The sequence below is a fragment of the Musa acuminata genome, chromosome BXJ2-11, assembly GCF_036884655.1.
Source record: "Musa acuminata AAA Group cultivar baxijiao chromosome BXJ2-11, Cavendish_Baxijiao_AAA, whole genome shotgun sequence".
NCBI lineage: Eukaryota > Viridiplantae > Streptophyta > Magnoliopsida > Zingiberales > Musaceae > Musa > Musa acuminata.
This window is the reverse complement of record NC_088348.1, coordinates 10707405-10779493: the sequence shown is the minus strand read 5'-3', so window position 1 is coordinate 10779493 and position 72089 is coordinate 10707405. Positions and strand designations below refer to the sequence as shown.

The window sequence follows — 72089 nt, the reverse complement described above, 5'->3', positions numbered from 1 at the left end:
AAATCTCATTTAAAAGCTCTTAAAAGGATATTTAGATACCTAAAAGGAACTCCTAAACTAGGATTATGGTATCCTAAATCTAAGAATTTTGAATTGCTTGGTTATGCTGATGCGAATTTTGCTGGATGTAGTTTAGATAGAAAAAGCATATCTGGAACGTATCAATTTTTAGGACACGCACTCGTTTCTTAGCCTTCCAAGAAACAAAACTCAGTTGCATTATCTACAACCGAAGCTGAGTATATAACTGTAGGTGCATACTGTGCTCAAGTTATATGGATGAAAAATACTTTAAAGGATTATGAAATTGACCTAAAAAACATATATATATATATATATATATATATATATATATATATATATATATATATATATATATATATATAACGTGATAACACTATTGCAATATGCTTAGCAAAAAATTCTATTCAACACTCTAGAACAAAACACATTGACATTAAGCATCACTTCATACGAGATCTTGTTAATAATCATGATATAATATTAGAGTTTATTGATACAAAATATCAATTAGTCGATATCTTTACAAGACCATTAAATGAAGAACAATTTGATTTCATTAGAAGGGAATTAGGGATGTTAAATTGTCCAAATCCATGAATATTATTGAATTTCATTTTTGGACTTTCTCGATTTTTATCATACAATGTTCGCTCACTTGATTCATGAACTTATAGTATGTATTTTACAAGTTTTGGATGAAAAACACTTTAAAGGATTATGGAATTGACCTGAAAAACATATATATAAAGTGTAATAACACTATTGTAATATGCTTAGCAAAAAATCCTATTCAACACTCTAGAACAAAACACATTGACATTAGGCATCACTTCATATGAGATCTTGTTAATAATTATGATATAATATTAGAGTTTATTGATAGAAACATCAATTAGTCGATATCTTTACAAAACCATTAAATGAAGAACAATTTGATTTCATTAGAAGGGAATTAGAGATGTTAAATTATCCAAATCCATGAATATTATTGAATTTTATTTTTGGACTTTCTCAATTTTTATCCTACAATGTTCGCTCACTTGATTCATGAACTTATAGTATATATTTTATAAGTTTTGTATGATGTTTTGATATGAATCATGAACTTGTGGTATACATTTTCCGAGTTTTACATAATGTTGATCTTCTCCTCTTATGATGCAAATTTTACATAATGATGTGTGTGAGTGTGTGTGTGTGTGTGCTTTGTGAGCAGTGCTCACTGCCTGTAGGCGGTGGCACTGCCCAGTTGGCGGTAGCACCTGTTGAATCTCGGATTTTGATGATATAATCAATTGATGGGTTAATTGATCTAATCCATATTATTAAGTTAAGTGTGCAGGATTAACTACGATAACCAGAAAACATAAAGCAAGGATACCGGAGTCAAGTTCGATGGACGTTTAAGAGTCCGAAGAATCGTCGGAGATGCTGTCGGAACCAACCGAGAAGAAATCGGGAACCTGTCGGAATTTTCGGAAGTTCGCCGAAGAGATTGTCGGAGGTTCATGGAGATCACCGAGAAGGCTTGGCTACTCGTTAAAGTCATCACAAGTTCGGGAGCTTGATGGGAGTCCGTCGGAAGAAAGTTCGTCGGAAAGCTCGTCGGAACAAGACTCGACGTTCGCGGTTGAAAACTTGCTTAGGATGTGTTTTGTTATGTAGTTCACTTGTAATTAGGATTAGGATTAAGAGATAATCCTATATCCTGGTTAGGGGCCAACTGGGCCCAAAGTCAGATTTGGTTTGGGCTAAAATTAAGCCAAACCAGTGAACCGGAGAGCCAAGCGGTGGCACCGCCTGGCTGGGCGGTGGCACTGCCCAGCACCCGAGAGCTGGGCGGTGACACCTCCTGGGCTGGGCGGTTGCACCGTCCAGCACCCGAGCGCTGGACGGTTGCACCGTCCAGCACCCGAGCGTTGGGCGGTGGCACCGCTTGGCTGGGCGCTGGCACCGCCAGCATCGGGAACCCAAAGAGAATTCAAATTTTGGAGCCCAAATTTGAATCCTCTTGAGGCCTATAAATACCCCTCAAATCTCAGTTGAGATTACAACTTTTGAGAAGCATTTGATTGAGAGAAAAGTCTTAGAAAGTCTTAGCAAGTCTTGTTTTCAATTTGCTAGAGAGTTCTCCTCCTTCTTTCTTATTGAAAATTTGTAAGAGGTTGAACTGCTTGTAAAAGGTTGTAAGAGGGGTATTTACCCTTCCATTTCAAGAAATTTGCTAGTGGAAGGTGGGAGCCTCATCGAAGAGGGGCCTCGCAAGTGAATGTAGGTCATTTGACCGAACCACTCTAAAATCGGCGTAATCTCTGGTTTGCATTTCATTATTGCTATTTACATTATTGCAAACCTTTTTACATGCTTTAGTTCCTTATTACCTTTGCTACGCAACTTTAAGAATACGCTTTCAAGTTAAGCTTTTCAAGTTCCGTTCTTATCGTACGAAAGATTTTTCTAAAACCGAAGTTTTAATCCGCTGCACTAATTCACCCCCCCCCCCTCTTAATGCCGCTCCGATCCTAACAAGTGGTATCAGAGCGAGGTTATCTCTCATATTTGGTTTAATACCTAAGAGAGATGGCTTACTCCGGCATGCAAGAGGGTCATTCTATTGCACGACCACCTTTGTTTAATGGGTCGGATTACACATATTGGAAGACTCGTATGAGGATCTTCCTCATTTCTATGGACTTTGAGCTTTGGTCTATTGTCGAGAATGGATTTCAAAAATCTTCTCTTCCGATGAGCGAATGGAATGAATCGGAGAAGAAGGTTTTTGCTTTAAATGCAAAGGCTATGAATGCCTTGTTTTGTGCACTAGACAAAAATGAATTTAATCGTGTTTCAATTTGTGATTCGGCTTTTGATATACGGAGAACTCTTGAGGTCACTCATGAAGGCACTAGCCAAGTGAAAGAGTCCAAAATCAACATCCTTGTGCACTCTTACGAACTTTTCCGAATGAAACCAAGTGAGTCCATCGGAGACATGTACACCCGGTTTACGGATGTCATCAATGGACTCAAAGCTCTTGGTAAAGATTTTACTAACTTTGAACTAGTAACTAAAATCTTAAGATCCCTCCCTAAAAGTTGGGATCCAAAAGTTACGGTCATTCAAGAGGCCAAAGACCTTAAAGCATTCCCTCTTGAAGAACTCATTGGGTCTCTAATGACCTACGAAATGACATGTCAAGCTCATGATGAGCTCGAGAACCCCCTTCCAAAGAACAGGAAGGATATGGCACTCAAATCACAAGAAGACCACTTGAAAGGAACATCAAGTGATGAGGACAGTAACAATGACATTGCACTTTTGACCCAAAAATTTAAAAAATATTTAAGAAAGAACAAATTTAAAAATAATATAAAAAATAAATTTGAACAAAAGAAGGACTAAGTGATTTGCTATGAATGCAAAAAATCGGGACACTACAAGAATGATTGTCCTCAAGCCAAAAAGAGAACATCAAAGAAGAAGGCGCTCAAGGCAACGTAGGATGATTCAATCGCGTCCGAAGAAGAGGAGTCCAACACCGAGCAAGTTGCTCATTACGCGCTAATGGCTTTAGGAGAAGAGGTATGTGATTTATTTAATGAAGATTTATCTTTTGAAGAACTCTCTATCGCTTTTCATGAATTATTTGATGAATGTAGAACTGTTAGCAAGAAATTAAGTATCTTAAAGAAAGAGCATGCTTTGCTACAAGATAAGTTTGATAATCTTCAAACTCCTCCATGCTCTAAGTGTGAGCATTTAGAAGCAATAAAAAATAAAAATTTGCTTCTTAAAGAAACCTTAAACAAGTTTAAGGTTTGTAGCAAAGGATTAGATATGATCCTTGCACACAAGGGTCACATCACAAATAGAAATGGAATTGGATTTGTAAAAGGATTACATCAAAATCCTACCACTTTCATAAAAGGACCTACATTACATGTTTCCTCTTATATGAAATGCAACTTCTATTGCAAATCCGGACATATTGCCTACAAATGTCCATTTAGGAAAATGAGTTCACAAAAATTAATATGGGTTCCTAAAGGAACTATAAAGGATTCAATAATAAATAACAAAGTTAGTGGGTCAATTTTTGAGGCACCTAAAATCAAATGGGTACCTAAAAATCATCCTCTTTTGTAGACAAACCCACAAGCTAGGAGCAAGAGATGGTATCTCGATAGTGGATGCTCAAGACATATAACTAGAGATCCATCTCATTTCTCTATGCTCACTAGCAAAGAAGAAGGGTACGTCACCTTTGGAGACAACAACAAAGGCAAAATCATTGGCAAGGGAACTATTGGTAACAAATTTAGTTTTTCCATTGATGATGTTTTACTAGTTGATGGATTGAAACACAATCTCTTGAGTATTAGTCAACTATGCGATAAAGGTTATATCGTTAGATTTGAATCAAATATGTGCATTATTGAAAAACCAAATCATAACATGACTATGATTGCTTTAAAACAAAATAATGTCTATACCATCAATCTTGATGAACTAAGTAATGAAATATGTTTCTCCGCCGTAAATGATGATGCTTGGCTTTGGCATAGGAGATTAGGTCATGCAAGCATGAAAACAATATCTAAAATCTCATCTCAAGAATTAGTACGAGGGATTCCGAATATAAAGTTTATTAAGGATAAGGTATGCGATGCATGTCAACTAGGCAAATAAATAAAAATAAGCTTCAAACCAAAAAATCAAATTAGCACCACTAGACCATTACAATTGATCCATTTGGACTTATTTGGACCAATTGATACAACAAGTCTAGGTGGAAGTAAATATGCTTTTGTGATTGTGGATGACTACTCTAGATACACTTGGACCTATTTCTTAGCTCACAAAAGTGATTGCTTCAAGTGTTTCTCTAAATTTTGTAAACTCACTCAAAACGAAAAAGGCTTCATGATTTCATCAATTCGGAGTGATCACGGTGGTGAATTCCAAAACCGTGACTTTCAAAATTTTTGCGAAGTTAATGGGTATAATCATAACTTCTCAACTCCAAGAAATCCTCAACAAAATGGAGTAGTTGAAAAGAAAAATAGAAACCTACAAGAAATGGCAAGAACTATGTTAAATGAACATAGTTTACCCAAATATTTTTGGGCCGAAGCCATAAATACGGCTTGTTACATCATGAATAGGGTCCTAATAAGACCATCTCTATCAAAAACTCCCTATGAATTATGGAATAACAAAAAACCAAATATTTCTTATTTTAAAGTTTTTGGTTGTAAATGCTTCATTTTAAATGAAAAGGATGCCCTAGGTAAATTTGATGCTAAATCCGATGAAGGCATTATTCTTGGTTACTCCTCCGTTTCTAAGGTCTTTCGTGTCTTTAACAAAAGGACCTTAGTAATAGAAGAGTCTATTCATGTAGTTTTTAATGAAATTTCTGATTTAAAGAAAAATGATTTTGATGATGATCTTGGTGTTGATAATTTGAATTTAAACGAACCCCCTCCTCAAAATAGCCATTTGAATGCATCTTCTTCCGAAATTTCTTTACCCAAAGAATGAAAGTATGTAGATGCTCATCCAAAGGAGCTAATTATAGGAGATACAACAAAAGGGGTTCAAACTCGTTCTTCTTTCAAGAATTTTTGTGCTAACGCCGCTTTCCTTTCTCAAATTGAATCTAAATGCATTGATGAAGCCTTAAAAGATGATTTTTGGGTCATTGCAATGCAAGAAGAATTGAACCAATTTGAGGGGAATGAGGTATGGAAGCTTGTTCCTAGACCAAGTGACCACTTAGTCATAGGTACTAAGTGGGTCTTTAGAAACAAGCAAGACGAAAATGGTATCGTGGTTAGAAACAAGGCTAGATTAGTGGCCAAAGGTTTCAACCAAGAAGAAGGTATCGATTACGAAGAAACCTTCGCTCCCGTGGCTCGATTAAAAGCCATAAAGATGCTCCTTGCCTATGTTAGTAGTAATAATTTTAAACTATTTCAAATGGATGTCAAAAGTGCTTTCTTGAATGGTTTTATTTCCGAAGAAGTATATGTCGAACAACCTCCCGGATTTGAAAACTCTCTTCTTCCTAATCATATATTCAAATTGACTAAAGCTCTCTATGGCTTGAAATAAGCTCCTAGAGCTTGGTATGAAAGGCTTAGTTCCTTTCTTATTTTAAATAATTTTACCAAAGGCAAGGTTGATACTACATTGTTTATCAAATATTTTAAAAATAATTTTCTTATTGTGCAAATTTATGTTGACGATATTATTTTTGGCTCTTCGGATGAATCACTATGTGAATTATTTGCCAAATGTATGAGTTATGAATTTGAAATGAGTTTAATGGGTGAATTAACTTTCTTTTTAGGATTACAAATCAAACAACTTAGTGATGGTATATTTCTTAACCAATCCAAATATACATTAGAATTGTTAAAACGATTTAACATGGATAATTCAAAAGCAATAAACACCCCTATGAGTACTGCGACTAAGTTAGATATGGATGAAAATAGTGAAAATTTCGATCAAAAAACATATAGGGGAATGATAGGTAGTCTACTCTACCTCACCGCGACTAGACCAGATATTATGTTTAGTGTAAGACTTTGCATTAGGTTTCAATCTAATCCTAAATTATCTCATCTGAAGAGTGTTAAAAGAATATTTAGGTATCTTAAAGGAACTCCAAATTTAGGATTGTGGTATCCAAAATCTGAAAAATTCGATCTAATAGCTTATGCAGATGCCGAATTTGACGGATGCAGGATAGATAGAAAAAGTACATCCGGAACATGCCAATTTTTAGGACATGCACTTGTTTCTTGGACTTCCAAGAAACAAAATTCAGTTGCACTATCTACGGCGGAAGCCGAATACATTGCTGCAAGTGCATGTTGTGCACAAGTCATTTGGATGAAAAATACATTAGAAGACTATGGAATTTACTTTAAAAACATTCCCATAAAATGTGATAATACCAGTGCCATATGTCTTACTAAAAATCCAATTCTGCACTCTAGAACTAAGCACATCGACGTTAGGCATCATTTCATATGCGATCATGTCCTTAACAATAATGGTGTTCTAGAATTCATTGACACAAAGCATCAATTAGCAGATATATTTACAAAAGCTTTGAACGAAGATCAATTTGAATTCATTAGAAGGGAATTAGGCATGTTAAATTGTCCCTAAAATGAGCTTCACGAAAAATGACTCGTCCTTTTCCTTTCTTTTGTGGATTTGATTTCTTCCTTCTTCTTCAATTCAAAATGATCCATTAAAGTATAACTTATTATCTTGAGGGAAGAAGCTAAACAAAAGGGAGGAAGAAAATTTTTTTTTCTTTCCTCCGCGGGATGCCAGCGGTGGCACCGCCAGATCTGGCGGTTGCACCGCCTGAGCGCTCGGGCGCCAGGCGGTGACACCGCTCGGTTTGGCGGTGGCACCGACCGAGCAACCCTTATTAACCCGAGGGGTTAGGGCCGGCGGTGACACCGCCCCCAACCCAAAGAAAAAGCTCTCAAAACCCTCTCTCATTCCCTCTAACCCTCATTCTAACTCTTAGAAGCATTGGAGAAGGATTCTTGGTGGTCCAAGCTTTCCATCTCTCAACATAATCTCCATAAGGTAACACTTGAAATCCCTCTTTTTGGTATCCCATTCCCTCTTTTCTTTTCTCTTTCCCTTGCTTATTTTTCATAATTTCATCATCATCTTGTCTAGATAATGGCTCCTAAGAGATCAAAAGGAAAAAGGATTGAAGGAGATTCATTTGACCATGATCTTTTTAGATCAAAAGAGGTAGCCCTTAGCTTTCCAAAATTTAAAACACGATGTATCCATAAGGGAAAATACGTTGATCTGGATGAACTAGAGGACTTAGAACCCATTAGGTGATTTGCACACCTAGAAGCTCTACCTCTACTATAAATAGATGAATCAATCTATCCGCGATTAGTTAGATTGTTCTATGCCAACCTATATGAGGACAACGATAGCCTAAGCACTTACCTTCTAGGAACACCCATTAGAATATTTGACAGCACCATTTGTGAGCTAATTGGCATAACTGAAAAAGATAGGGGATGCTATTTTAAAGGTAAATGGGACGTCAACACAATAGGAGCAACCTATACCGAAGCCGTAGAAACAATTTTTGCAAATCCAAACCTTGACTTCCTACCCAAGAGCTGTGAACACTTACTGCCTTTCAACTCTAAAATTCTTCATCACATTATCACAAGCATCATATTCCCCAAACAATTTCATCTTGACGAAATAAGTCAAATAGAGATAAGTACCATGTATTGGATTATGACCGGTCAGCATAATTGTTTTGGGTACTCAATTCGGCAACACATGCAGGATATTATGGCTAAAGATACTATGTTGCCATATGGGAGGTTAATCACTAGATTTCTTCATGCCTATGACATTTGCATCCCACCCGATGAAGAATCTATTCAAAATTATCGATACAACATAATAAATAAAAACCTACTGAAAAGACTTAAGTGCACTTTTAGCAATGGCATATGGGTTAGGCAGCTTAGAAGGACGGATCCAATTCCTCCACCAATAGAACACCCCGAAACACCAATTCTTATGGGGAATGAATCTCCTTCTCCTAGTCCCTTTGGCGCAGTACCTTCAGCTCCTGTTTCCTCCTCTGAAGATCTCATTATGGCGGAACTGTCTCAGATCAAATCACAGCAAGAACAAATTCAAAATCAACAAGTTGAAATTTTAAAGACACTACGACAAATGAATGAAAAAATAGATATCATGTATTAGCACTGTGGATTACCTCCTAAGGATTAAATTGATGTATCTTTTTATTCTGTTCTGTTTGCTTTTAACAACAAGTTCAAAGTTTGTCATCGATTGAACGATAACTGATCCTTCCTTTTAGATAACTACTGTTTTGATCTGCATAAATGATGATTTCTTTTGGATAAACTATTTCTGGCAAATTTGAATGATGAACTTTGTTTACTATTAAATACTAAACCTTTTTTTATGATCATCAATTAGCTGGCTTGTCTCTTTTTGTTGATGACAAAGGGGGAGAAGTGATGACTAAGTGATGACTTACACCATAATGATAGCATGACTTATATGGATTACAAAAACTTGTGTGATATGAATGTCTTATATGCCTTGCAAAATCCTTGAAAATATCACAAGATTGATTGATCATATTGAAAGCATGCCTTACATCTATATCATGAAATTTATATTGAAAATCTTTATCTTCTGTCGTAGTAAAATTCGTCCCTTTTCATTTAACTTATGATTTTCATCGAAGTTTCGTACTTACTATTGTTTAATGAGGATCACGATAAGCTCTACGGTTAGAACTTATCGGGTTATGCTTGAATCCAATGGGATGGAATTCAAGTGTTTTTTATCTTCTCATAATATGGCATATAGATAGGGGGAGTTATGTTTAACTCCGTCATCAATTGATTGTCATCATCAAAAATGGGGAGATTGTTGAATCTCGGATTTTGATGATATAATCAATTGGTGGGTTAATTGATCTAATCCATATTATTGAGTTAAGTGTGCAGGATTAACTACGATAACCAGAAAACATAAAGCAAGGATACCGGAGTCAAGTTCGATGGACGTTTAAGAGTCCGAAGAATTGTCGGAGATGTTGCCGGAACCAACCGAGAAGAAATTGGGAACCTGTCGGAATTTTTGGAAGTTCGCCGAAGAGATTGTCGAAGGTTCACGGAGATCACCGAGAAGGCTTGGCTACTCGTTAAAGTCATCACAAGTTCGGGAGCTTGATGGGAGTCCGTCGGAAGAAAGTTCGTCGGAAAGCTCGCCGGAACAAGACTCGACGTTCGCGGTTGAAAACTTGCTTAGGATGTGTTTTGTTATGTAGTTCACTTGTAATTAGGATTAGGATTAAGAGATAATCCTATATCCTGGTTAGGGGCCAACTGGGCCCAAAGTCAGATTTGGTTTGGGCTAAAATTAAGCCAAACCAGTGAACCGGAGAGCCAAGCGATGGCACCGCCTAGCTAGGCGGTGACACCTCCTGGGCTAGGCGGTTGCACCGTCCAGCACCTGAGCGCTGGGCGGTGGCACCACTTGGCTGGGCGGTGGCACCGCCAGCATCGGAAACCCAAAGAGAATTCAAATTTTGGAGCCCAAATTTGAATCCTCTTGAGGCCTATAAATACCCCTCAAATCTCAGCTGAGATTACAACTTTTGAGAAGCATTTGATTGAGAGAAAAGTCTTAGAAAGTCTTAGCAAGTCTTGTTTTCAATTTGCTAGAGAGTTCTCCTCCTTCTTTCTTATTGAAAATTTGTAAGAGATTGAACTGCTTGTAAAAGGTTATAAGAGAGGTATTTACCCTTCCATTTCAAGAGATTTGCTAGTAGAAGGTGGGAGCCTCATCGAAGAGGGGCCTCGCAAGTGGATGTAGGTCATTTGACCGAACCACTCTAAAATCGGCGTAATCTCTGGTTTGCATTTCATTATTGCTATTTACATTACTGCAAACCTTCTTACATGCTTTAGTTCCTTATTACCTTTGCTGCACAACTTTAAGAATACGCTTTCAAGTTAAGCTTTTCAAGTTCCGTTCTTATCGTACGAAAGATTTTTCTAAAACCGAAGTTTTAATCCGCTGCACTAATTCACCCCCCCCTTTTAGTGCCGCTCCGATCCTAACAGCACCACCAGTTGTCACGGGTGGCAAGCGGTAGCACCGCCCGCAACCTACCCCTTATAAACCCTAAGTTACGCCGGCAATAGAACCGACCCCAACACATTCTGCACTCCTCTAAACAGCACCAAATCTCTTGCTCTCCCTCTAGCTACTCCAAAATACCCATCTCCTACTAAATCAAGAATCAATCTCCGACATCCTTTTGAAGATCACTAGAAGGAAAAACTACAAGGTAATCTCTACACCAAATTGATTCTCCTTTGTATTACTTGTTCTTGCTTCTTATTTGCCATTATTATTGTAGTCTCAATGGGTTCTAAAAGATCCTGTAGGGACAAAGGGAAGAGGAGATTATATGAAAATTATGACTCCCTACTTTTCGATTCTAATCAACATGCCCTAAAATTTTCATCCATAGAGTCTAGACATGTTCATAAGGGTAAATATATTGATTTAGATGAATTAAGTGATTTAGAATCTATTTAATGGTTTGCTAATCTAGACATTCTCCCAATCCTTCAAATGAGTGAACTTATCTTATCTACCCTAGACTTGTTGCTATTTTATAATAATTTATATGTAGATGAAGACGAAAGGGTATCTACGTATCTATTAGGACATCATATACCCATTATGGATAGAACAATTTGCAACATCATAGGAATTCCGAAGGAATTCCGATAAAAGAAATAGGGTGTTATTTTAGAGGACAATTGTCACGCCCCTCAAAATATCCATGATTATTTAAAATTTTCGTCATAGACCAATCCAGGATCCAAACTAACGTTTGAGGACACTGAAAAACATTCAATCAAATTCACATCCATAAAACCTGTGCATTTTAAAATCATATATCACATCACTCGATAATTCACATTTATGGCAACCCAAGCCAACTTGACAAACATGAACAACATTTATAAATCCACAAGCTAAATAAATTATACAATCAGAACTCCAACTATTCACCACAAGTTCATATCGTCATAAATTAGACTTAACATTCTGAAATTCCAAATAAGAGAGATCTTCTAACACTTTTACACAGTATATCCATTTCGATCATCAGAACAATTCATTACATACAAAATATGCTTATACAACAATAGCATAACAACCGACAAGATTTGCCCATAATTCTGAATAGCTATCCACTGCCTCAGCCCAAATCAAACATCTCGAAGAGTGACAAGCTGACCTGAAAGATTTATATAACAACGGAGTGAGCCAAAAACGGCTCAGCAAGTGACAAAACATATTCAGAACAAAAGGAACAGTTTGAAACGAGTAAGGTATCATAATGCAAGGCAGAATACAAGAATTCTCAAGGATACCATCTCAATAGATACCAAATCATACGTATCATGTCATTCATAACATATTTGATCCATAACGAATGGAGCATAGAGTAATTGGAACATATCAATGGCAGATAGGACATTTCAGAACATATCAGTTCATAGCAAATGGAGCACAGAGTAATTGGAGCATATCAATGGCGTATGAAATGTTCCGGAGCATATCAACGACATATGGAACATTTCGAAACATATCGACAGTGGATGAAACATTTCAGAGCATATCAATAACAAATGCCGTACAGAAGCTCAAACGTCGTCTTTGACGTTGCAATCATATCATTCTTATCTAGAGCATGAACAGAAACAACTCACCAAAACTCTGGATGTCATATCAAACATATAGAAGGTGTAGTGGGATCTCAGTCAGAATGTGATTCATCCAGAATATCCCACATAGCGGGACCCCACATAGCGGCCAATAAGCACATACCCTTTACCATTTCTGGCAAATGTCTAGAATATCCCACATAGCGGGACCCCACATAGCGGGCAATAAGCGCATACCCTTTACCATTTCTGGCAAAGGTCCAGACAATCCCACACACCAGAGTACAAGAGGGCAGTTTCAACAATAAGTAGCATATATTGGAAGCACACGCGGAACAACAAACGTACATGTGCCTTTACGAGTCAAATACGATGCAAGCAACAATCTCTCACAAATGTATCTAGATTTGGAATGAAATAAAAGCAAGAGTATACACGGATTCCAAACAATCATATATAACTCAATTCAAATAAGAAGGTTAGATGAATTCGATATCCAAAGGAATGAAACTAGAATAGGCACACATCGAAAGCAAATGCGGAACAATGGGTTATACATGTGCCTATAGGAGTCAATACGATATAGCTTAAACGTTACACAATAGTTTTCAAGAATGCAAATAATTTTAAGGACAAGAGCATACAAGAATTCAAAGCAGTAATATAAAGCTCAATTGAATAAGAAGGCTAAAGGATATCAATTTCCAAAGGAATGAAACCAGAATATGAGAAATCGACCAAAGCTCGATTTCTGGCAGAATACAAGAGGCACATTGAACAAATGATTCGAACTATCAATCGTGCTCCAATTTACTCAAAAATAATCATTGGATTATACTTTCAGATAAGACAGGCTTCATATGAATTGAACTGTCCAACAGAGAGAGTTACAAATAATTTGGTAAGCAAGTGTCGTAGAACAAAATCTCTGTTGGCAGAATTCATAATGTCAGATTCAATAGATAACTGGACAGGTGTTTGGATTCCAAATCTTTCAATCCATATATCAAAGAAAGGTCTACGAGTCTAGTTTCCAATGAAATCAGTTTTGAACAAATCAGAGTTTCCAACAAAGACTTATAGGCAGCTCGGTATCAAAAGGTCAGAATATCAGAAGTTGCACAGATTCGAATCGTTACGTCTAAACAGGAGATATATCAAATGCAAGGCTAGAACAATTCAAAGATCCTCATATTCAAAGCAAATGTAGAGATAAAAATGGCAGTGAGGAACGATCGGGATACTTGCAATAGGAAAGATTAGAGCAATTATAGGAGGAACGATCAGGGAACTTGCCTTTCAAGGATTTCGATCCGAAGATCCAAAGAAGGTGCTAGCCCAAATCCTTCTACTTTTCCTCCGTGTCCTCTCTCTGTTTCGTTTTGTGCTCCCGTTTTCTTCCTTTCTTCGCAACTACACCACGTGTCGAACATCGAGGCACAGTCACCTGCTCTCTCTTACTCTCATTCCTTCTTTTTCTTTCCCAAACGCAGCTGCCACAGTCGCCGCCGCTGCCGCTGCCACAATCGCAGCCCTTTCCACCGCACTACCTTCCTTCCTCCCTTCTCTCGCAGACATAACTGCTGCATACGTAGTCGCTACCGCTGTGACCGCAATCCCGTCCGCAGCCCCTTTTTCCCCCTTTCCTTTCCTTTCTTTCCCAGCTGCAACTGCCGCAGTCACAGTCGCAGCCATGGCCGCAGCCACCACAACCGCAGCCTCTTCTTCCTCCACTACTCTATTTCCTCTCCTACTTCTCTTCCAACTGCAGCTGCCACTGCCGTAGCTGCCACCCCTTCTCCTCTTCCTCTCTTCTTCCTCTCCTTCCCTTTCTCTTCTTCTTCCTTTCCTTTTTCTCTTTCCCTGCCACAGCTGCAGTTGCCATCGCCGCAGCCGCAACCCCTTCTCCTCTTCCTCTCTTCTTCCTCTCCTTCCCTTTCTCTTCTTCTTCCTTTCCTTTTTCTCTTCCTCTTTCCCTGCCATAGCTGCAGCTGCCACAACCGCAGCCGCAGCTACTTCGTTCCCTTCTCCTCTTCCTTCTCGTTCCTTTCTTCTTCTTCTCTCCCCGCTGCAACTGTTGCAGTCGCGGCCGCAGCCACGGCCGCAACCTTTCCCTCATCCCCTGCTCATCTTCCTCTTTTTCTTCTCTTCCAACTGTAGCTGCCATCGCCGCAGCTGCAGCCCCTTCTTCCCCGGCGTCACACACACCCTCTCCTCTGTTTCCTCTGCAGGAAACAGAGGTATCACAACCTCTTCTCCTGCTTCCTCTTCTTCTTCTCTTCCTCTTCTTCTTCTTCTCCTCTTCGAACGCCCCACACCTCTCCTCTGTTTCCACCTGCAGGAAATAGAGGTGCTGCAGCCCTAGCTGCTGCCACCTCTCGCTCCTCTCCCCCGTCCCTCTCTTTTCCCTCTTCTTCTCCTTCTCTTCTTCTCCTCTTCCCTTTTCCTCCCCAATGCCACACACCTCCTCGCTGCAGCCTTGCCGCAGCTATCTTCTTCTTCTTCTTCTTCTTCTTCTTCTTCTTCTTCTTCTTCTTCTTCTTCTTCTTCTTCCCTTTTCATCCTCAACGCCCCACACATCCTCTCCTCTGTTTCCACTTGCGGGAAACAGAGGTGCTGCAGCCCTAGCTGCTGCAGCTGCCTCTCTTTCTCCTCTCCATCTTCCCTCTCTTCTACTTCTTCTTTTCTTCTCTTCTCCCTCTTCTTCCTCTCTTCTTTTCCCTCTTCTTCTCTTCTCCCTCTACTTCTCTTCTTCTTCTCCCCACGCCCCACCGCTTCTCTCTGTTTCTCGAAGAAACAGAGAGAGCGTGGGAGGCGGTGGGATAAAACCGAAATTTTCGGTTTTCTTTATTTTCTTCTTTTTACAACTTAACAGTTTAGTCATTGAAATTTCCATATTTACATATAGGTCCCCCGATTTATAAATAAATCTTTATTAATAATTTTCAAAAGCGAGGGATATTATACTCTCCCCTCCTTAAAAGAAAATTTAGTCCTCTAAATTGATCATAGCTCAATCGATGAAAAGACGAGGATTATGATATCTTTATTTCCTCCTCCTGCTCTTAAATAGTTTCATCAATACAATACAATTACATAATTATCCACGAGTGACCGAAATATTCTCCTCCTTGATCCTCAATAGACGGTAACCCGACCTTCAATCAATTTCTAAAAATACTTGCGCACCCTACAGTTAATCAAGCAAGTCGTTACTTCAGAAAATACTCATTTTTTATGGTCACCTGATTCAATTGTCTATAATCATTACAAAGTTTCAATGTTTCATACATCTTTTTAACTAACACCGGAGCACCCCATAATGAAATATTAAGCCAAATAAAATCCTCATTTAATAATCCTTGTAGTTGCTTTTCCAATTCCACTTACTCAAATGATATCTTTCTGTAGAGAGGCTTAGATATTGGGATTGTCCCAAGGACCAAATCAAAAGCAAAATCACATTTGGAGGTAATCCAAACAAGTCATCTTGGGATACATTAGGCAAGGAGATAAATAATGTCCAATACTCTCAAAATAAAAGATCGGCTGATCAAATATGCAAAAAGTGATCATTTGTTATATACCAATCCATACTGGTATGATAAGAAGATAGCCAATCCATACCAAGTATAATATCATAACTCCAAATCTCTAGGAGAACTAAATCAATAAAAAGTTCAAGTTCTCCAATAAAAATCAGACAAGAGGACCAGATTCAAGTTCGTTATCAAAGAATCTCCAATGATCGTATTTACATATAGCACATAATGTAGTGGTCTAGGTTGAATACCCATGTGATAAGCAAAATATTACGAATCAAATCGTAGATGGGACTCATGGTCAAACAAATATTTGCATTCTTTCATAAACATGCATAATACCTTCGATCACTAATTCAGAAGTTTTAGAATCCATATTCAGTGATAGCATACACTCTGACATGGGCTGATGATTCATGAGGCAGTGACTCTTTTCTTCTTGTTCAAAGGGCAGTCTTTTATTTTATGATCCAACTTTCTACAAGCAAAATAGACTCCAATCACCCGAAAATATAAATTTGTTTCATAATTTAACTTATAATTCACACATGATTGAGTCTTTTGTGGTGACTTCCCATTTCAAATCCAAATGTCTTGACCCTCTTGTTATTACTTTCTGATTCATTTCCAATCATATTTTTATTGCTAAACTTATCCTTATCATTCTTGCCACATATCTCCAAAAATTATTTTCATTGTTGTCATTAATGATCAGCCTCTACTTCCAATATAAGGTGGCAAAAGAAATCTTTCGATCATCAGAACAATTTTGTACATCAAATATCTTCTCTGTTTGCATCATCCATTTTTCTACCACCATTGAAATTAGGTTCACTATGCTTCTGCTGCGCCACTCTGATTCAATATCCCCGATCAATCCTTTCATTCCCCTTAATTAATCAAAACCAGATGAAGTAGGAGGACTAAATGTCCTCGTCATCCCAGATTCCTAAAATGCATCAAAGAAAATTTCCACCAATCACTATAGTTCATTAGACCTCAATATATTTTGTACGTCAACATATCAAATATTTCAGTAATCCTCAAACAATGCTCTGATACCACCTCTATCACGCCCCTCAAAATATCCATGATTTTTTAAAATTTTCATCACAGACCAATCCAGGATCCAAACTAACGTTTGAGGACACTGAAAAACATTCAATCAAATTCACATCCATAAAACCTGTGCATTTTAAAATCATATATCACATCACTCGATAATTCACATTTATGGCAACCCAAGCCAACTTGACAAACATGAACAACATTTATAAATCCACAAGCTAAATAAATTATACAATCAGAACTCCAACTATTCACCACAAGTTCATATCGTCATAAATTAGACTTAACATTCTGAAATTCCAAATAAGAGAGATCTTCTAACACTTTTACACAGTATATCCATTTCGATCATCAGAACAATTCATTATATACAAAATATGCTTATACAACAATAGCATAACAACCGACAAGATTTGCCCATAATTCTGAATAGCTATCCACTGCCTCAGCCCAAATCAAACATCTCGAAGAGTGACAAGCTGACCTGAAAGATTTATATAACAACGGAGTGAGCCAAAAACGGCTCAGCAAGTGACAAAACATATTCAGAACAAAAGGAACAGTTTGAAACGAGTAAGGTATCATAATGCAAGGCAGAATACAAGAATTCTCAATGATACCATCTCAATAGATACCAAATCATACGTATCATGTCATTCATAACATATTTGATCCATAACGAATGGAGCATAAAGTAATTGGAACATATCAATGGCAGATAGGACATTTCAGAACATATCAGTTCATAGCAAATGGAGCACAGAGTAATTGGAGCATATCAATGGCGTATGAAATGTTCCGGAGCATATCAACGACATATGGAACATTTCGAAACATATCGACAGTGGATGAAACATTTCAGAGCATATCAATAACAAATACCGTACAGAAGCTCAAACGTCGTCTTTGACGTTGCAATCATATCATTCTTATCCAGAGCATGAACAGAAACAACTCACCAAAACTCTGGATGTCATATCAAACATATAGAAGGTGTAGTGGGATCTCAGTCAGAATGTGATTCATCCAGAATATCCCACATAGCGGGACCCCACATAGCGGGCAATAAACGCATACCCTTTACCATTTCTGGCAAAGGTCTAAAATATCCCACATAGCGGGCAATAAGCGCATACCCTTTACCATTTCTGGCAAAGGTTCAGACAATCCCACACACCAGAGTACAAGAGGGCAGTTTCAACAATAAGTAGCATATATTGGAAGCACACGCGGAACAACAAACGTACATGTGCCTTTACGAGTCAAATACGATGCAAGCAATAATCTCTCACAAATGTATCCAGATTTGGAATGAAATAAAAGCAAGAGTATACACGGATTCCAAACAATCATATATAACTCAATTCAAATAAGAAGGTTAGATGAATTCGATATCCAAAGGAATGAAACTAGAATAGGCACACATCGAAAGCAAATGCGGAACAATGGGTTATACATGTGCCTATAGGAGTCAATACGATATAGCTTAAACGTTACACAATAGTTTTCAAGAATGCAAATAATTTTAAGGACAAGAGCATACAAGAATTCAAAACAGTAATATAAAGCTCAATTGAATAAGAAGGCTAAAGGATATCAATTTCCAAAGGAATGAAACCAGAATATGAGAAATCGACCAAAGCTCGATTTCTGGCAGAATACAAGAGGCACATTGAACAAATGATTCGAACTATCAATCGTGCTCCAATTTACTCAAAAATAATCATTGGATTATACTTTCAGATAAGACAGGCTTCATATGAATTGAATTGTCCAACAGAGAGAGTTACAAATAATTTGGTAAGCAAGTGTCGTAGAACAAAATCTCTGTTGGCAGAATTCATAATGTCAGATTCAACAGATAACTGGACAGGTGTTTGGATTCCAAATCTTTCAATCCATATATTAAAAAATGGTCTACGAGTCTAGTTTCCAATGAAATCAGTTTTGAACAAATCAGAGTTTCCAACAAAGACTTATAGGCAGCTCGGTATCAAAAGGTCATAATATCAGAAGTTGCACAGATTCGAATCGTTACGTCTAAATAGGAGATATATCAAATGCAAGGCTAGAACAATTCAAAGTTCCTCATATTCAAAGCAAATGTAGAGATAAAAATGGCAGTGAGGAACGATCAAGATACTTGCAATAGGAAAGATTAGAGCAATTATAGGAGGAACGATCAGGGAACTTGCCTTTCAAGGATTTCGATCCGAAGATCCAAAGAAGGTGCTAGCCCAAATCCTTCTACTTTTCCTCTGTGTCCTCTCTCTGTTTCGTTTTGTGCTCCCGTTTTCTTCCTTTCTTCGCAACTACACCACGTGTCGAACATCGAGGCACAGTCACCTGCTCTCTCTTACTCTCATTCCTTCTTTTTCTTTCCCAAACGCAGCTGCCACAGTCGCCGCCGCTGCCGCTGCCACAATCGCAGCCCCTTCCACCGCACTACCTTCCTTCCTCCCTTCTCTCGCAGACATAACTGTTGCATACGCAGTCGCTGCCGCTGCGGCCGCAATCCCGTCCGCAGCCCCTTTTTCCCCCTTTCCTTTCCTTTCTTTCCCAGCTGCAACTGCCGCAGTCACAGTCGCAGCCATGGCCGCAGCCACCACAACCGCAGCCTCTTCTTCCTCCGCTACTCTATTTCCTCTCCTACTTCTCTTCCAACTGCAGCTGCCACCCCTTCTCCTCTTCCTCTCTTCTTCCTCTCCTTCCCTTTCTCTTCTTCTTCCTTTCATTTTTCTCTTTCCCTGCCACATCTGCAGCTGCCATCACCGCAGCCGCAGCCCCTTCTCCTCTTCCTCTCTTCTTCCTCTCCTTCCCTTTCGCTTCTTCTTCCTTTCCTTTTTCTCTTCCTCTTTCCCTGCCATAGCTGCAGCTGCCACAACCGCAGCCGCAGCTACTTCTTTCCCTTCTCCTCTTCCTTCTCCTTCCTTTCTTCTTCTTCTCTCCCCGCTGCAACTGCTGCAGTCGCGGCCGCAGCCACAGCCGCAACCTCTCCCTCGTCCCCTGCTCATCTTCCTCTTCTTCTTCTCATCCAGCTGCAGCTGCCATCGCCGCAGCTGCAGCCCCTTCTTCCCCGGCGTCACACACACCCTCTCCTCTGTTTCCTCTGCAGGAAATAGAGGTATCACAACCTCTTCTCCTGCTTCCTCTTCTTCTTCTCTTCCTCTTCTTCTTCTTCTCCTCTTCGAACGCCCCACACCTCTCCTCTGTTTCCACCTGCAGGAAATATAGGTGCTGCAGCCCTAGCTGCTGCCACCTCTCGCTCCTCTCCCCCGTCCCTCTCTTTTCCCTCTTCTTCTCCTTCTCTTCTTCTCCTCTTCCCTTTTCCTCCCCAACGCCACACACCTCCTCGCTGCAGCCTTGCCGCAGCTATCTTCTTCTTCTTCTTCTTCTTCTTCTTCCCTTTTCATCCTCAACGCCCCACACATCCTCTCCTCTGTTTCCACCTGCGGGAAACAGAGGTGCTGCAGCCCTAGCTGCTGCAGCTGCCTCTCTTTCTCCTCTCCATCTTCCCTCTCTTCTACTTCTTCTTTTCTTCTCTTCTCCCTCTTCTTCCTCTTCTTCCTCTCTTCTTTTCCCTCTTCTTCTCTTCTCCCTCTACTTCTCTTCTTCTTCTCCCCATGCCCCACCGCTTCTCTCTGTTTCTTCGAGAAACAGAGAGAGCGTGGGAGGCGGAGGGATAAAACCGAAATTTTCGGTTTTTTTTATTTTCTTCTTTTTACAACTTAACAGTTTAGTCCTTAAAATTTCCATATTTACATATAGGTCCCCCGATTTATAAATAAATCTTTATTAATAATTTTCAAAAGCGAGGGATATTACAACAATGGGATGAAGAAACAGTTGGGACTACTTACATTGATGCCTTATGAATAATTTTTTGTAATCCTAACTTAACTATTCTTCCAAAAAGCTGCGAACATTTACTACCCTTAAGCACCAAAATAATTCATCACATCTTGATAAGTATCATTCTCCCAAAATAATATCATCATGATGAAGTAAGCCAAATGGAATTAGGTACTATGTATTGAATTATGAAGGAACATAATAATTATTTTGGTTACCTAATCTAACAAAACATGATTGAACTATCAAAAAGGGACATGATGCTTCCATATTGACACGGACTTAGCTGGTTTTGCCTAAGTCGTGCGGCACCCTTGCGCGTCCGTCCGCAAAGGTCAGCCTCCCCGAAGCCTCCCATTGTCCCTTAGGACCAACAAAAGAGAGAACGGGTTAAAGAGAACGCCTCAAACGGGATCCACAAGCAAACATGTCCGAAAAACACTTCATAGACAAAGCAAATTACAAACAAACTTTACAAGCTCTGAACAGTGGCACAACAAAGGGTAAAATGGTCCATTACAGACCGAAAAGCTCTCGAGCGTGTTCACATGACACAACCTTTATTTACAAGCCTAAAGAGGCCACCAACCCAACTAAAATGGGACTATTAAGCCTTCGGCCGCCCCTTTACATTCTGTACAAGGCATGAACATGCCAAAAGACACGGACATACATAAGCATTACATCAAACACCTTGTTTAGAAGTTTGTCCGTGACATTCTCCCCCACTTATCCCTTCGACGTCCTCGTCGAAGCCTTTGTGAACACTGCAACTCTTCGCCTTTGCTGAGTCTTCAATCTTCTGCTTTAGCTGCAATGCGCCTCCTAGCTCCCAGCTGCTCTCCGCTGCTGTTTCTGAGTAGTCGAACCTTTGATCCGCCATGCTGCTTCAACTCACCAATGACTCTTGACTCTGGTGTGGGGTTGGCTGAGTTGTGTTGATCATTGTTGATTCTTACGGATCCCCCAAATGAAGGAAAAAGACCATCCTTACTGCGCCAGTCTCTCAAAATTTCCACATGCTGCTTGAACTGGGTGGATGCTTGTTGGAGCTTTAACGAGCATCACCTCGCAAACTTCTGAAGTTTTGGGTCCTTCCTCCACAAAATCTGCTCATTGACTCTTCTTTCAGTTAGTTGTCACATCCAAGTAGGTTCGCATCACTTCCGCTTTCGATTGGCATTTCGTTGGGAAATGAAGCGGACAATCTACTCTCAGTAGCACTGATCACCGTTGGTGAGGATTTGACAACTATTGTCTTCCATTATCTTCGAAGGGTCTTTGAACTTGTGCAGAGCTCCTCTGCTGGATAGATAAGAGAACTGGGGTACTCGGTTTCGCCCATTCTCTTAAGAGTTGAGAAGGCAAAGGTTACTTGACTTCGCCCGCCTCCTCGAGGTTGTACTTCATGCATCGAGCTGGTTACTGGCCTTCGCCTGCTCTTTGCTCACACTTCTGAAGCACTTGAAGTGTTTGCACTCCTTGCGTTGAGTTAGCTACTGTGATTCACCTTCTCAATGCCATTGAACTTCTGGAATGCAGGAAGTTTTCACCCCAACTTGGAGTAATTCTCTGATAGATGAGGTCGCCTCTAAGATTGTACCGTCTTCTCCATCAACCCTGCCGCCTACTCCACTGAGTAGCAAAGGTACAGCACCACGTACTGCCTGCTTCGTTCCTTGGTCGTGCACTCTTGCATGACCCGAAGTCCTTCACTTACGGCTATCTTGATGAGAAACTTGTTGACACCGGTCTTACGAAGTTTCTTGGCCTCTGCCCTTCAGCCTTGTCTCGGTACTTGGAGATTGCCTCTGCATGCTCCACCTCCTCGGCCCCTTTCACGACCAAGCGCTCTCCCTCCGTGAGAGCAAGGGATCAATGACTTTGACGGAAGTCCCGCCTCTGCGGTACCATGGCGCTGCCATGCCCATGGCCCTACTATCCGTCGCCTCGCATCTACATCCCTTTTCTTCACAATCAGTAGATATGCCTTCGTGACACTCCTCTGAGTCCACCTCCATTCTCACTGATTGCTTGATTTTGGGTAGCTAAGTCCCTCAGGACTTGTCGTCGCTTCCTCGCCCCTTTCGACCTCCTGCTTCAACACCTCTGTGTTCTCCAAGCAGTCTGTTTGGTCGATGGAAAGACAGACTGCAACTCCCATGCATGGCCTCTGCCATCACATTGTAGGGTTTGCACCGATTCTGTTCTCCTTAGCTTCCTTGGTAGCAACGTTCGCTTACTCGACCTTGTCCTCTGACTTGTCGGGCTCCCTTAAGCGAATATGAGCTCTGGAGCAGTCCAACTCTCCAGCTGCTTCGATCATACCTCTGCATGATCAAGTCCCTCTCATGGGACTCACTGGTACTTGCATTCGAACTTTTCCCTTGGTGGAACCCAGCCCCCATATGCTGATGACCAAGGTTTTCATCCGATGCAAAATTCGGTGCACGCCCGGAAGACCCGCCTGTGCGGTACCATGGCCTTCACTCCTTGAATCCATAGCCCTTCTTGCCGTCGTGTTGTTCACCAAAGCGGAGCTCCCAGTAGCTCCCGATCATACCTCCATATGATCTAGTCCCTCCCGGGACTGTGTCGTGTGTGTCGCATTGCCACGAACTATTCCACCACGATCCGCTGCACCATGTCGCCTCCTGGTGACATCTCCATTGCATTCTGATCCTTGTGGAATAAACTCGAATTGTGAACCCTCCATGTGTGGCCTCTGCCAATACATCGCAGGGTCTCCTCCACCTTCGATTTTGTTCGCTCCTTTGGCAATCGACCTTCATCCACCCACTCTTGGGTCACACCTAGATGAAGCACCGCTCTAGGACAGTCCGTCGCCTAGAAGCTCCCGAAGTCCACCGACTTCGCTGTAAATTGTGCACCATTGCCTGGATCCTGGGCCTCTGCCCCTACCAGCACAATCTCCGCTGCGCACTGCTTCCTTCATGGCAACTTGAATGGCAACACTGTGGCATATTCTTCAAGAGTACCCGCCTCTGCGTCCTCTTGCCCCGTGCTAAGGCCTTCTGAACCCAACTTCGCCTCCGCAAATTGAGTCGCCTTAGTTCCTCCATCAAATGCTCCTCCGAGATAAGGTGCATGTGCCTAGAAGCTCCCTTCGTCTTTGGCACCATGCAAGATGAGTCCGCTCCGTCAGAATGAAGGACCCATGGAACAACATGATCCTACTCTTGCCTCTGCAAGAGTTCATGTCTTTGACCTCTGTCTAAGGAAAGCACTGTGCGTCTGCTCCATGTTCCAACTTCTCTGCTGGCTCCCTTCATGCGGCTTGGGTACTTCACCAAGTTACACCCAAGTTGCTCCGCTCCTCGTTTTTGCATTGAGTCGATGGTGGCCCTCGTGCCCACCATTCCACGGGTCAGCCCTCCCTTGAGTCCGATCTCCACATCGACTCCAAGTGTGCCTTCATTTAAGTTGCTTTGGGTCGCTCCCCCACTTGATCTCGCAATGCATCCACCAATGCATTCTCTCAAGCGAGATCATGCGACGACTCCTCGCCGCTTGCTCAGTCCATCGAGCTTCGTGGAGTTGTTGTTTTGTTGAGGTACTCCTCCTCAACATGTGCAGTCCGTCGCACATGATTCTCCCTCTGGAGAGCCGGGACTTATCCCTCCTGGATAACTATCCCATTTGAGCAACATCTCTCTTCGTTTCGGAGACCACCATCCCCTTGGACTACTCCGATCTGCTGAACAAACTGTGCATTGTTCTGCCTCTTGCAAACGCACTTGCTAGATTGCGCCTCCACGTCAATACAACCACCGCTGCACCCCTCCAGGCCTAGCAACATGCTGAACTCGTTGCACACTTCAACCTCCTCCGGACGTATCCTTCGCAAGCCGAAGAGAAAGTTTCAATGCTCCATGGCGCCGAGTCTCGGTCGCCTTGGGATGGCCACGAACAATCCATCGTCCGCATACAAGCCCATGCATGAGTACCGAATTCTTCGAGTTAGCAATTCCCCTCACCTCTGTGAGCTTTGCACAACTCTTTCGGTCGCTGAGCAACTCATTCCACTTTGCATGGTCTCGTCCTTTTGCCAAGCGCCTCGCTTGCCTTGAGCACCATCAAGTAAAGTTGTCAACGTTGAGCCGTAGCTCAAACTCAGCCATCCCAACCTTTGTGCGCTCCAGATTCTTCCAAGCTTGCCTGTTCTCGTGGTGCCTCTTGCGCGAAGGGTTGGCCATTCCTCTGAATGCCAATCTCAGATGCCCGCTCCTCTGAGCGACTCTTTTCCCTACATCTCCATGCCCGTTTTCCCTCAAACGGTCGCGCATGTGCTGACTGCCCTCAACGCAGCCCCGCTAGGTCCCCCACGTTTGCATGTCAAGTGTTTCTATGAGTGCTTGTCCCGCTCTGATACCATATGACACGGACTTAGCTGGTTTTGCCTAAGTCGTGCGGCACCCTTGCGCGTCCGTCCGCAAAGGTCAGCCTCCCCGAAGCCTCCCATTGTCCCTTAGGACCAACAAAAGAGAGAACGGGTTAAAGAGAACGCCTCAAACGGGATCCACAAGCAAACATGTCCGAAAAACACTTCATAGACAAAGCAAATTACAAACAAACTTTACAAGCTCTGAACAGTGGCACAACAAAGGGTAAAATGGTCCATTACAGACCGAAAAGCTCTCGAGCGTGTTCACATGACACAACCTTTATTTACAAGCCTAAAGAGGCCACCAACCCAACTAAAATGGGACTATTAAGCCTTCGGCCGCCCCTTTACATTCTGTACAAGGCATGAACATGCCAAAAGACACGGACATACATAAGCATTACATCAAACACCTTGTTTAGAAGTTTGTCCGTGACAATATGGTGGCTTAATCACAAGACTACTTCATGCCTATTATATTGCTATTCCACCCGAAGAAGAAGTTATACAACTAGATAAATTTAGTATCATAAATAGAAATCTACTTCGACAAATGAGATGTACATTCAGAAATGATATATGGACTAGACTGCCTAGAAGGACCAATCCCCTCTAACTTGAACCAGAACCTGAATCACCAATTTTTATGGGTAATCAATATCCTCCAACTAGTCCCTTTGAGGAATCACCTCCAGTAGAGCAAGCACCTCCCTCATCTATCGACGACATAGGGACTCGGATGGATTGATTTGAACAACGTCAAGATCGACTTGAACAATACCAAGATCAAATTTTCATTGAGTTACAACATATTCATCAACAACTCAATACTCTGTTTAGACATTTTGACTAGCCACCACTTGAATAACTAATTATGACTTTTTGCTGATCACAAAGGGGGAGAAATGGATGAAATCCCTTTCTTTTATTCTGCTTACTTTGATGTTGTAATCCTATGTTGTTTACCTTGATGTTGTAAACTTAAAATGCTACTTACTTTGATGATTGCAATTCTGTGTTTTGATTTCCATGTTATCTCTTCAAATGATGAGTATGATGATGCAATATCGTGCTTACTTTGATGCTAAAAATTTATGTGATTTTAACTCGAAAATGGATATCATGCCTTGGCATCATTTCTATCGACGAATACATGGTATCATCTTTAGATTGGTAAATCATGATGTGCATGATGATAATAAGTCTAAATTATCAATTTGATGCTTGAATTCAAAAGCTTTGAATTCAAGAGTGTCTTTTCTCAATTATGATATATAGATAGGGGGAGTTAAGATTAACTCCATCACCAATTGGTTGTCATCATCAAAAAGAGAGAGATTGTTGAATCTTGGATTTTGATGATGAAATCAATTGGTAAATTATTTGATCTAATCCATGTATTAAGATAAGTATGCAGGAGTAACTACGATAGTAGTAAGGCGTAAAGCAGATGATGGACCGGAGTCGAAGACTCAAATGATATACCGAGAGCGTACCGAGAGTTCATCATGAGATCACCAAAAGCATACTAGAAGACTCGTCGAAAGCTCGTCGGGAGATCGCCGGAAGCACACCGGAAGACTAGCCGAGAGTTGATCGGGAGTTCGCCGGAAGACTCGCCAAGAAGTTCGCCGGAGGATCGCAGTGAAAAATCGACGTACCGGACCATGCTTGCCTTAATCGTAGTTAGAACGATAATTAGAGTTGATTTGGGAGGTAATCTAATCAACTCTGTTATGGGCCAACTAGGCTCGGAGCTAGGATGATTTGGGCCGAATACAAGGCCCAACTAGGTTATTGGACTCTGACCAACGGTGGCACCGCTAGGGTTGGCAGTGGCACCAATTGGAAGACCCAGTCTCCTAGGTGGTCTGGGCGGTGGTACCGCTAGCAATTATTGCTGTCAACGATGGTACCACTCCTGTGAAGTGGTGGTACCGCCAGAGCTCAGTCTACAAGCACTATCAGGTGGTAGTACTGCCTAGTGTCAAACTGTATATGGTAGTACCACCCAGTAATGGCGGTGGTACCGCCAATACCCCGAAAAATTAGGATAAGACACTTTTTGGCTCTATTTTTGAAGCCATTGGGGGCTATAACTTTTCTGCATGAAAGGGCACCAAAGTGTTATTATAATTTTGAATCTTTGGGCTATAAAAGTGCTAGAGTTTTCTTCCTCCCTCTCTTAGTTTTGTAATCATTCAAGAAAGAGGAGTAAGGCTTGTAAGGGTTCTCTCCTAAACCCGATAAAAGGAAAAAGAGCTATAAAAGGTGGTTGGTCTTCACCTATTGAAGTAAGGCCTTTAGTGGACGCTGGTGACCTCGATGGAGGAGGAATCCAAAAGTGGATGTAGGTCACATTGACCGAACCACTCTAAATTATGGTTTGCATTTCGTTTTGAGCAATTTACTTTAACTGCAAATCATTTCATAGCAAACTGCTTCTCTTCCTCATCTTGCTTTCACTACGCTTACACTCTCATACGTTTCAAGTTGCTATCTTTCCAAATTAGTTTTAATTGAACGTACGAAATATTTTATGAAATCGAAGAATTTTTTATTGCACTAATTCCCCCCCCTCTTAGTGCCGCTCTTGATCCTAACAATGTCAAGCGGTGGTACCGTTTGATAGGGGAGTCACCATAAAGTCAGCAGGGATGCAGACTATGACGCCAGCCACCCCGTGGTGTGACACCCGAAGGTACTCCCCTAAGGGAGTAATGACGACGTGACACGCCACGTCGCCAGTCGAGTGAACGAGCATTAACATCGACCTGACATCGCCAACGTCACCCCTTCACAGCCAGCGACTCCCTCGCCCATGCCTTGCACGTTCACCCAAACGCAGGGGGCGACGATCGAGGCCACCCACATCCTGCGACAAGATGGTCCGCCACGCAACCTTAATAGCAATGTCAAATCCCGCCAAAGACACGACCTTGCTCTGACAGGAACATCAGGTAATATCAGACCCAAGCTATAAAGAGTCCAAGGCCCTGAGAAAAAAGGGGGGATCCTCCTCTCGTCCACTAATTAGACCGTCGGAGGGGTCGGGCCGGAGGGACGGTCCGACCTTTGTGCAGGTACACGGCGACCGCGCAACCGGGGCGCTGCATCTATCCGCCTCCGAAGACCACGACCCGAGCGGGTTGCCGCGAACCCTTTCTCGAAAGACGTCAAGAAGCTCCTCCTGAGATCCTCGGCATCCGGACCCCAGAACCGAGCCGTACCATCCTGAGGTCACGGCTTAAACTGGTGTAGGCCGCACAGGATTAGGCCGCATCACCGTTAGTGCCTAGGTTATCAAGTGGTAGTACTGTTCAACATAGGCGATAGTACTGCTAGTACCCTGAAAACCTAAGGATTTAAATTTTTGGCTCCATTTTTTATGTCATTTGGGGTCTATAAATACCCTAATCATACTTGCTTGAAAAAGCATGAAAAGCTTATGATTTTAAAGTATTGTAAACTCTTGAAAAGTGTTGAGTCGGAGAAAGAGTTGTAACAAGGGTTGTTGATCTTGGCCGATTGAAAGAAGATCGGTAGTGAAAGCCGATGATCTTAAAGGAAGAGAAATCAGGAATGGATGTAGGTCAAGACGACCAAACCACTATAAATCTGATTTGTATTTCTCTTTATGTTTTTTCTTGCTATTAATAACTGATTTAGTTGCTCACTACTCTTACTCACATTCTAAGTTAAATGCATTTTCGATACGGGTTTCATCAATAGAAATGTTTAAATTGGAATATTATTTTGAAAGCACTAATTCACACTCCCCCCCCTCCCTCCCCCCCTCCTCTTAATGTCTTTATGATCCTAACATTGCCTCTTCTTCTTCCTTCGGCATCGATACCTCACCACTCTGCCTCTTCTTTCTCTCGTCGTTAATGTTCAGATCAATATTGGCAAGGGTGACCATCGTATTGTTCTTGCTGACCATCACTATAACAATCACCCACGATATCATCATTCTCGTCATTGAAATTATCTTTTTGCTATTATTTTTGTGTCATTTATGTATGTGTTATTACGTGTTGTATTTTACATTAGTAAGATTGACAGTGCTAGGATAAACAAGATTAAATATTTTACTTTTATAACCTATGAGATCTTAATATAAATTTTTTTAATTTAAAGATTAATATGCTAAAAATATCTAGTAATATATAATTGGTCCCGTACCTTATGAACATGTCAAACCCTAATGATTATATGTAAATCTGAACAACTATAAATTCTATCCATATTATAATCTTGTGAAAGACGTCGATTTTGATGAAGAGCATTTTGTGGAACTGGAAAATCTTCACAAAATGAGTGCATGCATTTGCATTTTGACCGCAGAATTGATTTATTTTCTTTTAATCCTCAAATAAGCCCTCAAGAACAACTCAGTGAAGGGGCCGGGCTTGGGATGCGTGTCTCCCGCCCGGCCCATATATATGTACCTCTTTAATTTTCTCCGGCCGAAGTTGATACATCGCCTACAACTTGCGCTACGAAACGCCTCCTTTGTCCTGTCTCTCTTTTTTCTCCATGACGCCCTCTCTCTCTCTCTTTCTCCGTCCCTCGAACACAATCGAAGCCTTCACCACCACAGCCTCCTCCGCTCCCACGCGTCTGTCCTCCCTCTTCTCTTCGTCATCATGCCGCCACCGCCCTCCGCCCTCCAAGTCCCGCCTCTACGCCTCCTTCTTCTGCGCCCTCATCCGCGCCCATCTCGCCTGCGGCCAGCTTTCGGCCGCCCTCCGCGCCCTCCGCCACATGCGCTCCCTCGGCCTTCGCCCCACCCTCCTCTCCTGGAACCGCCTCCTCTCCCGATTCAACTCCGCCGGCTTCGTCGCGGAGGTTCCCGCCCTCTACTCCGAGCTCAGCCGCTCCTCCGCCAAGCCCGACTCCTTCACTCACAACGTCCTCATCCACGCTTTCTGCAAGATGGGCTCCCTCGACGCTGCCCTCCGCGTCCTCCGCTCGGACGCAGAGATCGACGCTGTGTCCTACAACACCGTCATTTGGGGCTTTTGTGATCTAGAATTGGCCGAGTCCGCCGTCGGGTTGCTGTCGGAGATGCTGAAGAAGGGGTTTCCTTTTGATTGCTTCACCTGCAACATTTTGGTCAAAGGATTGTGCCGAAAGGGGCAGCTGGGGGTTGCGGAGTCGCTGTCGGATATGCTGGTTCAAGGCGGGACCACAAGGGATGTCATCGGGTTTAATACGCTGATTGACTCGTACTGCAAGATGGGGAAGATGGATGGGGCTCAAGGGCTGGTGGAGAGTATGATGGCGGAGAATGTTTCGCCAGATATCGTCACTTGTAACACTTTGATCCATGGGTTTTGTCGGAACAGAGATTTCGGTATGGCGAGGAGAGTGATGGAAGATATAGGTGCCCATTTGGAGCCAAATGTTATCACTCACACGACGTTCATCGGTGAATATTGCAAGAGGGGACAGCTCGAAGAAGCCTTTGTTCTATACGAAGATATGGTCAAGAGTGGGATCTTGCCTAATGTTGTCACATACACTTCGCTGATCAATGGACTCTGCAACAAGGGGAGATTGTCGGAGGCATATGCTCTCTTTAGAGAGATGGAGAAGATGGGTGTTGCTCCGAATCATGTTACGTACTGTACTCTCATAGATTCATTATTTAAAGCTGGCAGAGAAAGGGATTCTTTTGCTCTTCTTGGTGAGATTGTTGCTCGAGGTGTTGTGATGGATTTGGTTTTACACACTACCTTCATGGATGGACTATTCAAGTTGAGTAAGGTTGATGATGCAGAGCAGATGTTTCGGCTGATTTGCTCACCTTGTCTCATCCCCAGTCATGTTGCATATTCAGCTTTGATTGATGGGCGTTGCAAGTTAGGAGATATGGAGGGAGCAGAATCTGCATTGTTGGAGATGCAGAGGAAGTTGCTGAATGTGAATGTTGTTACTTACTCTTCTATCATCAATGGTTATATTAGAAAACAACTACTTGCTAAGGCTCTTGATGCTATGAAAAAGATGACGGAAAGAAATACCTGTCCGAATGTTGTAACCTATGGAACAGTTATAGATGGCATGTTCAAGATTGGGAATCAAGAAGTAGCTCTTCAGATGTATAAGGAAATGAGAGAGGAAGGTTTGGATGTAAACAACTATGTCATTGATTCTTTGGTTAATGGATTGAGGAAGAATGGAAGGATGGAAGAAGCAGAGAGTCTGTTCAGAAATATGGAACAAAATGGTGTATTGATGGACCGTGTTAATTTCACCTCCTTGATGGATGGGCTTTTTAAGATTGGTAACACATCTGCAGCTTTCAATGTTGGCCAAGAAATGATAGAGAAAAATCATGTTCCTGATGTTGTTGTGTATAATGTATTTATAAATTCTCTCTGCAACCTTGGAAAGTCTAGTCAGGCAAAATCCTTTCTCTCTGAAATGAAAAATATGGGTTTAAATCCTGATCATGCAACATACAACACTTTGATTAATGCACACTGTAAGGAGGGAAGGATAGATAAGGCTCTTGAACTTAGTAAAGAAATGATGAGTGTTGGCCTGATGCCTAATCGCATCACATACAATACCCTGATTGGAGGTCTCTGTGAGGTTGGGGAAGCGGAGAAAGCTGTGGATTTGTTGATTGAAATGGCTGCTGGTGGTTTCTTCCCAAGTTCTTCCGCTTGCAGAAATGTGTTACATGCATGTTCTAAATGTAAGAGAGCAGATTTGATAGTACAAACACACAAGAAGGTAGTAAATATGGGACTTGGTCATGATATCACTCTTTATAATACAATGATTCATGCTTTATGTACTCTTGGGATGACAAGGAAAGCCAATGTTCTTTTGAAGGATATGTTGGCAAGAGGGATCAAAGCTGATACTATTACTTTCAATGTTCTTATGCTAGGACATTGCAAGAGTGGCCATCTTGATAAAGCATTTGATATGTACTCTCAAATGCTTCTTGAAGGCATATCCCCAAGTATTGCAACTTACAATACCCTGTTAGGTGGCCTATCAGCTGCTGGAAGGATTGGTGAAGCAGATAAGCTGATAAACGAGATGAAGAAAAGGGAGGTACTTCCAAATAATTTTACTTATGATATACTAATTACAGCCTATGGAAAGCAAAGCAATAGAAAAGAATCTATAAGGCTATATTGTGAAATGGTAATGAAAGGATTTGTTCCTAAACTTAGCACCTATAATGTGCTTATTAGTGACTTTGCCAAAGTTGGAATGATGAAGCAAGCCATTGAGTTGTTTAATGAAATGAATAAAAGAGGTGTATTGCCCAATTCTTCAACATATGACATACTAATTAGTGGGTGGTCGAAGCTACTGAATGGGTCTGAGGTTAAAAGGCTGCTGAAAGAGATGACTGGAAAGGGTTTTGCTCCTGGCGAAGAGACACTTGGTTTCATTAGTAAAGCCTTTGCAAGACCAGGGAGGACGTTGGGAGCTCAGAAGTTACTTAGAAAGTTGTACAAGATATGAGATGATAAAGTTAGTAACCAGAAAATTTGAAAGCCAACCTGTCATGATGGATCTGGAGTCAAATATGAGTAATTTTTGAATCAATGACTTGATAAGAATGATGGTCACAAGATAAGAGAATCATCCTCATGGGATTTATTGTGTTAAGAAATATCTCCCGAGGTGCGGGGAAGAACCAGCTTAAGAGCCAAAGACCTCCTGGGGGGGCTTGAGGGAACATCCAATTCAAGCAGTCAAGCAGCGGATGCAGGCAATTCATTTGTAGTTGGCACAGTAGAGGTGAACAGTTTGAAGTAGCATTTGTTTTCTATTTATCATCTGTCTGGCACCAAAATGTTCCAGACAATTGATGTTGAAAAGTTCCGAACATCTGAGGAAACTAATGCAAGACTGTAAAGTTCTTTCCATCATTGGCTCAATAAAGAAGATACGAACTATTCTTGAGCAAATAATAAGACAAACTTTTACTCATGTTTAATGATATAGTACCCTTGGACTGCCTTATTCTAGAGTGTGCTATGTTTAAAAATAGAAATAAAGTTCCTTTCCTAGCTACTAGGGATATGCTACATTCACAACACTGTAAGTGTACTTTTTCTCCTTCATTGATGCAAATTCTCTTCATGAATCATAGAAGGCGCTGTGGTTTACATAGATTAACAACATACAGAACATTCATATTATATTTTGCTTCCACCAGATGGATTTTGAGTCAATGTATATGTTTAATCATTGATGTATTGCATATTGCACTTTTTTGCTCCATAATGCATCACCTTTCCTCCAGATGACCATCTCGGCCACCTGCAAACCTATATGAAGTGGATTGCCGACTCAGTGTTACAACAGTTCCATTAAACAAAATTTTAAGCCCAAGAAGATATTGGAAAAATACACAGGTTGCATGGGATTATGTTGTCACACAAGCAGGGCTGGGGAGGAAGAGAGTCAATAGTGGCAAGCATTTTGGCTTGTTCAAGGATAGCTATGGTCTCTTACTACACTTATGTGAGCAAGTTAGAAGGACTAATGCAGGAAGTAACACATTGCTTTACTGAAATAGTGGTGAGAATTGCTTCAAATGTCTTTCAAATTCTTATAATGTTTTGACGGTGAGTCTAAAATGGTACAAAACAGGTGGTATGTATTGGTCCAATGATTGACTGAGACACAGGCCGGCCCGTTTTGGTCAGTACACAGGGAATGTGAGGTGTACCAATCGGTACACCTCACGTATTGCCTGATACGTTCAAAATTTGACTATTACTGACTGGTATGTAATAGTCAAGTTTTTACCATGCCAAGCTGAGTTTGATGACACTGGCTGCATTTTTATCATACCAGGCTGAATTTGATTCATGCCAGCTCCCTACAGTCAAATTTACCGATGGGACTGTTTTGGGCTTACAAAAGTCTCTCTCCCACCGCTTTCACTCACTCTCACTCTCATTTTTAGTATCCTTCTCACTCTCATTAAACTTGTTTAATGTCTCTAATTGGTAATTAGTAGAAATTGCTGGAACCTAAAGAGGAAAACCCAGTTTCCTTTTGGTCCCATATCAGTACAGGAGAATTTTTTCCCTTTACCTTCCCTATTACTTACCAAACCACATAGGGGTATAGCAGAAGGTTGAAGAGACTTTGACTTTCTTTCCTTTCATTTAATATTAAAATTTTAGTAACCAGTGGTGCTTGGAGCATCTTCAATGTCCCCGCATTCATGCACGCAGGTGGATGACTCCCAGTGGTATCTTGGGGCGGATTTCATGGTTACAACCCACACAAGGGTGAGAAATAGCCTTAGGACAGCGTAAGGTGCTCTTTTGGGTTTATTTCTTAAACTTTTATTTCAGTCATTTTATTTTTAATTCTGTTAATTGTTTTAAACCAAGTTAGATCTTTTTATTACTGCCCTAACAATCTAAGGCTGTTTCTAGATATAGTTGAAGTATTATTTATTTATTGTTGGTCGATATGAAATTTTTTGTATTATGTTTAATTCTCTAGATTTGATATACTGTGATACTAGTTTTTTTGAAGTAATATGATAGGATTTGATCTTAATACTGCTCTCTCGCACTGTGAATGCTGTTCTAACATTGAGAATATTAGTGTCAAACATCAATATCAATGGTTTATCGAATCTGCAAATTAAACATGATCTATTGGACCATAAACATCAAGTAAATTATTCTTGAATAATAATCGCATGCTTATAAATTAGTAGCACTGTTGGAATCAAGAATTTTATTTGCAGCCATGTTAAAGCCAAATTTGTTGAATTGATCTTTGGCACAACCCTCAGAATTAAAAACATAGTTACACAGTGGATCCAAATAAGGAAGCATGCATACTTGATATTAATACGAACTAGTCTAATGTTGTTACCTTGCTTTGACCCATCGTCAATTGAACTCGAGTCTGCAAAAGTTTTCTTCTAATTTTGTTGTGATCCATCGGGTTCCGCCCATAGCTCCTAGCAATTCTGTTAGGGTTTTTTTTGTTGCAGTCCTTTCCTCGTATCAAAGGAGAAAGGGGAAGACACCCCACCGTTATGATCGACGGCTAATTCGGTGAAGTTATGCCCTCATTCAAGCTTGGGTAGACAATGCAGATGATGACATTGTGGTGCGCAAGGAGAAACTCAAGAATGAGCTAACACCTATAAGGTGTCATTCACTTCTCTCCTTTTTCTTACTTTATTGTTGTTAGTGGTAATGGTCAAAGCTTTATATCTGTTGCTTTTCTTGTGAAAACTCTATGGAATAAATATGGAAATTCCACTTCGGCTGAGCTATTCCTAGGCATTTTTCAAAATAATTGAGATAGTAATATAAAATTTATTTTTTCTGTTAAAAATTGATTGCATGAGATACTTTATTATTGTTTTGCAGATGGGATTTTTTTCTCTTGTTGTTCTGTACTAGCAAATATTAGCAATACATTTTTTTACTTTCTTTCCAATACAAAATGTCCTCAGTCTATTTTATACTGTAATACTGTCATGTTGATGATAATTATTATGGTCATTATAGGATTGACATGTTTATTTCATATCTTGAACTCTTTTTCATTATATTTGACGAGAATATGTGAAAGAACATTGAGTTTTTTGGGTCTGTATTTTTAGCTGGAATCATCTGATTTGTTTTTGGCTTTGTGTAATTAGCATAAAGAATATTGATAAATCTTAATTAATGAATAATTGTAATTAGAGGAATTTAAGAAAAATTACTATAGATGGACAAAAAGCAACTTTCTTTGACAGAGGGTCATACGACAAAGTTCTTCCTTGACGGATCTGTTAAGCATTTCAAGTTTGGATCCTTGTGGCCTAGAATTTCTATTCATTTATGATCTAGATAGACTTTATTCTTATTTAAATTTAGTTTATATATCAAGAAATTAGGATTTTAAAAAATCCTATTTCAGGGTTTTCTTAATTTTGACTGATTTTTCAGTCATTTTTTTGGTTTTACTGGCACATACATATTGTTTTGGCTAGTGACCGATACGGGTGGTTGATACAAGATAGCGGTTCATGGTTTCAATATATAGTTTTGTCAATGCTTGTCAGATGGTGATGATGCTATGCTTCCTTTACCATTTGGAATTATCGATAGAGATAATGATAAGAAACTGGATTTGGTTCTTATCTCATTTGCATGGCTTGGTCAAAGCCAACTTTGACAACCTGCCAAAGCTCATGTGCTTGTCTTATAAACATAACGGTATAATAAATGCGGAAGACTTCTAACTTACTGACAGTCTTTCATGGAATCTGCATGTGCCATATTATTGACAATTTTCACAATGAATTCTGCAATGCTTTGCTCATAAATCTGTTCTGAGAAAGCATTCTCAGTCATAAATGATAATGAATACGAAGCTAAAATATCAGCAGCTGAAGGAATATCACCTGATGCTACCTTTTGGATTAGAAAATTTTCTCTTTGGGCAATTACTTATTTTCAGGGAATTATTTTTGGTAATGACTGCAAGTATATTCAAAACTCTGAGGAGTTGGATACTTGATACTCTTGGGCTCCCAATTTTTGACATGATAAGAGTGCATCCAGCAGCAGCTAGTGACTTGGTTTTATGAATGATATGAGTTGAGGATGAAGTAGACAACAGCCCTTGTGCCTTCTGCTGAGCATCACCTATTAGAAGCTGCAGAAAGTGCATGGGTCTTCTGAGTAGTGTAATTGGATGAGTCAGAGGGGGAGGGTATTTCTTGTGTTGATATAAGCAATCAATTGTGGTTTTGTAGTGGATGGAAATTAAATGGTTTGCTTTGTGTATATGGTGTAGCTGCACTCTGCTGTCTTAGCATAATGTTCATTGAATATTTAGAGAACATTTTCATGGTTGCCACTTGTAGGAAGGCCTATTCACAGACTTCACATCTGATTCACAAAAAATAAGAGCCTTTGGGAAGCGCAAGATGAAAAATAGGGTTTGATTGGGTATAAAATCCTACAAAGTCCCGAAGGCCTCCAGGAAGGCCTAGAAAGTGAATAGTCTGCCCCGAGGGCTATGGGAAATTGAAATATGTTGTCCACTGTACATTTGGTTGTCTCAACTTCTTGTTAGCGACTGCCTTTGCTACTGTCTGCTTTGCTTGAATAATGCTTGTAAACTGTCTTGCCCTTTAATCTGTATGTAAACTGCTTTGCTACTCATCTCTGTTCATCATCATAAACTGTCTTGTCTTTTTTTTTTTTTTTTTTTTCGGATAACAACTCGACTATTCTCCTAATATTTGAAGTTTGCATTGGCAGGATGGTCTTTTTCATGATGTATTTTTCTTTACTTGATCTGATGTTCTTGCAAAGGAGCTTATTTTCTTGGTAAATGTGTATTGTACATCTCTCATGTTTGTCCAACGTGCTTGTATTTTAGACTCATGACTTGACATCTCTACCGTATTATATTTGGTAACCGAAGGATGTAGTTAATCGGCTTGCAATGTTAGTACGATTTCTATGGTAGTTAATCGAAGTTATGGAAGAATGTTCCTCTGCCCCTGCGAAGCAACGTTAGGTGCGACTCCTCTTCCCCATACGGCGAGCAGCCATATCTGTTGGTGGATCTCACCAGCAGCAACGGAGGAGATGGCTGAGCCTAATGTCGCTACTAGCGGTTCCGATTGTCTTCGCCAAGATTGTTTCTTGGGTTACCATGGTCGAGAAGACTCGCTTTCACGGTCAAGCGAGTCTTCTCCACTCTTCTTTTTCTTCGGCTTCTATATCATCACCATGCTAAAACTAACTATAAGGTGAAGGTGAAGGTGAAGGTGAAGGGAAAGGTTCGCAAGGGAGAAGTCTTCAACGTTGAGCTCGATGTTATGAGGATTAATTATATATATTATCATATGTAGTTATATATTATCATAAGAAGTCTTCAACGTTCAACTTCTTTGGTATCTTGATACAAAAAATTTATATTAAAATTTTTATAATTATAAAAATAAAATATTTAACTTCATTTATTCTAATGTTGTTGGTCTCATTAATGGAAGATACAGTATGTGATAATACATGTAGGAATGATACAAAAATGATGGGCAAAAAGATAATTTCAATGCTCCAGTTATGTTTTCTTTCTTCTCATTCAACTGTTGTGGTGGTGGTAGACGACAGTACCATTAGAGGGTTGTGGGTGATTGTTGTGGTTGCGATCAATGAGAATGATGTAGTGGTCGACGAGAACGAGGCGAGGATGTCCTTAGAGATGGCTTGGGTGGAGTCCTAGAGATGGAATCAAGGGACCTTCTTGTAAGAGGAGGAAGAGGAGGGAGAGCGATGTCAAGGGGTGAGACAAGAGCAGAGGAGGAAGAGGACGACGCAGATGTCAACACTTTACATCTTTGTCGACGTCGATATTAACGTAGATGTAGAGCGACACCGATGTTGAGTGTTACTCGTCATCTATATCAACATCGACGCAAATGCAAAGCAGTAAAAAGCGGGAAGAAGGATGAGGGATCGGGGAAGGGGGGAAGGAGGGAGGAGGAGGGAGAGCGATATCGAGAGGTGAGACAGGAGCAGAGGAGGAAGAGGACGACGCAAATGTCAACACTCTACATCTGTATCGATGTTGATGTTGACGTAGATGTAGAGCGACATCGATGCAGAGTGTCACTCGTCATCTATATCAACGTCGATGCAAATGCAAAGCGGTAAAAAGAGGGAAGAAGGATGAGGAATCGGGGAAGGGGGGAAGGAGGGAGGAGGGAGAGCTACGGACGAGAGGTGAGGCAAAAGGATAGGAGGAAGAGGATGATATAGATATCGATACTATGCATTTGCATCGACATTGCTCAATATTTGTGTTAGGATCAAGAGCACTAAGAGGGGGGGGGGGGGGATGAATTAGTGCAGCGGAAAACTTTCGACGATTAAAATTGCGTTCGTACGATAAGAGCGATTTCAGTAGAAAAGTCAATTCGTAAATTACTTTAACTTGTGATCAAGCAGGATGCAGTTAAAGCAAGTCTATGGAGGCAGTTTGCAGTTATGATGGAAATTAGAATGTAAGCGTAAACTGAAATATGATGTTCGTACGATAAAACTGATTTACGTCTAAACGCCGATTCAGAAAATACTGAACTTTGAAACACGATCGTAAATACGCAGAAGGCAGTATGCTATTAAGGAGGTTTGTAGTAAAGATAATATGTTTAAAGTAAATGCAAACCAGAGAGCACCGCAATTTTAGAGTGGTTCGGTCAATCTTGACCTACATCCACTTCTGGCTTCCTCTACCGACGAGGTCACCGACGTCCACTAGAGGCCTTCCTTCAATAGGCGAAGGCCAACCACCCTTTTACAGTTTCACTCCTTTTGACAGGCTTAGGAGACAACCCTTACAGAATTTTCTCTCATCTCTTGAAAGATTAGAATTTGGAAGAAAAGAGGGAGAAGAACTTTTAACTTATACAACACTTTTGAGCTCTAAAAATCACAGAGTAAGATCAGGATTTCGGTGGTTTTTGGTTGCCCTTTCATTGCTGAAAGGGTGGGGTATTTATAGGCCCTAACCCAATTTGAATTTCGAGCTCAAAACTGTCATCTCCCGGAATTCTGGGGTTTGGTGGTTGCACCGCCTGACTGGGGCTGTTGCACCACCTGGCAGAGCTCGAAGACTGAGCCTCTGGGCGGTGCCATCGCTTGTCAAGGGCGGTTGCACCTCTTGCCAGAGCTCGGAGACCGAGCTCAGGCGGTTGCACCTCTGTCAGAGGCAGTTGCACCGCCCAGCCAGAGCTCGGAGACTGAGCCCTGGGCGGTGCCACCTTTGGCCAAGTAATCTGGGTCCGAATGGGTTGATCCATTCGGCCCAATTTGGGTCTGTCAAAGGCCCAATTGCTCCAAGATTAAGTTAATGGGATCACCTCCTATTTCTAACTTAATCATCGTGCTAACTACGAATTTCTTAAGACATTTACTACAACTTGCTTCGGTGCGTCAATCGCTTCTTCCGGCAAGCTTCCGGCGAACTTCCGTCGATCATCCGATAAACCCTCAGTGATGCTCCTGCAGACTTCCGGCAAACTCCTGGATTTGCGACGATCCACTTGGCGAGTTCCGATGAGCTTCTTTTGGCAAGCTCCTGGACTTCTCGGATTTGTTCCCGCAGAACCTCCGACGACCGTTCGGACTTTCGTCGAGCTCTCGAACTCCTAACGTGATCATAGTCTTGACTCCGGCGCAACTCCTGCTGCATGTCTTACTTCCATCGTAGTTAATCCTGCACATGTAAAACAAAACTTCGATCAAGACAATTAATCTTAAGTAATTAACCAAGTTGTCCGGCATGTCATTGGTCCTTCGACGCTTCGTCTGATTCTTCGACGCATCGTCCTCTCCTACGCCTATTGCCCAATCGGCCAGTTGACTCCGCAACTCCGATATCCTTGGCACAATACCCGCTCTTCTTGGCTCGATGCCCGAGTCCACGGCCCGAAGCCTTTTGTCGATACGTCGACCGATCCATCGGCCCAACGTCTAATCTTCTGACATGTTCCTCCAGCACAACATGATTTTTCCTGCTTTAATTGTCTCATCCTGATCGAAGCATCCTACGTCACTCAAAACGTAGATTAAATCATAAACATATATCAAGTGGTTTCATCATCAAAATACGAGATTCAACAATCTCCCCCTTTTTGATGATGACAACCACTTGATGACGGAGTTAACCTTAACTCCCGGAGTTTAAACAAACTCCCCCTATCAATATGTCATATTGATAGAAACTCTTGGATTCAAAAATCCAAGCAACATGTCATAATAAACTTATGCATAACATATCAAGTCATCAACATACTTCTCCCCCTTTGTCATCAACAAAAAGGAGAAGTATAACTATTCTTGTGTTTGTGATATAAGTTCAACTCATTGCATGAAAAACATAATATCAAGTTTTATCATTATGTAGTTTTGAAGCTAGAAAATTTAGCATGTGTTACATCATGTGTTTGTGATACAAGTTCAACTCATTGCACCGCCCAGCCAGAGCTCGGAGACCGAGCTCAAGCGGTTGCACCTCTGTCAGAGGCGGTTGCACCGCCCAGCCAGAGCTCGGAGACTGAGCCCTGGGCGGTGCCACTACCGACCCAGGCGGTGCCACCTCTGGCCAAGTAATCTGGGTCCGAATGGGTTGATCCATTTGGCCCAATTTGGGTATGTCAAGGGCCCAATTGCCCCAAGATTAAGTTAATGGGATCGCCTCCCATTTCTAACTTAATTATCGTGCTAACTACGAATTTCTTAAAGATATTTACTACAACTTGCTCCGGTGCATCAATCGTTTCTTCCGGTGAGCTTCCGGCGAACTTCCGTCGATCATCCGATGAACCCTCGGTGATGCTCCTACAGACTTCCGGCAAACTCTTGGACTTGCGACGATCCACTTGGCGAGTTCTAATGAGCTTCTTTTGGCAAGCTCCTGGACTTCTCGGATTTGTTCCCGCAGAACCTCCGACGACCGTCCGGACTTCCGTCAAGCTCTCGAACTCCCAACGTGATCATAGTCTTGACTTCGGCACAACTCCTGCTGCATGTCTTACTTCCATCGTAGTTAATCCTGCACATATAAAATAAAACTTTGATCGAGATAATTAATCCTAAGCAATTAACCAAGTTGTCCGGCATGTCATTGGTCCCTCGACGCTTCGTCCGATTCTTTGGCGCATCGTCCTCTCCTGCGGCCTATTGCCCAATCGGCCAGTTGACTCCGCAACTCCGATATCCTTGGCACAATACCCATTCTTCTTGGCCCGATGCCCGAGTCCATGGCCCAAAGCCTTCTATCGATACGTCGACCGATCCATCGGCCCGACGTCTAATCTTCTGACATGTTCCTCCGGCACAATATGATTTGTCCTGCTTTAATTATCTCATCCTGATTGAAGTATCCTGCGTCACTCAAAACACAGATTAAATCATAAACATATATCAAGTGGTTTCATCATCAAAATATGAGATTCAACAATTTGTGTCAACATCGACATAGATGCAGAGCAGCGAAAGGAGGGGAAGAAGAATGAGAGATCAGGGAAGGGAAAAAAAAAGGATGAGCATCACCCTGTATCTGCATTAGCATCGACGTAGATACTGAAAGACGTTAATGCAAATACAGAGCGTTGGCATCTATGTCGTCCTCTTCTTCCTCTCTCTTTGTCTCACTTCTCACCGTCACTCTCCCTCCTTTTCCTTCTCCTCCCCTTCCTAAGAAACCGTAAAAGTTCCCCCTCAACTCTACCTTCAGAACTTTACTTGACTCATCTCTAAGGACATCTCTGTATCGTTCTCGCTGATCACTATATCGTTCTCGTTGATCATAACCACAATAGCCACTCACGGCTTTCAGCAATGCCATCATCCGTCACCACTACAACAATCGACTAAGAAGAAAGAAAACATAGCTGAGATATTAAAATTATTTTTTTAGCATTATTTTCATATTATTTCTATACGTGTTATCACATATTATATTTTTTATCGGTAAAACCATGTTAGGATAAATAGAATTAAATAATTTAATTTCATAATTTTAAAAAAAATTATATAATTTTTTTAAGTATAAAAATTAAAAAGTTAAAAAGGTTTAACTATAAGAGTTAATATGTCGCCGAGGATGCTGCCGAGGGTCTCCTCAATGGGAGGCGGCTGGATGCGGATTTTGGCCTTCTTATCATATCACATGAGTTTTAATTGTAGCAAAACTCAACGAAGAGCTCTTTTTGTATCGATCGTTTTACTTTTTAACTTTGACATTAATTTTACACATGATGTTATGTATAAATGTTGTCGTCAAAGAAATAAATGGCTTGACTAAAAATAAAATAAAGTGGAAATCCGAATGTGTCTTAAAAGTTATAGAAAATTCGATGCGGGCCCCCGGGGTTGGTTTTTGTGTGTAGAATCTTCCGGACAGAGCGCATTAACGCTGGTTAGTCCCTTTATCATCATTGGTACACCTTACCATCGAGTGGCGCCTGGCCCACCAAAACTCTACCCGTTCGCCTTTCTCCATTGTTTGGTCTTCCCCTTCGTTTCTTGCCGCGTTTCTTCTCCATCTCCCCATCGAAGAATCGGAGAGGAGATCCATCATCCATGGTTGGAGGAGTTCCCAAGATGCAGAAGACCTCGCCGCCCACTTACGCCCCCAACCCCGCCTCCTCACAGTCGGCCTGGCCCCAGGCGATGGAATCCCCCGCGCTGCCGATCAGATCGGCAGCGGCGGCGCCATCTTCCAGTCCCTCCCCGGCCGCCCGCACTGCCGATCTGGTTTCTCGGTTCAAAGAGCAGGGAAAGGCCCTGATCGCTGCTCAGCGCCCCTGGCCGCAGCTCGTCAATACCACCGCCCTCTCCCGCCCCGCCAACGCCGGCGAGGCCGTCGCCCGCCTCCGCCGCAACCTCGCCTACTTCCACTCTAACTACGCCCTCTTCGCGATCGCCGCCCTCTCCGCCTCCCTCCTCTGGCACCCCGCCGCCCTGGTCGCCTTCGTCGCCCTCGTCGCCGCCTGGTTCCTCCTCTACTTTTCCCGCGACCAGCCGCTCGTCCTCTTTGGGCGCCTGATTGACGACGGGACTGTCCTTGGAGCCCTCTCCGTAGCCACGGTCGTCGCCCTACTGTTTTCCGACGTGGGATCGACTGTCTTCGGAGCCCTCATGGTGGGGGCGGCGCTCGTCTGCTTGCACGCGGTGTTCAGGGCAACGGATGATCTGTTTCTCGATGAAGCAGAGGTTGCAAGCGGCGGATTGGCTGTCCCTGCGTTTGGGATTCCGGTGCAGCCGCAGGCCTATGTTCGGATTGTGTGATCGTGCTTGCTTGGAATTGGGGCATTCTCGGATACCATTGTGCTGTTTCAAGATGATATTGGTGATTGTTCGTGTTGATTGCTTGGTTTGTTGTGACTGATACTGTGGCCCTGCACTGCTTCATCTCTGGAGCTGTCTCTGCCAGAGCGCATAGGTATATGATTGCTTCCTTCTGTTATATCTTTCTACCTTTTATGGTCCTGTGGATGCATTGTTGTGGATCATTTTGTGTGGCATTTATATGGTGATGACATTGTTATTAGTCAGATAGATATCAAACATTAAAGCTTACTGTTTGCCTTTTTTCATCTTGCATAAACTGTGCTTGCTTGGTGGAAGATTGCAAAATATTAATTACTGGCTTTTCCCAATGGGTTGGTGGTGGAACTGTCTTGTCGTCGTATGAAAACATTACTTTAGTTTTTCTCAAATATTAATAAATGGCTTGTTTACATATTAATCATAGTTATGCTTATGTTATAGCATCTCAATGTCTCAAGTAATAATGTTTTTCTTTTAAATTTGATTCTTTTGGTTTTGATTGTGAAATATTTATATATTCTTCAGTTTGGCTCATAACTCTTTATGTAAATTTTAATGTATGTTAGTTGTTTCTTACTGCAAATTCCCATCAGTGCCTATAGGGACTTGATTACTGTTCTATACTATGGCTTAAGGTTATGCCTTAGCTGATAAATAGCTGTATTTCTGCTGGAAGCTATCACACTCTTTTATTCTTATTCTCTAAATATTAATTATATTTTTTGTTTCTTTCCTGTTAATGCTTTGTCATCCTTGTTATTTTCTCTAGGTGATGAAGATGTAATATCTTTCCTATTTAAAATTCGTGTCATCGGACCTTCAGACATAGTACACACACTTGATTTATGTATCTTTTTCTCTTGTTTTTTTTTGTAACCTGGTCATACATATGTTTGCAAAAGTGTGATCATGAGCATATCCTTTGATTGCAGTTGGCCATCCTACCAGTAGATCATTGATGGTAGAAGTTTCTGCACAGCACTCCTGTCACTCATAATTTGCTTATTACTGTCTGTCATGCATTTTTAACATTTCTTACACTGAATTCTTTTGAAACAATATCCCCTTCTATAGGTAATGCATATATTGATAGAAAAGGCAAATGTTGGTTTTCTCTGTGCATTCATGTGGTCATGTACATATTTTGTCTCGTTACACAGTTTGTGAAGAGTTGGATATTTTGGCTGTATGTGTGTTGTATAATCTGTTCTACCAAATTTTGTTTCAACTGTGCCAACAAAATGGAAAAAAAAATTACATTATGTTGTTTCATTTCTCTGTAGAGCTTGTGATTATGGAAAAGTCCCTACCTATGATTACAAGAGAGGGAAGTCTATCTCATGTCATGGAAACATTTCTTTTTCTTTTTTCTATCACATATGAGCTTTCCTAAGCATTCTTTGTTGCAGAAGTATTTGTGATTTATCCACTTGAGTCTTTCTTCATGATGGAGATAACGTGCTCAGATATTAGCTCTTTTTAGGCATAAACTTTGAACTAAATATACAATAAGACGATAGATACAAGTGAATGTCTCTTTTAATTTATCATTGTAAAGACTTCTCTTTGAGGCCAAATTTGTGATTAGTGCAGCAAACTTTTAGACAGTATAAATGGTTTGTTGATGTTTTTTTCTCCTATTTGGTGTAAACATATCAAGCATATGGCACTTCCAAACACATCTTTTCCTTCTGTTTCACATGGACATTCTCGAGTCTTTGCCTTCCATGTTGCTTAAATTTTCCTCGGTATTGTGTTTCTTTCCTCTTTTGAGTTTTTAGATAATGCCTGATCGTTGATCATTATTGCTTCATCCTTGGTTGCTTTATATGCTAAATCATTAGAACTACAACTTGTCAATGTATATGCTAATTTCTCCTGGCATTGTTGGTATTATTGATGTCTTCATCTTACTCATTATATGTCACTACATTTGCAATTGAGTGCAAGCAGTTATGCCTGTGTAAATGAATGGCAAAACCTAACCCCTTCAAATGACTTGTTCCAGTGCCTATCCCCTTGGCAGCCAAGTCCAGCAAAAAGGACTGTGGATTGGTACAAGTAAACTGATGAGCACCTGACTTATTCATATTTTTGCTTAGACTGTAGATTTGCTAGGAGCAGGCTGGAAATGTATTTGCAGTTTGCAATATGAATATAGAAAGCAGGCAACAAGTAAATGCCTCTAAAAGAGTGGTTGTTTATACTTGAAAATGCTTGCAAGTAATTATTGTAGGTAGAAGTTGCAGATGCAGCTATTTTAATGCCTGCATGCATTTCAATGTGGAACGGAAAGATGAAGAGAAGAGTATCCATATCTAAATTTTTTACTTGATTGCCGGCAAAATGTGTCTCGCACGCAACTGAATCACTTGTCATGGCCTAAATGAATTCACATGAGAAGTTGGGTCTTGATTTTTCTAATAGCAATTGATGGTTATTTGAAGCTTAAAACTACGAGTTGCATGCTAGATTCTTATGGCTACTTAATTTAGATTAAGAAAAGAAGAGCTTCCAGGAATCCATAACAAGCTAACTTGTCTGGAGGTCAATCCTTGGCATCAGCTGAAATCTTTCAGCCTTCGCTTCAGCATATCCATCGACTTCTTCCGAGCATCCTGCTTCGTGTTTCGGCTCGACAGGCTCCCAAACAACCGATCTGGTGCGTCCTTGAACTTTTCGCAGATGCTCGCAACCTTTTTGTAGTCCAAAGCACCATAGTTCTTCTCTCTTATCACCGGATTCATGAAGTTCTCAGGCTGATTGCTCACCAGCAGATTCACCAGCTGCCTCGCTTCCACCAAACAATCTCTGAAGCTTCGGTCTTTCTTCAACTCGCTCAACCCCGTGCTCTGGAACCTTTCAGCCGCAAACGCTTCCAATGTCTTCAGATCATTGCCGATGCCGATGACAGCATTGAGGGTGAACCTCTTCAGACTCTCACTAAGAAAGGCAGCCACGATCGAATCCGATATATGATTCAGAGCACCGACACCGATCTTGTAGAGAGCTTCTGCAGGCAGAATTTGCTGAGCGGTGGAGATGAGGAAGTCGAGGTAGACGACGACTTCGTGGATGTAGTCGTTCGCGTTCTCTGGAGCTTCATCTGCCGTCCAATTGATGCCGTTCATGAGCGCCAAGTACTCATCCAACTTGGAATCGATCACGTTCACCAACGCATTGTAAGCTGCATTCTGCGACGCCTTGAGGACAGCCTTGGCAGTCAATCCGGCATGAGGCCTTTCCACCAAGCGCAGAGGCACCGAGCAGAGTTGGGCAGCCTGCCACAAGAAGAGATCGCAACTGCCCTCGAGGACTGCTATGTTCGCCGCAATCTGCATCGCCTGCGACACGCCGAGATTACCAGTATGGATCATGTTGAGCAAAGCTTCGTTCAGCACACCGATCACGAGCTTGTCGAGGTACTTCTTGACCACTTCGTAAAAGTTGATGTGACCTCCGTACGACAAGTAGTTGACGGAGTCCTCGATGAAGGAGCGCACGATGCGGCACACATCTGGAACAGAGGAGGAGAAGGGTGCGATGTATGGGAATGCAGGCATTATGTCGGAGGATTGAAGTTGGAACGACAACACGTTCATGTTGTACTCGTACTCCTTCTTGATCACCATCTGTTCGAAGGAATCACTGGCCAGGATGTCGCTGATCTGCTTCCAGCACTCGCTGAGGAGGAGCTCGTGGTACTTGTCTCTGCTGCTGTCGAGCACCTCGAGCAAGGGCGCTACCCGGTAGCCATGGCCGGTGAGAGTGGCCCCGAGAAGAGTCACGAGGTCTTTGATAAGAAGGAGGTGGCTCGCTGTATCGGTGCGGGAGAATTGATCCTCCAGAACGGATGTCATCTTCGCGATGGCCGTCTCCCAGATCGCCTCCACCTGACTGTCCGATAGCAGTCCCCCTGCAGTCCGCCGAACTCGATCCTCCACGATGAAGAAGCCGGCGATCTGCGCGAAGAAGGGCTGGTGGGATTCAAGAAACGGCTGCGCCGACGAGATCTGCAGGTCCAGATTGAGCTGCATCAGCCTGTTCTTGTAGTAGTAGTCGCGGAACTTCTCTTCGATCCCAAGGCAGGTGTGAATGTGATGAGCTCGGTAGACCGGCGTGAGGTCGAATTCCAGCATCGAATCCTCGTCGATGTGCTCGATGTCCAACGCGCACGCGACGTCGCCGACGCCGGTCCGGCTCTGCTCTTCTGCTTCCCTGCGGCGCGCCCGCTTCTCCTCTTCTCTTTGCCGGGCGGAGGAAGCCTGGCCGATGGCCAGCTGCCCGATCTCCTTGGCCGCGCTCCTGATGTGGACGAGCCAGTCGTTGAACTCGCTGCAGACCTTCTTCTCGATGTGCAGCTTGAGCGCAGGTATCTGCTTCTCGATCACCTTCCTCAGGGGCTTGAGAGGGGTGTTCTGGATGTAGTTGCGCTCGATCATGTCCAAGGTCTTGAGTGCAGGGTAGAAGCGGCTGTTGGAGACGTGCATGTTGCAGGTGAGGCAGAGCTTGGAGACCTGGACGCAGACCTTCAATGTCTGTAAGGCCTCGGTGACGTTCTTCTTGATGAGGTACAGCTCGAGGAGCTCCTCCAGCCGCAGCAGAAGCGCGCTGGCCACCTCCTGCAGCCTGAGATTCTCGCTCGACAGCATGCTCTTCAGCTCGTCGGCGTCGACCAGCACGCCACGCAGCTCGTCGACGGCGACGATGAAGTCCTCGTAGTGAAGCTTGCACAGCTCTTCGATCTCCACCTCCTTCTTCTTCACGATGTTCCTGAGCTGGTGCAGGAGGGCCTCGGGCTTGCCGGACTCGAAGGAATGGCGAACCGCAGGGCCCAAATCCTCCCCGTTCCCGATGGAGGTCGCGAGGACTACATCGACGCCGCCGTCCGCGTGTTCCACCACGGTTCGCCTCCTGGACGGGGCATGCAGCATCATCCCGGAATCTGCAGCAAACATGAAGGAGATCAACGAGGAAGAAAGGAAAGATTGCTACATTGAGGCTTAACATTCATCTCCACCAATTAGGGCGGAGGTCAGCTTTATATCATGCATACTTACGTTGTCTTAAAACTCCGTCTCTACCTCCAAACAAAAAAAAAAAAGATCGAACGTTTTTTCGCAGAAAAAGTTCTACACCGTATAGAACAAATCATAAGCAAATTAAAAGGCAGCTCCTCTTTTACGGAAATACGGAGATCAGGAATCACAGAGACGCCTTCTTTTGCCATTAACGAATTGAAGAAAATACAATCTTGGAAGGATCAAGATCCGCAGGTAAATCTACCAAGAAGGCTGCTCCTTTTTGACAGAAATGAGGAGAGAAAGCATCACAGAGGTACCTTATGTTGATACCCACAGGCGAATGCAGGAAAATAAGCGTCTTGGAACGATGGAAAAACATAATATTTCTTTTATTGCCCTTTACATATCAAGTTTTATTGCCCTTAAGTCATAAGTGGCGGTTTTCTATGCGTGTGACTCGCTCGCAGATTACCTCCGCGCGCGACTCGGTCTTGGCGGGGGCGCAGATGAGGCCGCTGCGGAGAGAGGGGAGACGGCGCGGCCAGTGCCCCAGGACTTGGCCGAGATCTGGTGACCGGCGCGCTTCGAAGCAGCGTAAGGCTGGCGTCCGTTCTTAGCGAGGTTGCCGTGCACGAAGCGAACGACGTCCGGGCGAATCGGCGCCCTCCCAGATGCCGAGAAGGCCAATACAGCCAGGGGATCCGCCCCTGCTACGGAAAGATGCGGAACCGACGATACATCTCGCGCAAGGACCCCCCTGATCGTCTATGGCACCGAGGGTTCCAAGATCGTCAAAGCCTTCCGCGCGCCTCGACCGGCTGACGTTGGCTCCGGGAGGCCACATCGGCCGGTTCATCTTCTGGACTCGGTGTCTGGTACCTTCGATGAGCTACCCGAGAAGAAGAAGGGGTACGCGCTGCCACGGCCGAAGATGGTGAATGCTGATCTGTCGAAGATCATCAACTCAGACGAAGTGTCATCTGTGGTGCGGCCGATCAAGAAGGAGGTGAAGAGGCACACTCTAAAGAAGAACCCGCTGGAGAATCTATGCATGCTGCTGAAGATGAACCCATACGCCAAGAATGCCAAGAGGGTCGCTCTGCTTGCTGAGGCGCAGGCCAAGAAGGAGAAGCTCGACAAGAAGACGACTAAGCTCCCCCGGGCAATAAAATTCAAGTGTTATCTTTTAATGTATCTTATTAGTTGGGGTTTGTTCTTTTGGTTTGCTTAGTTATATAGTTAGTTACATTTAATCTTTATATTTTAAAAAATTATATTATATTTCTATAATTATAAAAGTAAAATATTATATCTATTTATGATTAATTATAGATTTTTCTATAGTTAGCTGTCCTTAGTATTTCAGTTTCAATATTTTAAAAAATTTGACACCTCTATAGTTACAAAAATAAAATATTTAAATATATTTATCTTAACGTCATTGATTTTATTAATAAAATTATAAAAAAATAAAAATAAAAAATAAAAAAATAATTTTAATATTTCAATTGATAGTACTGAACGGCATCAATGGTGTTAGACGATAATGTTGTTGGGGACACGAATGGGTGTTATCGACGAGGAGAGTGGTGACAAGAAGTGAGAGTTGCTCTATTGTTGTGTCGATACCAACATAGTTATCAAGTGATCATTTTATTGTTTTGCATCTAGATCATTATCGATATAGTTCATTTACATCAACGACGACACAAATACAGATCAACAAAAGGGTAAATCGATAATTACATCGATGTAGATATAAAGCGATCCTTAGCTCTCGTCATCACTCTCTTCATCCATAATATCCATCTATGTCCCACAATGATGTAATTATCCACCACTATCACAATCGATACCATCCATCATCATTAATTAGAGTCTTAAAATTATTTTTTATTTTTATTTTATATAGATATAGATGTTTTCAATTCGTAATTATAGGAATGTTAATATAATTTTTTAAAATATAAATATTAAATAAAATATTAAAGATAGCTAACAATTGATAATTAACCCCCTCTCTCTATCTAACTATGCTAATCTGGCCGTGCTCAGTTGATGAGGACATCTCTCTGTTTTGTTCCACTGCGAGGAAGAGAGAGAAAAGTCCAACGCCCAGTAGGGGGTGTGGCATCGGAGCCCCAGATTTTGGAAAACACAGGAGGAGCTGTCGTTCCCCATCGATGGCGCCGTCGCCTGGATGTGGATCTCGCCCGACGGTCCGTGGTTCAGCTCCTTACGTATATATGTGTACGACGGCAGGTCGAAGCAGCGCCGTTCCGCCATCAGCCAATGGATACATACTTTTACCACCACCAGCAGTGGAGGTGATGCCGCCACTGGCGTTCTGATCGTCTACGCTGAGATCGTCTTGGTGGGCAGCCTCGACATGGTGGAGAAGGCCCGCTTCCGTGGACGAGCAGTGCAGTGGTCCACCGCCTCCTGTTGATATAATAAATGGAGAAACCCATCAGCGATAGCAACGCATGCATATGCATGTCGACAGAGCGACGCCACGAACAACCAACCCTAGACGGCATCCTCTCGTCCTTTTTCCTTTCCTTATGCCTCGTCGTCTTCCCCGCATTACTTGTTGATGACAGGGGCACCAGCAGCGAGCCTCGGGTCGTGCATCAACGCGGCTCTCCATCATCGTCGCCAGGTCACGACTGCAACGTCGGATAGGATACCAAATCCTCCCGGGATAAGTACAGTAAAAATGAATATATTCTAATTCATTTTCAAGTATAACTGGATCAGCTTCAATCAAATTATCTCAAACTTTCATCATTAATATATATTTTTTATTTTCAAATGACTTAATAAAATTAATTATTAAATTTCGAATTTATTTTTTTAAGTTTTATAAACGAGTGTATCTTAATTTATTTTTAAGCGTATCAATCAACCTTAATAAAACCATCTGAAACTTTTACCAATCAACTAGGCCACCATTTTAAATTTATTGATTATATATTTTATATTTTTAGAGGATTTTAAAATAATTAATTATCAAATTTTAAATTTTTTGGTTAGGTCCAATGAACGAGTATATTTTAGTTCATTTTGAAGTATAACAGGGTCATCTTCGATCAAAAGTTTCACTGCTCCACTAAAACAAGATTCTAACATCATTAGAAATATTTTTTCTATTTTTTTAATAATTTTTTGGATAATTAAGATTTAAAATTAAAATTTTTGATATAGGTTCAATGACCGAGAGTATTTTAATTTATTTTTGAGTGTAACAAAATCAACTTAAATTAGACTATCTCAAACTTTCACCAATCTACTAAGGTATCATTTTAATATCATTAGTATTTTTTTTTATTTTTAGAAGATTTAAGAATAATTAATTATCATAATTTAAAATTTTTTGAATAAGTTTTATGAATGAGTATATCTTAGTTTATTTTGGAGTGTAATAGGGTTAACTTTGACTAAGCCATCTCAAACTTGGAGAATTCTACTAGAATATGATTCTAAAAAGGTTTATATTATTTTTTTATTTTATAATAAATTTAGGCTCATTTTGTATGAATATTAGCATTTTTTTTTAATAAGTTCTGAAAATAAGTGTATTTCAATTTAATTTCCAATATAACAAAAGCTTTTGTAGGTACATGATGAGAAGGAGAAGAGAGGAAGGTAGGAGGAGACAAAAGGATGAGTAGAAGAAAACAAAGGATGAGCCGAAGTAGGAGGGAGGCAATGGCGTCGGAGGAGAAAGAGAGAATGAGTAGAAGAAAACAAATGTAAAGGAAAAGGATCGAGAGGACCAGAAGGCAAAAAGGCGTAGGAGGAGGAGAAAAGAATCAGTTGATGCATTCTTACATTCTAACTAGGTTTTGATGTCATTGAAGCTAAAGACTAAGGACATATTAGTCTAAATTGGAAATTAGGGATGCCCTCAGGTAAAAACAAATAGAGGAGCACATTCAGGTTAAAAGTCAATAGTAAGACCTTTTTGAAGGTAAATTACCCAAATATTATTTGTGTATCAATTCGTTCCACAAAACCTATAAGATAGTAAATATTATTTGTCACAAACAATCAGTTGACTTGTGAAATTATGAGTGAAGCTTAAATTTAGTTAACTAGCCAAAAGAAATAACAAAATATGCAAACAAGTAGTAGGCAAACTATAGAGAAAAAACAATATCGAAATAATATACCACAAAAGCCTCAAGAAAGACACCATTCCAATAATAACTTACTTGATAATGTGAAAATTTGTAATTTCACAGGTCCTCCTTTGCATTTAAAAATTTGGTTCCTAACAAGAATTGCTCAAAAATGGATGGAAGGAAGGAAGAGAAATGAACAAAAAAAAAGGACAATTTGAAGAACTGTACACCTAGAAGAAATATGCCTAATAATTGTACATATAGAAGAATTCCTCTGAACCTTCAAAAGCGTCATCAAGTATTTCCAAAGTTTTATAAGCCTGTGAAGAACTCATACGGATGAATAAATCAAATACTGAATGCAAATTATGAACATAAAGCATTTGACAAATACTTGCCTATCCTATAAGGTCTGTACCAATGTTATCACGTTCAATGGTCTCTATGTTCTTCTTATCACTCAAGATTTCTAATACTAAAACACCAAAGCTGAAAACATCGGATTTGAAAGACAACATTCCATAGTTTGCATACTCAGGTGCCATATATCCATCTGATGTATGATGGTAATTTGCTTGCATTAGTTAGTTCATAGTAGTAGCATATTGATATCTTGGACGACTTACATTGTTCCCATTGGTCTCCTAGTAGCCCTTTCTCGAATCTCATCTCCTTGGAAAATTCTTGCTATCCATCCCAATATCTGATATCTTTGGATTCAGTGACTCGTCAACAAGTATGTTGCTTGGTGTTAGATCCCGATGAACAACCTTCGTGTTGCAGTCTCGATGCAGGTATTGCAGTCGTCGAGCAATCCCAAAAATAATATCAAGTCGCTTAGACTAGTATACTCATTCTTTTATCTGCTCCAAATTTTCAATTTTGCAAACATAAGAAGAGTAACATATCATCAGTCCAACACAATCTGCACCTGTTGAAGCAGACCGAGGAGGAGACGATAATCGTTGATGGACGTCTAATGATGACATGACACAAATTGTTTGCCTTGTGAATCTGGATAGTGGAAAAAAAATAAAATAAAATATGTTAGTTTGATAAGTCCCATAGTCCCACGTCGGGAAAATCAGACTTGTTGTCTCGTATTGGAACTATAAATAAGGGTCTGGGTTTTGAAGTTAGAGGCACCATAAGTGACACCACAAGAAAACCTAAGTATTTACTTTGGTTTAAGTCCACACTTAGTTAAATAGTTTGGACTTATAGTTTGGATTTTTCTTATTTAGTATTTTTGGGTATTTTATGGCCTAGGAACATCTTCCTAAGGCATTTGTAATAGTCCTTGGATATAGGTCAAAGTTAATTGACCGAACCACGTAAATCTGGTGTTCTTGTCGCTTTTATCTTTTCGCTTTATTGTTTTTGTTGTATTGCCAAAATTACCTTATGGTAAACTTCCTGGGGCTAGCTCTAACAAACTGGTATCAGAGCCTGGTTTCGGGATCTTTTGGCAACGATGACAATAACAAAGATTGTTGTCGAGAAATTCGACAGAAATGTCAACTTCGGTTTGTGGCAACTCAAGATGGAGGCCATTCTAGTTCAAGACGGAGTTGATTTGGTACTACAGGGAGCCGAGAGCATTCCAGATGATATTCCAGATGGTATGTCAAAAGAAGAGCTTGCGGGTATGGATAAGAAGGCCCGATCAAGCATCATTCTAAATCTCGCTGACGAGGTTTTACGGGAGGTAGCTACGGAGACTACGGCTAAGAGCATGTGGGACAAGCTTAAAGTCTTGTACATGAAGAGGACAGTGGAGAATCGTCTCTACTTGAAGCAGAGTCTGTATATGCTTCGGATGATTGAAGGTACATCTATACTCTCGCATCTTGATAAGTTTGATTCTTTGGTTATGGATTTGGAGAATATAGATGCAAAAATTGATGATGAGGATAAGGTACTTTTGTGTTCTCTTCCCCAATCTTTTAAGTATTTCCGTGATACTTTGATTTATGGAAAAGAAACAGTTTCGTATCAAGAAATTAAATCTGCACTGAAATCTAAGGAACAGATAGACAAAGATATCACTGGGGAAAGTAGAGAGAATCAGGCTGAAGGTCTGGTTGTTAGGGGGAGAACAGATAAAAGAGAATTTGACAGTAGTAGATCTAAATCTAGATCTAAATCCAGACATAGAAATTTGGAATGCAGATATTGTCATAAAATGGGCCACATTAAGACTGATTGCTTTAAATTGAAAAATAAATTAAAGCAAAAGGGAAAACTTGTTGAGAAAACTACTGAGTCCGCTGAAGCTAGTGTAGAATCTGATGAGAATGTTGAAAATATTTTCTTTGCTACTGATGACAGGACAATGTCAAAAAATGAATGGATTTGAGATTCAGGTTGTTCTTATCACATGTGTCCTAATAGGGATTTTTTTTTCACATATGAATCTTGTAATGGTGGAATTATTTTGATGGACAATAATGCCGCGTGTGATGTTGTTGGTAGAGGAACAATCCGAATTAAAATGCATGATGGTATTGTGAGGACGCTCACTAATGTTAGACATATTCCTGATTTAAAAAAGAATCTCATCTCTTTAGGCACCCTAGAGGCTCTTGGGTGTAAATACACAACTGAAGGTGGAGTTATGAAAGTTTCTATAAGTGCTCTTATTGTTATGAAAGCTTGTAGGTCTGGTAGCTTATATATTATGTAGGGAACTACTGTCACAGGCTCAATTACAGTCTCGTCATCATCATTGTCTGATTCTGACATCACCAAATTATGGCATATGCGTTTGGGTCATATGAGTGAAAAATGTTTGAGCATATTGAGCAAAAGGGGTCTACTTTGTGGACAGAGTACTGGGCCACTGGACTTTTGTGAACACTGTATTTTTGGAAAGCAGAAAAGAGTCAGCTTCACTTCTCCGACAGTTCACAAAACGAAAGGTACTCTTGACTATATTCATTCAGACCTTTGGGGTCCAGCTCATGTTCAGTCTAAGGGTGGTGCTAGGTATATGTTGACTTTCATTGACGATTATTCCAGGAAAGTTTGGGTTTATTTTTTGAAACATAAAAATGATGTTTTTCTAACCTTTAAACAATGGAAGGCTTTGATTGAGAAGCAAACAGGTTAACAGATTAAGCGGCTTCGAATAGATAATGACATTAAATTTTGTGAAGGTGACTTTGAAGAATTCTACAAAAATGAAGGAATCGTTCGGCATCGCACTGTTAGGATGACGCCTCAGCAAAATGGTGTGGCCGAACATATGAACAGAACACTCTTGGAGAGAGCGAGGTGTATGATCTCAAATGTAGGGTTGACAAAGGACTTTTGGGCAGAGGCGATTAATATGGCCTGTTACATTGTCAACCGTGCTCCTTCTGCGGCACTTAACTTTAAAACTCTGGAGGAAGTTTGGTCAGGTATTTCTGCTGATTACTCTGATTTAAAAATTTTTGGGTGTCCAGCATACATGCATGTAAATGAAGGAAAATTAAAGCCTCGAGCTAAAAAGTGCATTTTCCTTGGGTATGCTTCTAGGGTGAAAGGATATAGATTATGGTGTTCTGATCTCAAATCCCCAAAAATTGTAATCAGTAGAGATGTTACTTTTGATGAATTATCTATGTTATCTTCTAAAGAGGATTCTACTAGTTGTACAAATGATAGTGCACAAAAGCAGGTGGAGCTTGAGATTGGTAGTTCAGATTATTTTAAGTCAAACTCTTCTACTCAAAGAATGCCAATAGGTGGTCCCGAGTCTACTGACGTAGATAATCCAGAGGAAGAGCAATATTCCATAGCCAAGGATAGACTATAGAGAGATATTCGACCACCACAAAGATATGCAAATTTGGTTGCATATGCTTTGTTTGTTGCAGAAGAAACAAGTAAAGTTGGTGAGCCTACTTCCTACTCAGATGTAGTTTCTTTTGATAATTCCGCTAAGTGGTTGATTGTGATAAATAAAGAAATAGAATCACTCCATCAGAATAGAATTTTGGATGTTGTGAAGCCGCCTTCGGGTAAGAAAATTGTTGGATGCAAATGGGATATCATTGCTAAGGGAAAGGTCCTTGTTCAGAAAATTCATACGAAGGACAATTTAGCTGATATGCTTATGAAGCCTCTTCCGGTTTACAAGTTCAAGCAGTGCTTGGACTTGGTTGGTGTTCATTGTTAGTAATTGCCCGTTGGGGCTTTTATGAAAAAAGGTGGAGCAAGTTTTGTTGGGACATGCCAAGGTGGAGATTTGTTAGTTTGGCAAGTCCCGTAGTCCCACATCGGGAAAATCAGACTTGTTGTCTCGTATTGAAACTATAAATAAGGGTCTGGGCTTTGAAGTCAGAGGCACCACAAGTGGCACCACAAGAAAACCTAAGTATTTACTTTGGTTTAAGTCCACACTCAGTTAAATAGTTTAGACTTATAGTTTGGGTTTTTCTTGTTTAGTATTTTCGGGTGTTTTATGGCCTAGGAATATCTTCCTGAGCCATTTATAATAGTCCCTTTTCATAGTAATTATTTGCTTCTCTTTCGTCCGTGGATGTAGGTCAAAGTTAATTGATCAAACCACATAAATCTGGTGTTCTCGTCGCTTTTATCTTTTCACTTTATTATCTTGTTGTGTTGCCAAAATTACCTTGTGGTAAATTTCCTGGGCTAGCTCTAACAAAATCAACTATGACCAACACAAACAAAGCAGATTTCTTGAGATAGGGACCTTTAAATTCTTGTATCGATGATAGATATCAACGAACCCCACCCAATAAAACCTAAAGGCGTATTTGTTATTAAGAAATAAGTTAATGTTTATGATTGTTTCTATTGGACTTCGCTCGTATTACACTAAATATACACAGTGTTAATGTAGTATTCAGCATTTATGAGTAATGTACTCTTAGAATAATTTAAATATTACCTTGTAACCAATGCCAAATGCACCTTCCCCAAGTTTGTTGTCATCGGAGAAATCACAAGTTGCAGCTTCAATTGTAGACAAATTGTTGTATGAAGGAAAAATGCCAAATCCACCTCCAAATGTGGTATCACGTGAGACATCACTAGTTGGAGTGCTTCTCTCTCTGCCAACTATTTGTGTTGTACCTGCAAATTGTCAAAAGACTTTCATTTTCTCTTTTTTTTTTAATCTTTTTGAAACTTTTTTTTATCTTATTTCTTAAGAATAAAATATTTAAGAAGCTTTCAAACTTCTGGTTTTACTAAATACAATAGTCAACCAAACAAACAATGATTACTCCAAGAAAGGAAATACAAGGCTTGTCATAATTGAGTCCTAATCTTGTATGGACTCTTTATCTCTATGTGATAATCTCGTTTATCTTTATATGCAAATATCTTGTATGGACCCTTTCATGCATATGAATTGTTCTGTCGCGACCTCTCACCCTAATCCAATATAATAAGTCTCTTGTTTATCCAGAAACATAGCTTTAAAGTGATGGATGATTATACATGCTTCCTTATTCATCGCCTGCTGAGCAGCTTCAATCTTGGTGTCGGTCATAGTTGAGCCTGGGCTTTGTTCCAATATGTTGTCAACTGCCATCAAAGATGGTCACAGAACCCGATATATGAGAACACCATGATAAAAGTGAAACACCATGCGATCAATATGTACAAAAAATTTCAAAGCAAGAAGAAAATACTTTCTTTCTTGACTTGTCGAAAATATATGTATTTCCAAATTAAAATTTACTCTCTCTGTTGATAGTAGATAGAACTGTAGCAGTTGATCCAACTCTTGTTCGAGCAATACATCAACATAATATTATTAGAAAATCATAGAACAATTAGTGGAAATACATAGAAGGACGATCAGGAAAATATTGTGTAAAACCCCAGTTCAATTAGTTCCGTATTGCCAATGGTGTTGCCACTATAATCAAGGTGAATCTTGTTCTAATATGCTTCCATATCACATGAAGGCTTTAATAGAAATCATGTTATATGAATTATTACTTGGTTGTATAAACAACCTAGAAAAATTAGCTTCAAAAGTATTCATGTTTGATTTAAACAGTGATAAAGGCAGTCTACGGGTCTCAAAAGAGCACATCAGCAAAATAATTTTTTTAACCCTCTTACCGTAGATATGCATATGGAAAGATCCTAAAATTAGCAATGGAAGATTTCAGCAAACTCAACAATGACTTATAAATTCTAATAAGACGGTGTTAGATACAAGGTTCGTAATTTCATATCATATTAGAGTATACCGAGCGGTATATTCTGACGTATCGCTCGATATATATATATACATATACATATATATATATATATATATATATATATATAATAATAATAATAATAATAAATAAATAAATAAATAAAAAGAGCCACGTTGTTTCTTCTGCTCAATTTCTTTTCCCCGCGAAGCTTCTCCTCATGCAGATGAGGAGAAATCATCGACAACGCTGAAGCCTCATCACCTCAGACGAGGAGACGACATCTCATCTGCTAGTGAATCGATATATACCGCCCGGTATGAGCAATGTTATCTTCTAATTATACTATTACATGGAATGGAATGGATTGAAGTTAGCAAAGGTTATTAAAAGAATACACATATATCGGATGCATTCTTTATCCTGGTGGAACATGGAGTTAAGTTGGTCAAAATTGTTCAGTGACACCAAATAAAATTTAATAAGCCGCAATGCATTGTTAAGTTGGCTGAACTTTTTGGGTTGTAGGAATAAATTCTGAGAAAAAAAAGGAGTATTGCACATTCAGAACTATTGTGTTGATTGGGATGAGAATTTGTGTATGGATAGGTTGGCCAAAAGCCGAAACTTACATCAAGAAGCAACAAGAAATATACAATATTAGATTAATTAATTGGATTACAATTAAAATCAAGAAGCTTAGATGGTTCACAATTACTCATAGTCAATGCAGGCACAACCAGATTTGAACCAATGTAAATTACCGGTAAATTCAGTTCGCTAAAACTTTTCATGTCCAGTTTCTTTAATGCAATAACATCTTATTATTATTATTATTTAAGATTTATCTATCATGCACATCTTTTCAGTAGGAGACAACATGTATGTATCGTCACTGAAGAGTATGGCAGAACCCTATGAGCTTCGGGAACACTTTGTTTGCTCACCATTTCTTGTGTGGAATGAGCTACAGTTTTCGCTTCCATTTAGGAAAGAAGAGGTAGTCAGTATTACTAAAATGGAAACAATCAATTTGATCATTATATTTATACTAGAACAAGACCAAGAAAGTAAAGAAAATAGCTTCCATATAAATAGAATCTTGTATGAATCACTCGACATGTTCATCAGCTATGATATCTCAAATCCATATGCAATTCTATTGCAGAAAAGAGCAAACGTAGCTTGTTTTCTTCCTCGATTCCTCAACCACAAAAATAGACAAATGCTAAACAGAAGAAGGAAGGAAGCCTAGTCGTACCGAAGAAACTTCTTTCGACAATGCTTGCATTTGCCGCAATCTACTCAGAAAGTCTTGAAATTAGATAATTAATATACTTGAGTTTACAACAAGTGGTAAACCATGAGTACAATGTTACTATTAAGTTATTGCCATGTCACATAAAAAACAACTAAAACCCCTATCTAGCCATCATCATGCAATATATAAGTGCATGATATCAAATTTGTGTTTTTGTTTGAACGAGTTACATATGCAGCCTGACAATGTCAGAAATCATCCTATTTCACAAAGACAACAATAAGTATAGCATTATTCTTCTTCTTCAAGAAAGGAAAAAGGGAAAACATCTATTTGACACCGCTAAATGCACAAAAAATGAAATGTGTCTGCTGCTGTAATGCTTTTCAAGATAAGTTGTCAAAGATTTGCAAAAAAGGAGTCAATCTATTTGTTCTTTGTTTAATATTAGTGCCATTAGTAAATCTTATAAGACATTGGATAAATAAAATTGTCTTCATTCGTGTGGAAGATACAAATAACGTACGGAACCCAAATGAGAAACTATGTTTGTTTATAACATGACTCCAAGTCATCCTAAACATATGCTAAAATAAAATACAGGAGCTTCTCGACCAAGCAAAAATGTGTTCATTTTTTGGAGATTGCAGAATGAGAAGTAAGTAGGTCATGGCCAAGTGGAGAAGACACATATAACTTGAAGTTGATGACTGCATCTCACATGGTTCATACGTGTCTGTGGATGTCTGAATTAAAAATTATGTAAATAGCAACCCAGCCTAACTTCAACTTAAGGATAGTGAGACTGAAAATAAAAAACCACATTTTATCTGACTAGTTAGTACATCAGGTGTAAATCGGGAAATGTAATTTCTATTTATTTGTAGAATCAGGAAAATAGAGTAATTTCATTTTATCTGGAGGTACGGAACGGTATTAAAAATCCTGAACCAAACTAACTACTATATTCCAAGATATAGTTCTTGTACTACCATATTCCAAGATATCTGAAATTTGTTTTGCGAGGACTAAAGAAACCCAGTTCGAAGGCTCCACCTGCCGAAATTAAAGTTTCACCATCAACCAGAGATTGATTTGGTGCAATTGTATCTCCTGGAATCAAGATGTGAAACGAGAATATACAAATGATTAGAAAAGGGAAGAACTCTTTTCCATATCTATGTGACAGAAATTTCCAAGACCTAAACGATACGCTAGAGCTACATTAGTTGTTGAATAATTGGCACAAATGGCCTCGTTCTCAACATAGATATGTGTTTCTTATGTTCATCAGCATGTCCTTTCGAGATGGGTACTAATTTCCATCAATCTGCACAATTTAAATATAATGATTTGCAAGGATTCAAGAAAAAAACACCTTATACTGTACGATAACTGCTGTAAAGCCAAATATCACCGTTGTATTCAAGTGGAAAGATAGAAACCTTATCTGCAAGTCATACACAGCTACAGAATTATCACCACTAAATGCACATTTAGAGCACGGACCATTTGAGTTGGATTTTTTCAGTTACCAATATTGAAATAGATTGTTAGGATCATTTTTCTGAGCTTTTGAATAATGTTTATTGAGTCTGTTTAGTCCAGTTGTTTATTGAGTCGGTTTGGTTCAGTTAAAATCAAGTAGAGGTTTATTTAACATTTATTTATTATTAGAGTTCAAGTCCTGATTAAACTCTGGGTGGAACTCTATAAATAGGGATGTAACTGCTTCTTTTTAGGAATCTATAAAAAATACTATTCTGTCTTTTGACAAACCCTAGGAGGCCGATCCCCTCGAAGCGATCAAGAAGAGTCGATCCCCTCGAAACGATCAAGGAGGGTCAATCCTCTCGAAGTGATCATTATCATTCCCATTTCTCCCCTTTCTTCGATGATAAGACTTTAGGGTTTTATCATTTGGTATCAGAGCCTACGATAAGACTTTAGGGTCTTATCATTTGGTATCAGAGCATTCTCATTTCTTTCATTTCTTCTACGATAAGACTTTAGGGTCTTATCATTTGGTATCAGAGCAACGATCCTTGGCGCAGCCCGCCGCAGCCTTGCTTCCCTTCTTCCCCACCACCACTACAAGGCAACTCTTTCTTCACCGTTGTCGATGTTTCCCCGGCCAGCGACCTTCGACCACCGCTGCCAGGCACCATGCGACGACCACCGCACACCTCCCAGCAGCCGATCCCCCCTGCTTTGCATCTTTTGTAATTGAAATAGGGCAATCACGGCAACTCACATCTATTGCCCTTGTTTCCAACCGTCACTGTCGCCTTGAACGCCGTCGCCGTCGCCTTCCAACCGCTGCTCCCCCATGCGACGACTGTCGCTCGCCTCCCAACCGCTGCTCCTGCTCGCTTCCCAACCGCTGCTTCCCCTTGTTCTACATCGGTGGTGACCGAAACAGGGTAGTTACCACCGTCATAGTCGTGGGTCCCCTTGCTGCCGCAGTCGCGAATCCCCTTGCTGCTGCAAATGCCGGTTGCCACCACCGTCGCCACTGCTGCCTAGCCAGCGACGACGCCGCTCGCCACCCAGCCTGCCACGACCCTCGCTGCCTCCTTCTCCACCACCGCCGCTGCGCTCCGGCCAGCAACGACTACTGCTACCAACCACCGCAGCCTTCACCTCAACCCCCTCTATCTGCACCGTTGCTGCAGCCCCCTTGCTCTGCATCGTTGCCGCAACCACCGGTTGCCACCACTGCAGCCTCAGCCCCGGCCGCTTCAACGCCACCTCCCTCTTGTTCTGCCTCCGCTGCTGCAGTTGTCGGCTGCCATCACCGCAGCCTCAACACGGTTGCTCGGCGATTGCTTCCTTCAGTCGCAACTGTCGCCTTTCAGCCTTGCTCTCATCTCACGCAGTGACACAAACACAGGGTAGCTACTCTTCCTCTAACGCAGCGATCACAGCACTGCCCTTGGCGTCCACCTCCTCGGCAACTTCGCATCGATAGTGTTGATGCCCTTGACCGACACCAAAAACAGGAGTTGAGATTACATATTTGCAGTCTTACGTAATGGCCGCTGATAACTCGGTGAAAGCACAAATGGAAGCATTGGAAATCAGAATTGAGAATCGACTGCAAGAAACACTTAATGATTTCAAAAAGAGCCTACTGGAGAGCCTCAGCAAATTTCAACAAAATGGGGGCTCAAGTTCTATGTTGCACATATATGAAAATACAGGAAAAATGCCCCAAGATTGTGACACAATCTACTCATACATGAAGGTGGATGGACAGCTCTTAAAAATTTGTCAGATTTCTATAGTGTTGGAATATCAGAGTAGGTTTGAAAGATTATCAAATCAAGCTAGAGATTGGTCAGAACGATAACTTCTGGATACATTTATTGAAGGTCTTATTCCAGAGATCCGGTGTGAAGTTAAGGCTCGTCAACCTCACACTATGATAGCTGCGATCTCATTCACACATCTACATGAGAAAAAAATCAACAGGGAAAATCATGGAAATAGAAGTGACAATAACCAGATGATCAGTAATCCACCAGCCCTATCTATTCCCAACCAAAGCCTTGACACCCGAAGACTAACCAAGTAGAACTTAAGGAAAGATCAGCAAAGGGCTTGTACTATGATGAAAAGTAGAGTATGGAGCACCGATGTAAACAAGGGCAACTTCTGATGATTGAGCCAATTAGAGAGGAACCATAAGTAAAAGAGTTGGACTCTGATCATAAAGGTATGAAAACTGATGAAGATATTGAAGTCATCACACATATAGTGCATGCATTGGCTGGCTACACTAACCCACAAACTTTGAAAATCGGAGGAATTTTGAAGCATCAACCTGTCACTATTTTGATTGATACAGATAGCATTAATAATTTTATGGACAGGAAAGTTGCAGCCCAATTAGCCCACCACATTGAAGGCTGTGATATATTCGAAGCTGATGGATGGATTTTAACTTATGATAGCAAAGGCCAGGAATTTCTTACAACGATTACTATACTGAAAGATCGACTTATTGCTTACACTGTCAAAAAGTGGAGACCATACTTACTTGATCAACGGGTTGTGATGCGTTGCAGATAGCCTATAACTGAAGTGCTAAAAGACAAGCTCCCCGAGATTGATGCTGCTCAGCCTTGAGGACAAGGTTGATTTGAAGAGGGAGGAACTGTTAGGACCCTTTTACTAAGCTTTTGAATAATGTTTATTGAGTTTGTTTAGTCCAGTTGTTTATTAAGTCGGTTTGGTTCAGTTAAAGTCAAGTAGAGGTTTATTTAATATTTATTTATTATTAGAGTTCAAGTCCTGATGGACTCTGGGTGGAACTCTATAAATAGGGATGTAACTGCTTCTTTTCAGGAATCTATAAAAAACACTATTCTGTCTTTTGACAAACCCTAGAAGGCCGATCCCCTCGAAGCGATCAAGGAGGGCCGATCCCCTCGAAGCGATCAAGGAGGGTCGATCCTCTCGAAGCGATCAAGGAGGGTCAATCCTCTCGAAGCGATCATTATCATCTCCATTTCTCCCCTTTCTTCGATGATAAGACTTTAGGGTCTTATCATTTGGTATCAGAGCCTACGATAAGACTTTAGGGTCTTATCATTTGGTATCAGAGCCTACGATAAGACTTTAGGGTCTTATCATTTGGCATCAGAGCATTCTCATTTCTTCTATTTCTTCTACGATAAAACTTTAGGGTCTTATCATAGACATGGAAAACAAGAATGGATCAATATTCTAACACATGCCAAAAATCTTAGGAATTCATCGAATTCATGTTCAAGTACAATGTCAGGACTCTAGCTACAAGAGTCCTAGTTAAATTTTATTAAAAGAGATATTCATGTAAAATCTACCTAGCCGACCACTATTAAAGAGGTGAAGAGGCCGACTAGGGTTAGGGTTAGGGTTAGTTGAGAGGTTGCTTCTTACAGTAGAAATCTTATTAAGAGTTGGTTAGAAGTAGGAGTCCTATTAGGAGTTAGGGTTTAGAAGCCCCATAAATAATCATGTATTAATTCTCTTTTCATGGGGAATAGATGAATCTTTTTAGCAGCCTTTGAGCAGCAACTTGGAGGAGGGAACCCCTATAGAGTTCCAAGGAGGCCGATCTCCTAAAGAGATCAACCCTAAGCTTAGAATATGCTAGGGTTCTATCACTTGGTATCAGAGCATTGTTCGTGGCGTCTCACTGACCTTCCGTAGCCATCCATCAGCCCTCCTCAGCCGCCCAAAGCAATTCTCACAATTGCTTAAAATATCATTACCAAATTTCGCTGTCATCTCCACCACCATCGATCATACTTTGATCTCCTCGTGAATTGCAACAGGTTCTGGTTTCCTACCTTATTACTGTTGCAATTTAGTTATCCATAGTCAAAATTATAAAAAAAAATTGTTCCTATATTGCTCCATAAACTTTTCGTCGTAAAGTTTTCATCTCTACGACAAAAGATACACTGCAGAATTCCAACCACATAGCACAGTTTGTTTGATCTTGTTACTGCATTTTTTCTATCCAAATCTCTATGAAATTTTTATGTTAGCTTTAACACTTCCTAACAATGGATTTTCCTTTGGTTTCATAAAAAAATTCTTAATATAAATTACTGATCTTTTATATCCAATCTGCTAGATGCACCGTAGAATTCCAATAGTATAACATAGTCTATTTGATCTTGCTACTACGTTTTTTCTATCCAAATCTCTATGAAATTTTTACGACAGCTTTGACGCTTCCTAACAGTAGATTTCCCTTTTATTTTGTTAAAAAATTTTCAATATAAATCACTAATCTTTTATGTCCAACCTATTAGATACACTATAGAATTCCAACCGCATAGCACAGATTGTTTGATCTTGCTATTGTGTTTTTTCTGTCCAAATCTATACAAAATTTTTACTATAGCTTTGACACTTCCTAAAAGCAGATTTCCCTTTAGTTTCATTAAAAAAATTCTCAATATAAACTATTGACCTTGTACGTCCAAGCTGCTACACTTTAGACGTAAAAATCTACTGCAATACCTTTCCGTGATCCTTAATTTTTCTGAACCTTCCACCACCCCATGCTATTAACCCATCAACAAAAAAAAGACAGGAACATCTCTGATCTATAGGCATATGCTATGGTTTCTCAAGATCCAATTGATGCTAAATTTGAAGCATGGGAATCTCGGATTGAATTGCGGTTTGAATCGCACTTGAAGGACAAATTACACGCTTTGTTTGCAGAATTCAGAATTGGATAATCACTGAGTCCAACCAAATTTCAATAAGGAGAAAGTTCAAAGAGGCCTCTAGAGAAGGAGGGATAGCCCTCGGACATGCTTCAGCCACGCATGAGGGTGGACTTCCCCCAATGGGAAAAAGGAGACCCGACAAGGTGGATTTCGCGCGCCGAACGTTACTTTCGCTACTATCGAACGTCAAATGATGCTATGGTAGAAATTGCTATCATCCACCTTGAAGGAGATGCTATTTAATGGTACAATTGGTTGTAATACAATCATGGGGCTCTGACATGGAATCAATTTAAGAACGTACTGCTAAATCGTTTCGGACCTACGGAGTATGAAAATATCGATGGCCAACTCGTAAAGATTCGACAAACCTCTATGATTCAAGAGTACCAAACCAGGTTTAAGAAGCTATCCTACCTTGCTCATGATTGGACTAACCATTAATTATTAGGAACATTTATCGAAGGACTCAAGCTAGAGATAAAAGGGGAGGTTAAGGTGCGATAGCCCCGTACCATGACAGTTGCGATTTCTTTCGCTCGAATACAAGAAGAATGGCTCAACCAAGATGCTCGGAGGATGAGAACCTCTCCTAGGCTCATGACATATAAACCTCCTTCTACTCCCAGCCATCCTTTGTTGCTAAAAAAATTGACAAGAGAAGAACTACGTGACCGATCAGCAAAGGGTCTTTGTTGGCATTGCGATGAGCCATGGAACCACAATCATCGTTGCAAAATGGGCTGCCTCCTATTGATTAAACCTCTTGAAGACATGGAGGAGGAGGTCCAAGAGCATGAGGAAGAGGTCGTGGATGAAGAACATGTTGGGAAATATTGGGGGCGATATCACATGCGTAGCGGAAGAACAGAAAACAAAATCTCCTATTCCCAAAGAGATGTTCATCGTCATGCTAAGATTGGTGTACAAAAATATGCAAAACTTAAAACTATATATAGAATATATTATATTACATAGGGAGATCATATATCTTTGAATCCCTACAAATCTCTAGGAGAGGGTGAAGGAGGTCAAGCGCCCTCCTCTCTAGTGATGATCCACACAGCAGGGCTACGATAACATTTCTCAAAACTCCAGGCCTACCCTGAGGTAGAAGGGGGGAGGAGAATAGGAGAGGCAAGCAAAGATTCTAGTATATGAACCATTGAATCCCTCATATTTATAAAGGTCCCCTATCAACTTAACCATAATGGATCCTCTCCTATTGGGTATTGGATCTTCATCCAACTATCCAAGCCTCTTAAATTAGTGGATCTCCATCCAATAATCTCTCATGGGCTATTATTGTATCTCGTCCATGGGATCCAATAATTTAGGGGCTTATTAGATATCCAATAAGATAGGAGCTCTGGCGGATATCTCATATCCGAACCTCTACTCATCGCAATGCCTACTATATGTTTGTGACCCTCTAGGCCCAATATCGAGTTGGCCATGAGTCATACTTGTCAGAACTCCTTCTGGTTTAGTAAATTATTATTTTCATAATAATTCACTCGACTCATCGACTACGGACGTACTAGGCCACTACGTTGTAGTCCCTAGACAATACAGGGGAATCCAATCCATTGGATATGTCTATCCTCAGTTACAATGTACCTATAGTCCCTCATCCATCTAATATCCTATAGACCGTATACCGGGCATGGTGCTGTCAGACCTATACGGTTTCTACTCGAGTCTTGCTCTAATCGGATTCTCTCGAGGAACTCTCTCTCTTAATCCGAATAACCCTAGCCAGGGATTTGTTTGAGCAAGAATATGAGATATTCCTCTCATGATACCGAGAGTGGATGATCCTCTATCGACACTTAATAGCCCTCATAAGGTTAACTACCACTCCCGAAGACCAGCTATGCTAGATCAGGGACATCCAAACCTATAAGTCTGGTATCAAAGAGTGGAGCACTCATACAAGACATCTTTGGTGTCTCAAGTCTAAGGACCAGATACATTACTAGGACCATGGAATCGCTGTTTGACAATAAGACATCATCAACCATCTAGCATTCCGTAAGTGGATCAATCAGTGAACTCATTCTCCAATGAGCACCTTTACTGTATCCCTAATATCCCTACACGAGCAGCTATGAGACTAGCTGCATCCATCATATGGATGGGTATATAGCACACCGGTCTATCCGGTTATCTGGTTATCTTGATATCTCTCTCGAGTAACCTATGACCGGGATTATTTAGGATATGTGTTTAAAGACAAATCGCTCTCATTATCATGATCTCATCACGATCTGATTCTCATTACACAGATCCAAGGACATCACAATATATATATATATATATATATATATATATATATATATATATATATATATATGTAATAGTCAATATAAAGTGATAAAATACCAAAATATAAAAAGCAAAAAGATTATGTGTCAAGTCACACGTGCCATCACTCACGTGATTAGCTTGTAGGGTGCATATTATAACATCCCCCATTTTTAAAAATTTAGTAAATGCATGTTTGTAAATATGAGGATTATTTAATAATTTTTTTATATTAAATAATATTATATTAAAAGTTTATGGCTAGGGACCTAAGAGTGAATATTAAAAATTTGATATGATTTATAAAAGATTCAGATTTAAGTTAAAGAAAAAAAAAATGGTGGACATGTGCCACTTATGTTTGCTCTAAAGATGACACCTAGCCCCTTTCATGCATGCACGACACCTTGCAACCCTTGTATTAGCCAAACCCAAGTAATTAGAGTAATTAGATGAGAGATTAAAGAAAGAAAACTTAAGTTTTTGCAACCAAACTCTTCTAAGGCAAGTGTTCTAACACCATCCTATAGTAATCTTAATCTCTGTTTTCATTTTAATTCTACATAATTTGAAAGATTTCAGCTTAGCACCAAACCTTTCTTTCATTTTGATACAAAGCCATGAATCTATAATTTTTCGATAATCTGATCTCTATGCATTGTTTCGGGCCTAACTTTTATCATTAAACTCTGATTTAGGAAAAATCTAATTCATTTGAAAGTATATTTAATGATCTTTATTTTGATACTAAGATTGAATGATTTGGAGTTTAAATGCCTACTCAGAGTTCTATTTCAATTAACCCTATAGATTTTGTAAAATAGGGACTATAATTTTTTACCGCTTATTGCTTAACTGCTTATAACTTCCTTCTAGGAACTCAGATTCTTATAAAATATGATTGATTGAAAACTAGACTCAAACATCTTTCTGATCTTATCTGATTTGTAATTTTTGGTATACAAATGCAAACCAAAAACATCTGTTTTTATCGACCCTATGGATTCAGTAAAACAGAGCTGATGTTTTCAGACCTTTCACTACAAAATTATTTGTAACTCCATATTGTAAACTCCAATTCTAGCAAAACTTAATTTATCTGAAAATAGATTAATATATCTTTCAAATGACACTATTTTATATAAATTGAAGTATAATTGATTATCTAAATAATTTATGCAATCTACCTATTAAATTCAATCAAAATTGAGCTTTAGTCGATTTTGCCTCCTCTTGTTTCTTCTTTATGGAAATTGATTTCAGCAAAAACCCTTACTGAAGTTAAGATTTACATTATTACCTTGAATTTCTATATACTTTTGTCCTTTAATTATTTGTATACCTACATTTATTATGTAAAGTTCAAGTTTGTATCGTAATGTTTTGTATAAGCACATGCATTCCGTTGTTTCCGCATGTGTTTCCGATATGTCCCAATTTTATTATTCACTATCTTTTTATACTCTAGTGTTTATGAGATTAATGTGAACCTTTGACAGAAATGGTAAAGGAAGTTATACTTAGAGCTCGTGATGCTCTGCCGGCCCCCTATGACTTCACTCAGACGTGGGTGGATGGAGCTCCCAAACGTAGGAGACTTATGTTTGGTGGTCATTCAGAAATGGATGGATCATATTATGTTATAATCCCTCTTCACCTTCTATGTGTTTGATATGATATCCAAGGCTTTGGTTGTGTTTTTATGCATACTTTGGATAAAAATGAAATGAATGCAACGTCATGTGACATTTGAGCTTCTATTCATATTTTATTCTTTTATATGTTTCTAAAATATTTATATGTCTTTGTTATGTCTTGAAATATACCATATGCCATGGTTATGCTCCTTATGCTAATGATATGCTCCGATTACCTTTCCTCGAATTATATGAACAAAACATGCTTCGAACGAAACGACATCGTAATTCTGTATTTAAATAAAACATGCCTTTGTTTTCATCTTGTATCTTTGCTTCGTATTTTTTGATACCTTATTTGTTTAAAAGCTGTTCTCTTTGCTATGAATATGTTAGTCACTTGCTAAGCTTTATATGCTCACCCCGTTGCTATATAAAATTTTCAGGATAGCTGATGCTTGCTAAAATGTGTAAATTGGGTTGAGGTAGTGGAAAGCTAGAAAATTTTAGGGCAAATATTTCGTACTTGATAGGTTGATGTTGTATATGTTCCTTTTGTGTGTAATAAAATATCAATGACAAATCTAGATCGATGTATCTTGTAAATATTTGGAAAGTACCTCTTATGTCGGGATTTTGGGAATGTTAAGTTTAAGCCGTGTAATGATATAAACTTGTGGTATATGTTGGTTTTGTGATTGTATAGATTGCCACGCTTATGGATTTATGATGTGGTTATGGTTTAGTTAAGTTGGCTTTGGATTTTGTGAATCATTAAGTGATACAATGGTACGATTATAAATTGCACAGGTTTTATGAATTGTGGATTATATAAGTGAATTTTGACTTGAGTGTTTTCTTAGTGGTCTCAAATATGTGATTGGATCCTGGATTGTTTGTTGAATAATAATATTATCAATTTTGAGTTAGGTTCGCACCTCTTGAATGAGAATTAAATTTAGGAGGCGTGACACATATGACTAGCAATCTCCCACTTGATTTAAAGTCAATCACCTATGTGTCCGATCCCCATCAGACCCCTATGACGCTCAAAGACAATATGAGACAACGGCTTTGTTAGTGGATCTGCAATGTAATATGAGACAACTCTTTCCACTTCTACATCTCCTCGGGTCACGATCTCTCTGATTAGGAGGAACATTCTCAGAACACTTCTAATGAGACATGGGTTCCTTCACTTGAGCAATCGCCCCATTGTTGTCGCAATATAAGGAAATCGACTCCTCACTACCTGG

The 72089-nt window shown here is 40.5% G+C and overlaps 3 protein-coding genes and 1 pseudogene across 3 annotated transcripts; 3 read left to right on the top strand and 1 right to left on the bottom strand.

Annotated features, from left to right (window-relative positions):
• Window positions 1–29691: 29691 nt before the first annotated feature.
• LOC135626798 (pentatricopeptide repeat-containing protein At5g14770, mitochondrial-like) lies at window positions 29692–33177 on the top strand. The gene has a single exon (XM_065132437.1). It carries the CDS (start codon window positions 29742–29744, stop codon window positions 32697–32699), a length of 2958 nt encoding a protein of 985 aa, XP_064988509.1. The 5' UTR covers window positions 29692–29741; the 3' UTR covers window positions 32700–33177.
• A 10011-nt stretch (window positions 33178–43188) lies between these two features.
• On the top strand, window positions 43189–44337 carry LOC135628011 (PRA1 family protein F2-like). Its single transcript, XM_065134528.1, has one exon. The coding sequence runs from the start codon at window positions 43322–43324 to the stop codon at window positions 44027–44029; it is 708 nt and encodes a 235-aa protein (XP_064990600.1). The 5' UTR covers window positions 43189–43321; the 3' UTR covers window positions 44030–44337.
• A 2254-nt stretch (window positions 44338–46591) lies between these two features.
• LOC135628010 (exocyst complex component SEC15A-like) lies at window positions 46592–49005 on the bottom strand. Its single transcript, XM_065134527.1, has one exon. The coding sequence runs from the start codon at window positions 49003–49005 to the stop codon at window positions 46633–46635; it is 2373 nt and encodes a 790-aa protein (XP_064990599.1). The 3' UTR covers window positions 46592–46632.
• Window positions 49006–49384: 379 nt separating this feature from the next.
• On the top strand, window positions 49385–50348 carry LOC135627524 (large ribosomal subunit protein uL4z-like; annotated as a pseudogene).
• Window positions 50349–72089: the final 21741 nt, after the last annotated feature.

Coding starts and splice junctions, on each gene's coding strand:
- LOC135626798 (XM_065132437.1), top strand. CDS start 29,742: ATGACGCCCTCTCTCTCTCTCTTTCTCCGTCCCTCGAACACAATCGAA.
- LOC135628011 (XM_065134528.1), top strand. CDS start 43,322: ATGGTTGGAGGAGTTCCCAAGATGCAGAAGACCTCGCCGCCCACTTAC.
- LOC135628010 (XM_065134527.1), bottom strand. CDS start 49,005: ATGCTGCATGCCCCGTCCAGGAGGCGAACCGTGGTGGAACACGCGGAC.